Here is a 67,706-nt window from a genome sequence, read left to right as displayed (position 1 = left end):
GAACAGATGAGTGCAGACAGAGTCAACAGATACTGCTGGTGTGGAATGACGTGGCCAGTGTATAAAAAAAATATGTACACTGTGAACAGACAATGGGGGCAGGTGTGGTAGTATAGTGTAGTCTGATGCAGAAAAGTGTGGAGAAGTGTGGACAGGTGTGGGTATATGTGAACAGATGTTGAGAGGGATACACGGGAATGGACAGGTAAAGTCGATGTAAACAGTGTGGTCAGCATAAGGTGTATACAAGACGGACAGTGTGAACAGGTGTGCACAGGTGTGGAAAGACCCGGGGTTCTGAACACGCATTGACTAGTGTGAGCTGATATGTTCACGTGCAAACAGGTGGATGGGTCCAAGGTGAACTCATTTGGACTTAAGTAAATGCCCATTGTAAGACAGACATTCAATGAGTGAACGAAGTGACATGGTGACAGCTTGTGGGCTGACATGGGCACCACCAGGACCTGCCCGCAAGCTGAAGATGGCACTCGACCTGAGTTCAGCCTGGCCACCTCCCTCTGCACCCACATTTACCCAGAATCCTCCTCGGCTCTGGGAAAGGGCAGGAGACGGAACCAGCCACTGGGTGCGTTCTGCTGCAGGACCTGTGGGGGGAACTCCACCTGCAGGGGGACACGCAGACCCTCAGCTGAACCCGAACTTGCCCGGCCCAAGGCCCCACCCAGGCCGAGAAAAGCTCTGACTGCCCACCCAAGGAGGGGAGGCGTAGCCTGCCAGGGGTCACCTCCCCTCCCCTACCAAACCCCATTGACAAGAGCAGCCACCCTCCTCTCCCAGTCCCAAAGTACTAGCTCCTGCCAGGATGCTGAGGGCCTCCAGGGGACACTTCATTTACAGTTGGGGAAACTGAGGCTTGGGGCGATGGAGCAACTTGTCCAAGGTCACACAGCTGCCAGAGACCACATATCTGGACTGAGGGCATTTTCAGCTCTTTTTTTTTTTTTAAAGATTTTATTTATTTATCTGAGAGAGAGAGAATGAGAGAGAGCACATGAGAAGGGGGAGGGTCAGAGGGAGAAGCAGACCCCCCGCTGAGCAGGGAGCCCGATGCGGGACTCGATCCTGGGACTCCAGGATCATGACCTGAGCTGAAGGCAGTCGCTTAACCAACTGAGCCACCCAGGCGCCCTACATTTTCAGCTCTTTTTGAGGACACAAATCGCACCTGTCTGGAAGCTTAAAGAGAGTCCATAAGGCCCCTGAGCCCCAGCCCCTCTCTTTTAAAATAACTTTATAAAGATGTAATTTGCATCCCGTACAAGTCACGTATTTAAAGTGTGTAATTCGGGCGCCTGGGTGGCTCAGATGGTTAAGCGTCTGCCTTCGGCTCAGGTCATGATCCCAGGGTCCTGGGATCGAGTCCCGCATCGGGCTCTCTGCTCCTTGGGAGCCTGCTTCTCCCTCTGCCTCTCTCTCTCTCTCTCTCTCTCTCTGTCTCTCACGAATAAATAAATAAAATCTTTAAAAAAAAAATAAAAAATAAAGTGTGTAATTCAACGGCTTCTGGTCTACTCACAGAGTTGTGCAACCGTCACCACTAATTTCAGAGCATTTTCTATCAGCCCCCCCAAACGCCTGTGCTCATTAGCTGTCACTCCCCATCTCCCACCCCCACCCCCAGCTCCTGGCCACCACTGGTCTACTTTCTGTCTTTACACGTTCACCTACTCCAGACATCTCATATAAATGAAATCATATAATCTGTGGGGACTGGCTTCTCTCCCTTGGCATGTTTCCAACATTCATCCACGTTGTAGCAGGTGCCAGACTTCATTCTCTTTTATGGCTGAGTAATATTCCATTGTAAGGATACACCATGTTGTATTTATTCATTCAGCTGCAGAGGGACATTTGGGTTGTTTCCGCTCTTGGCTGTCACGAACAACTGCCTGCTGTGAACCTTCATGTACAAGTTTTTATGTGGATATGTGTTTTCATTTCTCTTTGGTGCGCACCCAGGAGTGGAGTTGCCAGGGCACGTGGTGATGGTCTTTAACCGTTTGAGGAAGGGCCAGACTCTTTTCCAAAGCGGCTACCCCATTTACACCCCCGCCTGCCCGCCCGGCCGGCTGTGCATAACCAAGCCTCCCTATAACTTGCTCTAATCTTGCATCCTTTTAAAAAAAACTGTCAGCCCTGACTATGCATCCATTCCCACCGAGAGGCAGGGGCAGTCACACCCATTTTACAGATGTGCAAACTGAGGTTCCAAGAGAAAGACCTTGAGCCCGGTGCTTCCAGGAATAGGGGTTAAGGGCTGAGATTCTGGAGTCAGAGAAGCCTGAGCTCAGATTCTGGCTCTGCCCTTTGTTGGTCATATGGCCTTGAGAAAGCCACTCAACTTCTCTGAATGAACCCTGGTTTCCCCAACTATAAAATGCAGACAACAATCCCAGCCTCACAGGGTGGCCATAAAGAGTGCGAAAGTGAGATTATGCTGGAGAAGCACTTAGCACACGGTCGTCCTGAGTACTCTCACCCCAGAATGAGAATCTGGGCCCAGCCTGGCACCTTGGGCAGGTTCCTGACCCTTGCAGAGCCTCTGTCTCCTTGCCTCTGCAATGTGGCAATGGGACCCCATTGCCCAGGCCTGGCCAAGGAGCCAGCTGAGACAGCTTTCACATCTATCCTTCCAGATCCCAGGATGCAAGCCCATCTCCCCTCTCCTTCCCTCTTGGAGGCAGTGGGGAGCCATGGAGGGTGTCAGGGGAGGGGGTGCTTACCATGCCCAAGAAGTCATTCTTGCCCACCATGTCCCAGTCCCAGAGCTCCACTCGCAGTGGGGCTGGGGCACCCGGCATCTCCCGCAGCTCCAGCACCTCATCCCAGTGTGGGAAGCGGGTCTTCTTGATGGTCTGGGGAGAGGGGGAGTGAGGCAGAGCTGAGGAGGCCGTGCCTCCATGCCCGCCCCTCCTCCGATCCACGCCCCCACTCACTGACGTCTCCAAACTCTGGCTGCCCCAGAACACTCGTGCGAATGGGTCAGATGTGCCGGTGATATCCCGGGGGGCCAGGTCCCTGCGGAAGATGAGGAAAGGCGTGAGGGACGCAGGACCCTTGATGACCAAGACCCAGGCTGGACCTTGGAAAAGGGGTTCAGGATAGACCGTTCAAATGCCTCTGGCCTCCACTGTAGGGACGCAGCAAGGAGCACCCCTCACCCTGCCCATCCAAGCCCAGTATCTTCCTGTTGACCAGTGCTACCCTATCAGGAGGCCCTAGTATGCCCCTATATTCCAGATAAGGAAACTGAGGCACCAGAAGGTCAAGTCCTAAATCACAAAGCCCAGGAGGTGAAGATGCAGTGGGGAGTGGGAGGGGAGCCTCAGTTTCCCTGGAGCCCCTGGGCAGGAGACCAGATGCCAGGGTTCAAAGCCTGGCTCCACCACTCATTGGCTGGGTGACACTGGGAAAAGTCCCTTCACCACCCCAAGCCTCAGTGTCCTCATCTGGAAAATAGAAATAATAACAGATCGAACCTCACAGGGCTGAGGCTTGAACGAGATGATGTGTATAACAGGCTTAGCTTAGCAGCTGGCCGGATGGGAGTGCTCGTTCATTCATTCATTCATTCATTCATTCATTCATTCAACAAATGCTCATATCTACACCCTGCCTAGGATCCAAGAAAAGGCTTGAAGCAAGGACCCCCTGTCTCTGGTTGCCACGACAACCCAAAAGTCTCACCTCAGTCAGTTTCCCCAACCCCTCCTTCCTGAGGTCCCCCAAACCCAGTGACAGCCCCCCACCAGGGGCTGCTTGCTTCCTCTTGCTTCTTCTCTCCCACCCCTGCTTGGCATCCAAAGCCTTCTTTGGTTTCCTAGGAGCCAGCCCAGTTGCTAAGCGACAGCAATCAGTCCCTCTCCTGCTTGCAAGGATCCTGCACAGCCTTGTGGCTGGGGAGGAGGCCACTGGCACAAAGCAGATGAGGAGCCTCCTGTCCCATGTGCAGTCCTTTTGCCTGTCCTCTGCAACCCTGGTACTCCATCCAGACTCCAGAGAGTCCCAGCTGGAGACAGAGATCTGAAGACCGTGGGAGAGGCACAGAGAGGGCAAGAAAAGGCTTTCAGGTCACACAGCAAACCAGAAATAGTGAACCTCCCCAACCTGAGTGAGGACTGGTCTAAAAGTGAGGGTTGGGGGAGTAAGGTGTGAAAACAAGGCAGAAAGACAAGATGGGAGATGAGAGGGGGAAAGGGATGGGAGTATTGAAGGAAGCAGAATGATGGGGGAGCTGAGGAAGAGAGGAGGGAATTACACAGCAATAAATAGGCAGGAGGGAAGATGGATATCCCACGAGCTGGTGCCCCTGGAGGGTAATCTGTGGGGTTTTGCTGATCCTGCATCCAACTTCCTTCTCCTGTTTCTTTGGGACAGGACCTGTCCCTGTCTCACACTCCCAGCTCACATAACTTAGGTAGGCTGATCCCTCTCTTCACTCCAGGAGTGGGTGTGGGACTCAGGCCTGACCCATCAGAGTCCATGTAATTGGTTCAGAGATAGGTATGTGCCCCAGATTGGGCCAATAAGAATCAGTCCTAGGACATTAGTTGGAAATGATGAAGGAAATTTCTTTTTCAATTGGACCTGCCAAGTTGGTAGGATGCCATCTTGGGACTGCTGGGGTCATCTTTGCCCACACCTGGAGAGAGACCGCCTGAGAATGAAGCTAACACAAAAGACAACCGAGAAGTCTATGTCTACAGATTCCTGATGTCACTGTTTGAGCACCTGGATCCAGCCATGCCTGAAGCTGCATGTCATTCATATAAGCCAATCTGCTTAAGCTAGTATGAATTGGGTATCTATCACTTACAATTTGATTAATACACCTCCACACTTTGGCCATTCTCAGTGTCTGACCTTTGGTTGCTGGTCACTGGGGACCCAGCAAGGATTTTGCTTGTGCTCTGACCCCAGGAACTTGCAAACATGGTGAACATGGACTGTTTGCTTACAAGGGATCCTGGCTGTGAGCCCAGAAGTGCCCCAGGAGTGACGTGGTCTCAAAAGCCAAAACAGCTGGGAGAATGCAGCAAACTCTTGCTCATTCTCAGACCAACCCCACACCATCCCCCATCATGACCATACCTGGCCTGGAGCACATGACAACGAAGACAACGGCCCCGTGCATCCTCCAGCATCTGTACATCCAAGCAGATCTCACCCTGAACCTCTGCATCTGGGTCCACACGGCTCAGGTTGATCCAGCTATCAATTCCTGGAAGGCACAGGTGCTCACATTTATTAAGTACCTACCAGACAGTGGCATTGTGTTAACTTAAAAATTCAATTAACATTAAATATGTATTAAGTCATGGACTTCTCATGTTAGCCTTCTGATGTAGGTACTGTAATTATCCACACTTCCAGATGAGGAAAATGAGGCACAGTGAAGGAAGAGCTTTGCCCATGTTCCCACAGCTAGTAAGTGGTAGAGCTGGGATTTGAATGTGAGCAGTATAGTGCAATGCCCTTCACCCTGTACTATCTCATTCTTCACTCTAATATACAAAACCCTCCATCATTTAGTCTCAACATACTCTCCCCTCACAAAAATGTTGGGCATTCCTTCCTCTGAGCCTCCCACCGGGCAGGGGGCAGTTCTCCCAGTCGGGAATCAGTCAAGTCAATTTCAACCTCCCTCCCCTACCCGCTTCATTTCTCTCAACACTTGAAAGATATCATCCACTGATTTCTAGCTTCCATTGTAGCTGTTGGGAAGTCATTGCAGCCTGATCACTGATCTTCTGTCAATGGTGTATCTTTTCTCTTTAATTTTAAGGACTATGAGTTTGATGTTCTACAATTTCACCACACAGGCAGGTAAGGATTTTTTTTTTTTTTTAATCCTGCTTACTGCAGGTTGTGCTGATTCTACTTATAGAATCATGTTCTTCCTTGAGTTCTGGAAAATTCCAGTCATCAATTTTTGTATCACTTCCTCTCCCTTATTTTTTCTTTCTTTCTTTTTTTTTTTGAAATTTGCAAATTATTTTTTATCTTGGAAAACAAATTTTTCACACAAAAATATGTCATATTACTCTGTATGGCTTTGTTATTGATAAATTAATAAACATTTTAAAATTTTGTCTTAATTTCTAATATAGTACCTACAGGTATTACCCACTTCGGGGTCCACAAAAAATTTTAAGAGTGGTAAAGGGTCCTGAGATCACCACACTTTTAACCCTGGTGGCTGCACATCTTCTTGAATGATACCAGCTCGATTTATGGCTTGCTCCTTCTGGTACTCCTCCAGCCACATTAGGGGCCGGAAGTAGATAGGATAGAAGGCGGCTCTGATTAGGGAGATGAAGCTGCCGAAGATGAGCACGGTGCGCAGGTTCCGGGACATGGCACCGGACCCGCTGAGAGCCCCGCACGTTCTCCCTTATTTTTTCTATTCTTTCCTCCTAGGACTCCAATTAAATGGATGTTAGACCTTCTCAGTAATTTTCTATGTCTCTGAACTTCTCTTTCGTATTTTCCTTCTTTTTTCTCTGGGCTAAAGTCTAAATAATTTCTTCAGATCTCTCTTCCAGCTCACTAATTCTCTCTTCAGCTCCGAATGATGTGCTGTTGAACTCAGCCACTCAGTTCTCAATTTCAGTCACTACTTTTTATCTCTAAAAGTTCGATTTGGTTCTTTTTCAAATCTATTTTTTTTTAAGATTTTATTTATTTATTTGACAGAGAGAGACACAGCGAGTGAACACAAGCAGCGGGAGTGGGAGAGGGAGAAGCAGGCTTCCTGTGGAGCAGGGAGCCCAATGCGGGGCTCAATCCCAGGACCCTGGGATCATGACCTGAGCCGAAGGCAGATGCTTAACGACTGAGCCACCCAGGCACCCTTCAAATCTATTTTTTAATGTATTGTTTTACTTTATTATGATTATCGCTGGCCCTTTCTGGTGATTACATTTCTATTTATTTAAATATTTTATTCCTTTTAAAATTCTGTATATCATAAGTAATAAATTCTAAAATCTTCATGGGTTCAAATCTGGTGGTTATTGTGTCTGCTGACTCTTGCTCATGGTGGCCCACTTCCTTGTGTGTGTGATGAAGTGTAGTCCCACCTCACCTCTCTCTGTCTTCACTGCTACCCCCAAATCCAGGATGCCATCAGCTTCCTCTCACTTGACCATGGCAACAGACTCCTAATTTATCTCCCACATGCACTCCTGTCCCGCTGTGATCCAGTAGCCAAAAAGCAGCCCAGAGATTTTCTGAAAATGTATCTAATCTCTCCTGTCACTCCATCTTCTGATAATATGGCTCCACTCTCTTCACTGTCTTGCTCAAGGACCATCAGTGGCTCCCTAGTGCCTCCAGGAGAAAGTGCAGACTCTAGCCTGGCACCTACAGCCTTCTCCAATAGAGACCCACCTAGTGCTCCATCTGCCCTGGCCTACGCCTGACACTAGAAGAGAGTCTACAGAGACACGCCTTAGTGTCTTTGCTGAGGTACCTTTAAGAACCAACTCATTCCCCTTCATCCAGGAAACCTTCCTTGACTACACTAGCCCTCACTGCCCTCTTATCCTCATCCACTGTCATGCCAGTGATATTCCACATGCCTCTACCCCCACCTTCCTGTCCTGCTTGAAAAAACATTCAGACACATGGACAGCTTCCCTTTTTTTCTTGCTCCTTGCTTGTGTGTCAACGTGTTTTGTGTTTCTATCTGGTCCATAAGCTCCTTAAAATTTGGCCTCATACTTCATTCATCTAATTCCACCCCCTTGGGTGGATGTTTGAGGCACAATGGGTACAGCTTGGTGGACAGGTTGAAAACACAGACTTTGGAAGCAGATGCAGCCTGGACCCAACTCCCAACTCTGCAACTTCTAGGAGGGGCAATTGCCTTCATCTCTCCAAACCTCATTTCCCATCAGCCATAAATTCAAGATCATTCTAGTGCACACTTCACTTGGTGTTGTGAAGACTAAATATAAAGTGCTTAGCATCATGCCTGGCACATAGTAAGCCCTCATTAAATAGGAGCAATGATTATGATGATTAGCATGTAGGTTTCCAACTAATCCCCACTGATGAAAAAATACATTATTCAGTTATTGACATTGAGACAATTAGTAGTCATCTAGACAAAAAGTAATAAAGTTCAATCCCTCTCCATACCTTGAATCTGGACAAATTCCAAGTAGAGCAAAGACTTGAATGTAAAAAAAGGAAAACAAATTGTTGCGAGAAGAAATCATGTAAAAAAATTTTATCTTAGAGTTGGGAAGGCCTTTTTAGGTATCACAGAAAAGCAAGAGCCATAAAAACAAAAAGATGAAGTTAACTAGAGAAAAAGAAATAAATTTTATACATAGAAAAAAATGATAAGCAAAAACATAAGTGACAAAGGGAGAAAAACTATTTGCAGCTGATATGACAGAGTTAAATTGACCTAATATGTAAAGAGCTCCTACAAATCAATAAGAAAAGCCAAACAACCCAGTGGGGGGCAATGCACATACAATGTAAATAAACAACAAACAAAAAAGGAAACAAAGCGACTCTTAAATATGTAAAGAGGCTTTCAATCTCGTTCATAGAGAAATACAAAATAACCTACACAAAGAGGCAATTTTTTTACCTCTCAGATACAAGATCAAAGCGTTTGGTAATTCCTGGCAAACGTACAGGGTGGGCAAATTGTTACCTCCTCCATAGAAGGTAACTTAGCAATAACTCTCTAATGTGCTAATATGGATACTCTATGACAAATCTACTTCTAGGAATTTATCAGACTGATTAATATTGCTTGCACACATGTGAAATCACATTTGTACAAGGCTATTCATGGCTGTATTGTTTGAACTCGGGAGAGATAGTAAACCACCCAAGTGTCCATCAGTAGGGAACCAGCCAAATAAATGATGATATATCCACACAATGGAGTGCCATGAAGTCAAAGATCAAAGAATGCGGAAGCTCTTGGGGCACCAGTATGGAAAGATCTCCAAGGTACGTGGTGATGTGAAAGGCAAGGTAGAGAACAATGAGTATAACAGGCTGCCATTCCTAGGAGCAGAGAACAAAACACATACAGTGCTGTGTTAAGAGCACAGACTGGATGGAGGTAGACAATCTTGGTTCAAATCCTGGCCATCCCACTTAATAACTTTGTGATTTGAGGCAAGCCATAGAACCAACCCCCTGTGCCTCAGGATGTTCACCTATGGAGCGGGCAGAATAAGAGTACCTACCTCACAGGGTTATTACAATAATTAAATGAATTGATTCATGTAAAGCACCTGGAATAAATAAACCTATTTAAAATATCTCTAGAGGGCGCCTGGGTGGCTCAGTTGGTTAAGTGACTGCCTTCGGCTCAGGTCATGATCCTGGAGTCCCGGGATTGAGTCCCACATCAGGCTCCCTGCTCAGCAGGGAGTCTGCTTCTCCCTCTGACCCTCCTCCCTCTCGTGCTCTCTGTCTCTCATTCTCTCTCTCGCAAATAAATAAAATCTTAAAAAAATTTTTTTTTAAATATCTCTAGGGGTGCCTGGGTGACTCAGTCAGTTAAGTGGCTGCCTTTGGCTCAGGTCATGATCCCAGGGTCCTGGGATCGAGCTCCATGTCGGGCTCCCTGCTCAGCAGGGAGCCTGCTTCTCCCCCTCCCTCTGCTGCTCCCCCTGCTTCTGCTCTCTCTCTCAAATAAATAAATAAAATCTTTAAAAAAATAAAATAAAATATCTCTAGAAGGACATACAAGAAACTGACAACCTTGAAAACGAAAATGGAATAGCTGGGTTAAGAGGGACAGTTTCCCCCACTAATTATACCTTTTGAATATTGAACTATGTAAAGTAATTAACTACTCAATGAATAAACTAAATTTAAAAAAATTTTTTTTAAATCAACAACTGATGGGGTGCCTGGGTGGCTCAGTCAGTTAAGCATCTGACTCTTGGTTTCAGCTCAGGTCATGATCTCCGGGTCATGAGATTGAGCCCAGTGTCAGGCTCCATGCCCAGCAAGGAGCCTGCTTAAAATTCTCTCTCTCCCTCTCCCTCTGCCCTTCCCTCACCCCACATGGGCGCATGCATTCTCTCTCACTCTCTCTCTTCCCCTCCCAAAAAAAAGAGAGAGAGAGAGAGAAATCAACAACTGAAATAATTTTCCAGTGAAGACTCTGTGCTTCCCCTGCCACTTGCTACATGCTTGCAAATGCCCAACCTGGGCATGGCCACGCCTATTCCCTCTGCCCAGCTGAAGGTCGCTGCCCCTCGCCCACCTCGGGGGTCGGCTGCAATTGCTTCCCTGCTCAGCGAGATCTTGCCGATGATGTCGTCGTGCCTGTGGAAAGGTGGGCAGGTGAGGGTCCAAGTCATTAAGTCGAGGGAGCAGGCATCAAGGGCCGGCTGGATGGATACTTTGCCTCGGGGCATCCCGCCTTCCCCCAGGTGCCCAGGCATGGGTCCCCAGTACACACACCCCACTGTATCCTCGTCCAGCACATAGAAGGCCAGATGGTGGAAATCCAGGGGCAGGTGTATGGTGTATTCCTCCCCCCCAGAAGGGGCTCAGGCTCCGCCAGATAGTTGCTGTCCTGTAAAAAGGGCACAGGGGGCTGGGGACCCTTGGGCCACACAGGTGGCAGACACACACACAGAGAGCGGCGTCTGGGTCAGTTAAGGGTCCCACTCTTGATCTCAATTCAGGTCTTGATCTCAGGGTCATGAGTTCAAGCCCCACATTAGACCCCATGCTGTGTGTGGAGCCTACTTAAAAAAAAAAACACGAAAAAACCCACAAATACACACACAGAAACCCCAACACTCACATACTCCGAGACCTACATACACACACATACACACACACACAGTCCCATAAGGAGGCACATGAAAAGAGAGACACTCACAGATACACCAAGAAAGCCAGAGACGCACTACCATATACACAGATACACATATGAAGCCTCAGAAATTTCTAGAAATGCACATCTATGTGTTTCTACATGTGGACACATACAGATACACACAGAGAAAACAGCACAGTCACATAGACACACAGACCAAAAAAAAAATTGCCCAGCACATAGAGACCCACAGGGACCCACAGACACACACTCACACACATATAGTGATAGATGGCAGATACACACACACAGAACCCCCGCACAGTAACTGAAAACATGCAAATTCCATTCATTCACTCATTCACTCCATAAACACCCTGACTGTGTGCCAAGTCTTGTGGGCTATGGATAATCAGAGGAAGAGGTGCCCAGGTCCCTGCCCCCACAGAGCCCCGTTCAGTGGGCAGGTGCTCTCTCCTGAGCTCTTATGACACATGACACAGTGAGAGAAGTGATTAGGGTGAGCTCAGTGGCACCTGGCTGGGCCTGGGGGTGTGGACAGGAGGAGTCAGAAAAGGCTTCCTGCAGGAGCTAATCAGGCAAAGGGGGACGAGAAGATGAGGACAAGATGGCTGGCACAGCATGTGCAAAGGCCCTGAGGCAGGAGTGAGCTTGTTGAGTCTGAGGAACAGGAAGGTGCTAGATGGGAAATGCGGAAGTGTGAGGGGCCAAGAGACCATGAAGTCAGCAAGAGCCAGAGCACTCAGGAAACAAGAGGGAACCACAAAAGGGTTAGGGACCAAAATAAGCCTAGAAACAGACACACACAGAGAGCATCCTCACCCCGACACCCCTGCAGATGCACTTCCCTTCACCCAGTAGGGAACGAAGAACCTACTTTGCCCAATGAAGACACACCCAAATCTATGGCTGTAGAATTGGGTCATATACCTGTCACTCCTTTCTTCCCTTTCCCCACACTCTTCCCCAACAAAGAGAGTGAACATATACACACGCAGGCACACAGAGATGCACACTCTGCCCTCTACCCCAGCCCAGGGCACCACCGTCAGATGGACCCTTCTTCCCAAACACCCTCTTCCCCCTGTCCTGGCCTTTTCCCAGCTGGAAGTCCCTCTTCAGAGCCCAGAGCTGGGCAGAGTGCAGCCTGGGATCGCACAGAAAATCTCTCTGTGGGTTTGGGGGTGGTATCATAGCATGTGGGGAGGGGGCAGCATGAGCACAGAGAACAATGGAGGGGGTCAGCTGGGGTGCTGCAGGCTGACCCTCCCCCATGGGGTTCCCCACCACCCGCTCCCAGCCCATCTGGACCGGAACCAGCACCAGAAGCATCCTGAATCCTGCTGTCTCCATAGGAACCCCGGGCCTCAGCCACCCGCCCACCTGCCCACCTACACCGCTCAGGCCTGCGGGGGCGGGGCGGGAGCCAACCATGGCCCAGCCCCACATTCCTCCACCCCCGCCCAAAACTCACTCATCAAACACCCTCACGTCCTCACTTGTCCTCACGATGGCGTCTGTGTACCCAAACAAGCAGACACTGGTGCTCACCTGTGTATGCAGGGCAGCCCACGGGTGTGCACACACCCACCCCCCCACACACACCACCGGGACACAATGTGAGCCCGTGAGCCGCACACCCCCAGAGACACGCACATGTGGTCACAGGCATTCACATCAGCCCTCCAACACCCCCCCCACACACTCACAAGCAGGCCCAGCGGGGCACGCATGGCCGCGCACACACACACGCACACACACACACACGCACGCCCCAGTGCCCGCAGCACCCAGCAGGCCCGGAACCAGCCAGCCCAGCCAAGCATGAGATGCCCGCCTCCGGGAAGGCCACTATGGGAGGCTGGCAGCCGCTGAGTCAGCCCCAGGACACCGGCAGGGACATCATCTGGTCCGGGGGAAGGTGTCGGCCAGTCGGTGGGGCAGGGTGGGGAGAGGAGCTGACAGCCCCAGCTGTCTGTCCCCAGAGGGGCCAAAGCACAAAGCAGTCACTTTCAGCCCCACACGTCCACCCTTGGCATAAGCATTACCGCCGGCTGGCTCCTCTTTTCAACGTGAAATCTTGTGTCTGGACTCGCCAGGTCTAGAAGGAGCTGCTCCTCCTCCATCCCCCGCCCTGTTCCTCTTTCCCCAGGCCCGGCCTGTCCACTCCTCACCTGGCCACCACCTCGTCATCCACCTTCACGATGCAGTAGGGGTCACTGCTCCCAGACCTGCAGGAGGAGGATGTTCAGGAGGGAGGTTGAGAGGGCAGCCATCAGTGGAGGTCCCAATCCACCCTCATTATGTACAGATAAGGGCAACTGTGGCCCAGAGAGGGGAGGGGACTGGCCCGGGGTCACACAGCAAGTCGGGCTAAGGGGCAGAACCTCGGGAGACCAGCAGGAGATGTCACGGGTGCACAGCCCACCCACTGCTTGCCCGACCCCCATGCATGGGCTCTCTGGGCTTCCACCCATAGAAACAGAACATTGAGGCATGAGGCCAGAAAGTTCCCAGTGCTGGTCCCAGGAAGCCCGGAGCCGTGGTCAACAGCATGAGCTGGAGAGGCATCCCAGTGTTACTGTGTGTTAGCTGTGGAACCCAGGAAGCCCCATCCTCTCTGTGGGTGCTGGGTTTTCCTCTCTATGATGTTTACACACATCTCTGGGGGGGTGGAGGGGCTGGAGGAACTAAAGGAGAAAATGCATGGTGGGATGCATCACCGGCCGGCCCCAGAGCTCTCCTCTGGGAGCCTTAACGCTACCCTCTGGAGAAAGCATTGCCGACCAGCTTTTCATTTCCACGGGACTTTCCCTGGCGGGGGGTGGGGGGGTGGGGGGGACTCCCGATGCTCAGCCCAGTGGGGCCGCACCTCTGCTGGCACAGACCAGGGCACCGAGATCTCAAAACAACATCCCACAGCAGCCCCTTGAGGAGGCATCAGCCATGAGCCAACCAAAGCCAGCTCCATCCCCCCTTCATAATAAGAGTTACCAGCCCCATCCCGAGCTGTCCACCAGGGTCCTCATCTTGCCTCTGTCCCATCGCACAGGCCTCCTTTGTCTTCCACCAAGCTCAGTCCAGCCTCAGGGACTTTGCACTCGCTGTTGCAACTGCCTAAGACACACTGGGAGCCTCAGTTTCCTAATCTGGCTCTATGCCCCAGGATGCCTGTGTCTGGGGAACCCCTATATCTCATTTCTCTGGCTGGGTTCTCCATCCCTGAGCCTCTTTTAGGTACGGTCCCATTCCTCGGTTTCCCCAACGGCAGACGTGGAGGAAGATTGGCTGGGATCCCACTAGCAAAGAGCTGGGAGACATGCCCCCCTCCGTCCACCAAGCCTGACCCAGGGGCCCCTCTTGGGAGCCAAGCTCGCTCGTTGGCTCCACAGCTCTGACGCACAAGGGCCTTATCAGGCTCCCATCAGGTAGGAGGCAGCAATAGCAGGAGGGGTGACCCCTCCGGACCCTCAATCTCTCCAGACCCTTGACCTCTCCCATGGGCCCTGCCCCAACTCAAGTGTGGGAAAGAAGACCCCTCAGCCACTGCCTGCCCAGTGTGGTTTATTCATGGGAGCAGTCAGGGCTCAAATCCCAGCTGTGTGACCTTGGGCAAGTGACTTTGCCTCTCTGGGCCTGTTTCCCCTATTTATAAATGGAAATGCTCATAGGACCATAGGAAGTGTTAAGGATAGGACCTGGCCCAGAGTAAGCCCTGGAACGACTTACAGCTGCTATTCATAAGAGTAATACTCAAAAATTGTCAGTGGGGGCCTCCTCCAGAGTCAGGTCAGACCCCCCCTCAAAACTGACAAAGCTTCAGGACGAGTCTGGGCCCTTTCCCTTAGGAGACCAGAGAGAGAACACGCCCCCATCTAAGAGTTTCCATGGGTGTGAAGATCTCAGCAGGCTCTGAGGACAGCCCCTCTGAAGAAAGGAGCCAACAGCTAGGGAAACTGAGGCAGGGTGGCTCAACTAGGGCTTAATGACTCCTCCCACCCTTGCTCTGGGGCTCACCTTGGCCCGAGAACTTGGGGGAGAAAGGGTGGCCAAGAGGTGTAGGAACCAGGTATGAGTTAAGTCCCTCTGCAGGAGAGGCAGAAGGAGCCCCGCGAGCTATGTCCACCCTACAAGCCATGTCCACCCCATGAGCTGTGTCCAGGGCCAAGGGCAGCACCCGCCACTCCCTCATGGCCCTCACCCAGGACCAGGAGATGGAAACCTGATTTTTGGAGGGGCTCCCCCTCAGCCCTCCGGCAGTTTCCAGGCCCCAATTCCTGGCCTCCCTGACCCGACAGTCCCAGAATGTCATTCTCAGAGGCTCTGAGAGGGTGTCCCAGAAGAGGGAAGCAGGGGCTTGTCCAGATGCTACATTCACACAGCAAGTGCTCTGCTTCTATCCCAGGTGCATGTTTATTTGGGGTAGCTGATGAGGATGAGGGGAAGCTAAAACTGCTCTCGGCAGCCCAGGGTTGGGGAGGGGCGAGGTTCATGAAATCAAAGGCAGGAGACTCCTCACTGGGGACCCACAGCTGGGGGAGTCAGGGCATATCTAAGCCCTCATCTCAACTTGGGTAAAGGCTCAGAATCCAGATTTCTGCTCACCCTGGCCATGGGGTAAATCCTAACAGGTTCTCCACCCCCCACAGCTGCTCTGGGCTGGGTGGATCCTGTCCAGAGCTCCCATTGTCCAGGTGGGAAATCGAGATCCAAGAGGACCATGTTCAAGGTCACACAGCTGATGTCCTGCCAAGGATCCCACACCTGTCCCAGGTGCTGACACCTCACAGCCCCTTCTGGGCTCCAGGCCAAGCAGGAGGGGGACCCCTCCTGCCATTCTGCTGATTCAGCAACTGCTGACTCAGCCCTGGAGGAAGCAGAGCCAAGGACTGGTACCAACAGGAGCCCAAGGGTCCTCCGGCCCCACCACATCTGGCTGGAGAGGGTGCTACGGTGTGTGTGGGGGGGTGGCTCTTCAAGGCACTCAGCATCCAGGGAAGGCCACACAGGGAGCTCCTCGCTGGGGAGCTCAGGGCTCTGGGTCCAGAGGACCCCAGTCTCCCCCAGGTCTGGCTGGTGGGCCACCTGATGACTGTCTTTGAATCTAAACACCAGACGGACACAGAGGAATGCTGAGGCCAACCGGCGCTCTGGGCCTTCTTCCCAGGGTTCTTTTGATAGGCACCCACCCTGCCTGAACTAAGGAAGAGGACCCCCCCCCCCCATGCCCTCCCCAGCTCCAACAAAATCCGACCCTCCAATCCCCTTTAGTACATCCTGGAAACAAAGACACCCCCCTTCCGGGGAGCAGAGTGGCGTATCTGCTAAGTCTGGGCGCCCCTTTCCACTAGGACAGCCATGGGCATGGGGTTTTAGCCCCGTGAAGGCGGATCTGCATCAATACTGTGTCTTAGACAAGAACCCCCTGCCCACCTCACCCACCCTCCCCGGCACGCGGAACGGGCGACCCCGGCCCCATCCCATGTCCGGTGCGCCCCTCACCCGCGACTCGCCCCGGGGTACTCACACGTCCTTGGCGGGCAGCGCCCGGCCCTCCACCACGCGGACATTCAGGGAGCTGCTCTTGGCCATGGCGCCCAGCCCCAAACTTTACGGGCAGAAGGGTGCCCAGGTGCCGAGGCTGGACCGTGGAGGGCGCGTCTACATGTCACCAGCTGCGAGCCTGGCGCCCCGTCCCGGGGTCCCAGCGCCGCCTATGCGAGACGCGGGTAGCTAGGCGGGAGGTTTCCGGAGGAGAAAGAATAGGTGTCCGGCGAGGGGGAGCCCCTCGGGCTCTACAGGTAGAAGCGTGCGCGGAGGAGGCAGAGCGCGCAGGGGGCACCCGCCGCTCGTGCCTCCTAGTCTGGAGCTCCGGGTGGGCGGGCAGGGGGCGGGAGGGGCAGCCCAGGGCCCTCCCCCCAATCCCGCCTCCCGCGTGGCCCCCGCCCGTCCCCGGGCCCCCTCGCGCGCCCTCTGCCGGCACCCCAGCCAAGCGCGCCCGAGCGCCCGGGCCGCGGAGACCTGGGCGCGCTGACTGCCAGGTGGGGAGCGGCCCACGGCCGTGGCGGGCGCGGCCGCTGGCTCGTGGTGAGCTGACCTGGGGCTCAGAAGACCCAGCATGTCCCCTGCCTGCCCTCCCTCCAGCACAGTCGCACCTCCCCGGCCCTCCCCTGCCTCCCATCCCGGCGCCGCCTCCCCGGTCCCAGCTCCGTGCCCTGTGCGGGAGCAGTACCCGCGGTCGGCGGGAGGCGTCGCTAAAGAGGGAGTCGCACATTCCGGGGCGGGGGGGGGGGTAGGGGGGTCGGTTCAGAGTCAAGGGAGGGGCCCCGAACACCCCCTTCCTCCTCGTTTAGTTTCCAATTAAACCCAGACTGTGCGAGCCGCAGCTCCCACGTCACGGGCTGGCACTGCGGGGGAGGCGGCCGCGGCCGGAGGGGGAGGGGAGGCCTGAAGATAACCACGACGGCGGTGACAGAAGTCATCTACAACTGTTTGAACACTTACTGTGTGCCAGGCACTGCTCTAAGCGGTTTCCGGGGATTGTATCCTCTTTGTCCTCACCATAATTCTACGCACTAAGTACTCTTGCACTATCGCCCCCATTATATGGATAAAGAAACGGGTTCAGAGGGATTAGATAGCTCAGAGAAGACCTCAGGCAGTGACTGGCTTGCCTTCCTGGATTTGAATCCTGACTCTACCTCTTGCTAGCTGTGTGGTCTTGAGCAAGTCACTTAACCTCTCTGTGCCTTGGCTTGCTTTCCTCATCTGTTCAATAGGAATAACATAGTATTTTGCTCACAGGCTTTTGAGAGAATTCGATGACATAAAGCAGATATGAAAGAAGCAGATACAGGTCCCAAAACAGTCACAGGCACATAAGAAGCTTATAGAAAGCGTTTGATATTATTATTATTGTTATTGTTATTATTATTATTGTCCTTCGAGGCATAACTCAAACATCATCTCTCCTAGGAAGGCTTCGAAGATGCCCTTCCACCCCGGACAGAGGTTTTCTTCTCTTTTTCTCGGTTCCTCAGCTCCAGGGTTGTACATTTTTCAAGTGTCAAAACTTGGAGTTTGACAAACACATTTGAAACAATGCTACAGGAAGAGCCTGTCCCAGGGCAGATCCTTACACTATTTCTCCCCGTGAGTTTGTTGTTTACCCTCCTAAGAGTTCTTGGAAGAACTGGCACCAAGCCTGACTCACTTTGGTCAGCCCAGGGCTGGGCACCAATGGGAAGGCCCCAGCCGAATGATGACCGCAGCCGACGCCCAGACCGGCAGGACCAGGAGGGCCCAGAACAGCCACAGGAGTAGCCAGTGATCTGTCTCCCAAGCTCCCTCCTTGACTTCCCAGCCGGCACTCCAGCCAAGCTGGTAAGGGATTCTGATCCCTGGAGTTTTCTCCCCAGCTGTCCGCTACCTGCGGAGTCCTCCAACTTCCAAAGACTGGGCCTCAGTTACCCCATCTGGGCTATGGGTCTAGCAGGGCTGGCCCCAAGGCTTAGAAGTATTGCAGCATCCTTCAGCAGGGTACGAGAGGTGATCCAGGGTCAAATCCAGAACCGCGGTAGCCCCAAGGGAGTGTTAAAACACCAACACCCTCCAGGTGCCTTACTAAGCAGCCCCCGATTCCTTACCAGGGGAAAACAATACTTGCTAAGTGCATGCTACTTCAAGATAGGCGCCCTGTCCCTTTCCCACCCCCACCTAGGTGAGAGCTTTTGGCTAACCCTTTTTCTTCTGAGATCCTGCAGAGATCTCAGATAGGCTCTCCGGCCCCCAGAGACCCCTGATGGAACCTGAGGGGCTAGGTCCTGGGGCCACCTGGGATGCCAGCCAAACCGCCACCAGCCAACTCGGCCAGTCTTCCGGAGCTGAGCAGGAAGTCTCATTCCCGAATGCCCCTCCCCAGGCCCCCAGGAAGGTTATGAAAGCTATGGAATGTGCCAGCCAGGCCTCCAGGGAGCTAGCTCTGGCACTTGTCCAATAACCGGATTTGGACCCTGAAATGCGTCTGGGGCTGTGGCCACAGTCCTCAAACTTTCCGAATGGCTTGGCCACTTCCTGTTGTTCTGAGTTTTGACTTGAAACTGGCAGAGGGTTTGAGGTCTCCCAGGGCATCTCCCGTCAGGGCACCAAAGGGTGAAGGAGGCGGAGAGAAAGAGTGTGACCTGCTGGGGGCTACCCAGCTCGGGGAGGGGAAGGTGGGCTCATGAGCACCCAAGCCTGGGCTGTCATGTGGGAAGGGTCTCACCTTTCTCAAGGGTTGTTGTGAGAGTTGATCCAGAGGCCGTGTAAGGCACCTGGCATCATTCCTGGCACATAGTAGGTGCTCAAGAAATGGTTAGCCTCCTCTCTTTCCCCTTCCTCGAAGCCCTTAAAGACAAACCCATGATCATCTTCTTGCCAGCTCTCTACCTAGCCTAGCACCGCTGGGATGCTCACAAGAGCTGCAGAACACCTTCAGTAGCAGGAGACGCTGAGCTCAGGGGTTAAGAGCAGAGGTTCTGGCATCCAGCCAAGCCAACCTGGGACTGGATCGTGGCACCTACACTTAGGAGCTGGCTGTTCTCGGGCACCCTCTGGGTGCCTCGGTTTCCTTGTCTGTAAATTGGGGATTAATAACAGCACCCACCTCATCTCCTGGGTGTGAGGATGGGATGAGGAAAAAGTCAGATGTTCAACACACCCTGGCATACAGCAAGGGCTCAGTAAGAGTCGCGGCCATAGCAGGACATCCTGAACCCACGGCCGTACCTGACGCCGAGCTCCCCGAAGTGGAACACCAGACCCCACCCCGAATTCCAGGGACGGATGGCGCAACCGCACCTCAGTAGCCGCCACGGCTCCAGGCTGCTGCGCAGGAAGAATCTGGGGCTTTGCATCTCAGCTGAGAAATCTGATCGAGAGATCCCAAGGTCAAGGATGGCTGTGGCCATGGCTTTCTACCTCGGTGTTCAGCAACGCCACAGTGGGAACGTGACACCGTCCATGGCAGGAGAATTTACCCCCATGGAAACCGGCAACTGCTACAAGGCGGGGGGGGGGGGGGGGGGGGGGGGGGGGGGGGGAGGGTCAGTTTGACAACACAACACCGGGCACCAGATTCCCCAGCCACATAGCCTTCTAGACGCCACTTAACACTCTTAAGATTTTGCTCATATCCCCTCACGCCACACCCACAGTGCCCTCGCCCTGTCCTGCCTTCCATCAGGAAAGCCCTCCCCCTCCTTTTCCTGTTTCCTTGTTGATCTTCCACCCATACAATTGGATAAAGATGAGGAGGGGTAGAGCGAACAAAGTACAGACGATGTCGTGTCAATGTCACGGGTCTACGACATAGCTGTTAGAAAGGATATGCTCAAAAACTGGGAATGACGGGAAAAAACGCTGAAAAAAAGAAAACCTAAGTGATGGGGCAAACACGACCATCTCCACAGCAGCATCCTGATGCCAAAAAATGTCATATGTATATGCTTCGTATGAATATTCCTTTTATTCGGCAGATCTGTGTCGAGTGCCCACTGTGTGCCAAGCAGTGGGGATGCAGCGGGGTACAAGACCGCCCAGCCCTGCTCTCCTGGGGCTCTCAGGCGCGTGGGGAACTGACAAAAGTCGCTTGCCGCTGAAGAATACACTCTCAGTAGGAAGTAGGAAGTGATACGCAGATGACAGAGCAGACATCAGAGTCCCCAGCAGCAGAGAGCTTTCCTAGACATAATTGTGCTGCTTTTTATCCTCAGAAAATACTCCGTGCCCCCTCCCGTTTCTGAAGGCACCACTGCCCCGGCTTTGTTGATGGCCCACAGCCTCCGGGAAGGCAGCGACGACCACTCCCCACCCCCACCCCCCCACCCCTGCCTGTTGGCACCATTCTGTGACCCTGGTCTCCTGTTCTCTTGTTTTGTGGTATTTTACACGCTCGTCTTATCTCTTAAATGTCAGGGACAATGTCTGATTCATGCCGCGCCTCCCACACGGCTCGGCACATAAGAAAGACTCAGAACGCACTCGCTGGGTTAAACAGAATTCTGTTCCCCTCCAGGGCTGGAATCTGGCCTCTCTCGTGGTGATAACAGTTGTATTATTTCTTACTTCCTCCCCCCAAATCAGTGCCTAGGATGGCAGCTTCGTCACTGCCAACTTACCGCCTCTCTGCTCCACCTCTACCCCCAAACCAGGGGCAGACCCCTCTTCTGGCTCCACAGACCTGTCTCTAGACCTCAGTTTCCCCTCCTGGGAAGTGGCACCATCCCTTCCGAGGCCAAGGTTGGGGCAAGGCAGACAAGCCCTGGCCCAGGTTGGGGGTGAGGAGTGTGTTCTTTGTCTCGGGAACACAAAGCCCCATTTGTGATCGCTGGGCACGCTTCTGGGCCCGGAGCCACGTAGGACACGAGGCTGAGGTGGGAGGAGTGGGCAGGATTTCCACAAACCCCTCCCGTGGGCTGGCTGCCGAGGAAGCAGTAAGTCCCCTCCTCCCACAGCCTGAAACAAGGTAGCCTGTCGGTCTGAGCTGCTGCTTCCTCCTTCCTCAGGCCTACTCCCCAAGATGCACCCCCCCACCCCCGCCTTGGAATGGAGAAGTAGGAAGGGGGAAACCACCCGAGCATGAGACTTGGGGGTGGGGAGAGTGGATATTTCCAGAGCTGTGGCCAAGGGCAAGGCCGGCTGAGAAGTTGTGTCCCACGGTCACTCAGCAGCCCCACTCACCCTATCTCCCAGGATATGGGGACAGACCCAGGTGGGGGTTTGGGACCTCTGCCTCAGCAGCATGACAGGGGAGCCCCAAGAGGACCTGAAAGCAATGCCCCATTTAAAACAGAAATGCTGAGGACTGGGGTGTGGACCCAATAGCTTCAGCCTTCTGAAGACAGGTTGTTTGCGTAGGGACCTTCTCCTCTCCTCGAAGCCATGAGCAGTTCCAAGGCAGGGACAGGTTATCTCTAAAAACAAAACCAAGGCCCATCCATCACTTCTCAGCCTCACGTCCTCGGAGGGTCACTTAACTCCCCTGGGCCTCAGTTCCCTCATCTGTTACTGGTCACAGGTCTCGCCCCTCCTTGGCCCTTTCCAGTCAGGACCTATCCCATCATCCTTGAATTCTGCACAGCAACCTACAGACCTTTGTTCTCTTTGTGAGGAGGGGGCCCCATCCTCCTGCCTCAGGGCCTTTGCACATGCTGTTCCCTCTACTTGGAATACTTTTCCTTTCTTCTTCTCATCCCTCCTCATCCTTCAGGTCGGGGTTCACATGTTACTGCCTCAAAGAGACTTCCCTCCCTGCAACTTGCACCCTAGACTTTTCCCCCTGGCTTCACCATCAGCCTGTACGCCCCACGAGGGCAGGTTCTGCCTTATCCACTGCTGTATCCTCACACACTGCCTGGTACAGAGTAGGTACTCAGTAAACATTTGCCCCCCAAAAAACGCCTCTAACAAAATAGAAATTCAAAAGGGAAGGATGCATACTAGCTTCAAGATGATGACATCCTCTGAGGAGGGAAGGAAGGGAATGAGCCTGAGGAGGGAAAGATCCAAGAAGGGCTCAACTGTATCTGGAGTATTGTGGTTAAGAGGGTGGACTCCACACCCAGGTGGCCCAAGTTCAAATCCCACCTTAGACTTGACACTATGCGTGAAGGAAAAAGTGGCAAACGGATCATCAAGATTGAAAACCTTGTTTTGCAAAAGACCATGTGATGAGAATGAAAAGATCAGCTACAGCCTGGGAAAAAATATCCAACAGAGGATTGTCTGGAACATCAAGACCCGTATCTAGAATATGTAAAGAAGTTCTCAAAACTCAACAGCTAAGAGCAATTCGCTAGAACATAGGCAACAGATATGAACAGATATTTTGCTGAAGAGGATATACAGATGGCAAAGAAGCACACGAAAAGATGTTCATCATCATCACAGCCAGTAGAGAAATGCCAAGTAAACCCACAATGAGACATCACCGCACACCTATCAGAATGGCTAAATCAAAAATGGTGATGACCGGGGCACCTGGGTGGCTCAGTCGGTTAAGCGTCTGCCTTCGGCTCAGGTCATGATCCCAGGGTCCTGGGATCGAGTGCCGCATAGGGCTCCTTGTTCCGCGGGGAGCCTGCTTCTCCCTCTGCCTCTGCCTCTCTCTCTCTACCTCTCAAGAATAAATAAATAAAATCTTAAAAAAAAAAAAAAAAAACACAATTGTACTCATGGGCATCTATCCTGGAGGGATGAAAACTTACGCTCACACAAAAACCAGGACACAAATCTTCACAGTAGTTATTCATGAGAGCCCCAAACTGCAAATAACCCAAATGTCCTTCTACCTGAATGCTTCACTGACCGCGGCACATCCATCTCATGGCATGCTACTCGGCGATCAAAAAGAATAAACACTGATGCATGTAGCCAGCAGGATGGATCTCAAGAGAATTAAGCTGAGTGAAAAAGCCAGTCTCAAAGGTTACATACTGTGCAATTCCACTTATATAACATCCTTGAGGAAACAAAACTGTACAGATGGAGAACAGATACATAATTGACAGGGGTTAGGGAGGCAGGAGGGAGGGAGATGGTCCTAGCAAAGGATAGCATGAAGGATCCCTGTGAGAAACGTTCTGTATGTAGCTTGATTGTAGCTGTCACAGGAGTCCACGTGTGATAACTTTGCATAGAACTAAATACACATACATACACACACACACACAGGAGCGCATGTAAAACCGTGAGATCTGAATTAGGCTGGTGGATTGTATCGAAGCCAGTTTCTTGGTGGTGATATTGTACTGTAGTGTGCAAGATGGAACCACCGGGGGAAACGGGGTGGAGGGAATTGGGATCTCTCTGTGTTATTTCTTCAACAGCATGAGAATCTACAATGGTCTCTAAAAAGAAAGAATCTTCCAGGAGCTACACATCTATTAGAATGACTTTTTATTTTTTTTTATTTTTATTTTTTTAAGATTTTATTTATTTGAGAGAGAGAGCATGCGCACATGAGAGAGGGGAGGGCCAGAGGGAGAAGCAGACTCTCTGCTCAGCAGGGAGCCCGATGCGGGACTCGATCCTGGGACTCCAGGATCATGACCTGAGCCGAAGGCAGTCGCTTAACCAACTGAGCCACTCAGGCATCCCTAGTAGAATGACTTTTTAAAAACCTACCAATACCAACTGCTGGCAAGGATATGGAGTAATGGGGCGCCCAGGTGGCTCAGTCGTTAAGCATCTGCCTTCTGCTCAGGTCATGATCCCAGGGTCCTGGGATGGAGCCCCGCATTGGGCTCCCTGCTCGGCGGGAAGCCTGCTTCTCCCGCTCCCACTCCCCCTGCTTGTGTTCCCTCTCTCGCTGTGTCTCTCTCTGTCAAATAAACAAAATAAAATAAAAATCTTAAAAAAAAAAAAAGGATACGGAGTAATGAGACCGCTCATGCATCGCTGGTGTGAATATAAAAATGATACAGCCACTTGGAAAAAGTCAGCAGTTTTTTTATACAGTTAGACATAGACTTACCATTTAACTCAGCAATCCTGCTCCTCCGTATTTATACAGAGCAGAATGAAAGCTTATGCTCACACAAAAAACTGTACGTGAACACAGGCTATATTTGTAATTGCCCAGAACTAGAGATGACCCAGCTGGAGGCTGAATCAACAAACCATGATATATAATCAAATACTACTCAGCAATGAAAAAGAATGAAATATGGCTACACGTGTCGACATGAATGAATCTCTGATGAACATTTCTGGGTTACAGAAGCCAGACTCAAGCGGCCACTAAGTATAGAATTCCATTTCCAGTATTCTGGAAAAGGCACACCTATTGGGACAGAGAACAGGTCAGTGGTTGCCAGGGGCTGGGGTGGGGACAGGGTTGATTATGAAGGAGCATGGGGACTTCTGGGGGTGATGGAAACATTCTGTATCTTGGCTGTGGTGGTGGTTACAGGACTTTACACATTTACCAAAACCCACAGAACCGTATGTGAGAAAAAAAATGAAGTTTACATTATGTGAATTATACCTCAATATTTTTAAAAGGCAAAAGATTTATACGATCTGAAGAGAAACCAGAGTATATACCTCAATATTTTTAAATCAAGAAAAAATTAGGCCGTGTATCTTATAACTCTTCACATCAATTTATGTAGAAGGATATATGCAATTCAATGTAACATGCTCAAAGAGAAAATATATATTATTTTAGCTCCTTTCTAAAAATACGCTCAAACAAAATGCTTAGGAGTTGTTTTTAGCAATGTACGCATTATAAGTATAGTTTTTTTTTCTAATAGTGTTATTCTACAATAAGAAAATGCCTTTCTTTACACGAAAAAATTATTTAAAACAGAAAACTAAAACGATAGAAAGCAAAGATGATGAGATGTTAGCATGTGTTATTTCTGGGTGGAGGACCCAGGGGTATTACTCTGGGCACTTTTCCCTAATACCGTCCCCTGGAGTGCTGTTTTAAGAATTAAATTGATATTATATAGAGAGCGCTTAGCTCTCTGTGTCTGAGTAACAGTAATTGCCCAAAGTATGTCAGCTCCCCCGCTCCCCTATCCTCCAAATCTAGATCATGGGACCCTTCCAAGCTGTTCTCCACTCGGTGGTGCTGATCGCCCTAACCAGGCTGGGGGGGTTCCATGAGACTTGGCCAGGGTAGCAAAAGGATTGACCCTCAAAGAGCTGCAACATAGTGGGCCCTCAGCACCTTGCCAGGGAGTGAATGACCCTGCAAACAGTGGGTGCCCAATAATTATTCTTTAGAACGGACAACTGAGTATACAGCCACAAGAGAGGCGTCTCATCCCACCCAGCCAGGAAGAGGCTTGACCAGACACAGGGCACCAAAAGGGTAAATTTTTGGCTGAGGGACCCACCTCCTCCTCGTTGCACCCCAGTTTAGATTGGGAATAAAAGCCGTCTCTGGAACCGGCAAAGCCTGCTCCCCTCCCAGCTACCCCCTTCTTCTCCCTCCCAGGATGGATACCCCGGGCCTTAGGCAGGCAACGGAATGTTGTGTGGTTGGTTGCCCGGGCAACCAAGGCCTGCTAGGTGGCTGGCTGCCTTCTTCCAGTACAGAGCATGCTGCTATGCTGCCCTCCACCCGAAACCCCCAGGGCCTCCTGAGCTAGCGCAAGACTCCGACACTGTGGAAAGAGAGCCCCGGGGCAACTGCAGGGAGAATGGCCGTGCCCTGGGAGGAATATTTCCGACTGGCCTTGCAAGAGAAAATGCCCGAGTGAGTGCTTCAGAATGGCGAGGAGGGGAGAGAGGGGGGCAGAAGCGGGTGGGACGACCCATACCTTCCCCTTGCCTGTGGCGCCTGGCTTCCTTGGGCAGTTCCTGGCGGCGTATTGCTGTCCCCACTTCACAAAGGAGGAAACTGAGGCTCAGAGGAAAATGGTCTCTGGGCTAGTTAGGGCAGAGCCAGTTAAGGCAGAGCTGGGTTAACAGCCCAGGCCTCTCATCTGTTCCTGATCCCCACTCCTGGCTGATGTCCAGCTGAGATTTAATCGTTTGGACTGAGGGGAGAAGGAATTCTGTGAACTCTTGCTCCCCTCTCCCTGCGAACGCTGCATTTTCAAGGAGGAGTGGAGGAAGCTTGTCGGGTGCCTACTTTGTGTTCCGCAGTGACTGAGAGTCCCAAGCTCAGTGTCAGAGTCTGGACGAGTGCTGGGAATGCCCTGCTGAACAGAATGTTCAAGCAACCCTTCTGCTCTCTACACAGCCACCGTGTAGGGCTGTGTGCAATCCACCCCCCCTCAACACACACACCCCAGCAAGACTCCAGATCCCAGCCTCCTCCTGGAGCCCTCGCAGGGAGGTCTAGGGGAGGTCTAACAGCCTTCCGGCCACCGCTCGGCCACAGCAAGGAGCTGCTCTCCTCTGCTCCCCATTCAGCCTTCCACCAGCACCCTCCTTCCAGTTCACCTGGAGTTCACCTTTCTCTCCTTTCTCACCACCCCCACCCCCCGTCACTGCATCAACTCTGCTCTTAAACTGCAGCGTGACCGCCCTCCTCACCTCTACCCTACAACCACCTGACCAGACCCACATTGTCTCTGTGTTATCCCAGAACCCGGTTCTTCACCATCTCCTGCAGCTGCCCTGCCTTTCCTATGGTCCTCGCCCGCCCCCCACGCCCCCCCCAGGAGCCTCAAGAGCCTTCTACAATCCAAGGTTCTTCTCTTGGGGCCTTGGCATTCGCTGTTCCCTGCAGGTATCCACACGCTCACTCCCTCTTGCCCTTCTTGCCCTTCAGGTCTCTGCCTAGATGACCCCAGGGTCTCCTCGGAGAGACTTTTTCACCTCCCCATTGAAAGATTTCCTTTTGCCTGCTTCATTTTTCATCTGAGCACCTACCATGTCCTAGTATTATTTATTATTTGTTAGCTTTATTTTCTGTGTCCCCCACCCCCAGCAGAACGCCGGCTTCTGGAAGGTGGGGATTTTTGTCTGCCGTGCTCACACCTGCACCCCCCCCCCCCCAGTGCCTAGAAAGGTGCCTGGCACAGGGTAGTTGCTCAGTACAATTTGTTGAATGAATGAACAATTCAACAGCTAGTCTATGGCTAATGGGGGCATTTCAAGCAATGGTGGGGAGTTTGGGGGCCCTGACTCTTGCCTCCTTCATCCCCACCTCCCCCTTGGAGCCCCCAGGAAGATCCCAGAGCAAAACGAGGACACCCTCCCGCTGGTGCTGCGTCTCCTGGAGAAGAGGCAGGAGCTGGTGGATGCGGACCGGCGCCTGCAGGCCCAGAGGGAGGTGAGCTTACACTGTAGTCCCTGAGACTTTTGGGGATCCCGGGCAAAAAAAAAAAAAAAGACGGTGAGCAGGGGTTGGGAAGTAATGAAGCTGACCTATTAGCTACAGGGTCTGAGACGGGTCATTTCACCACTCTGAGCTTTGGTTTCCTCATCAATGATCAAATGAGATCAGTTGGTGCAAATAAATGCGCACTGAGCACCTACTATGTGCACGACACTGCACTGGGATCTAGACATCTCACCATAGTCCCCCTCCATGGGGCTCACAGTCTAAAGAAGGAGATAGACAAGTGTCCAGGTGGAGACTGCTATCAGGTGGGGAAGCACTGAGAAGGCTGCGGGAACCCCGAGGAAGCCCCTATCTCCACAAAGAGGTGGTCAAGGAGGGCTTCCTGAAGGAAGTCATGTCTGGGGATGGGGGAAGGGCAAGTCAGCTTATCCAGCAAAGGGGGTGGGGTGGGGTGAGGAGGGAGAAGAGGGCAGAGGGAACGGCGCATACAAAGATTGGAAGGCAAGGACAAAACACAGGAGGACCAGTGTCTGGAAGACAGTGTTAAAAGAAGGCGGTGAGATGAGACCAGAAGGAAGGACAGGGACAGCGGCATGCAGGGGCTACAAGAGGGCACTGAGGCTTCATCACACATGGGAAGAGCCATGGGGGGATCTGAGCAGGGGTGCAGCGACAAGATCAGGGACAACTGATGACCAAAGTATGATCCCGAAGGTGCTGGATAACTTGAACCCCTAAACACACACAGACACCCACTCCTCACCTCTCCGCAGGCGTGCCAGACCATGATGGCAGCCCGGAAACAGCGCTGGGAACAGTTGGAACAGAAGGAGCGGGAGCTAAAGGGGTCTTTTGTGCGCTTTGACAAGTTCTTGCAGGTAGGTGCAGACGGCTGGGGGAGGGGAGGCAGGTCATTGGGTCACAAGGCCAGACTTGCATGTGAATTTTCAAGTGGGCTTTACTAATACAAGAGGGAGTAGTAGGAAATACGCACGCACTGCCTGATGCATTTGAGTTTTTAAAAAAGCATGGGGGAGAAGTGAGGGACCAAAATCAGACACTGGCTGAATCTGCCCACGGGCCACCTGTTTGCTACGTACCGCGCGGCGTGCCAGTGTTGGGGCGGATGGAAGCGGGGAGCGCCGGCGGCTCCCAGGTCGTGAGGGCAGTCGCCTCCCTTCGTCCGCCTCCCCAGGACAGCGAGGCCCGGCGCGGCCGCGCGCTGCGGAGGGCGGCCGAAGAGCGGCTGCAGGCGAGCCGCCGGGAGGCCGAGGCGCTCCGGCTTCGGGCCCAGCGGGACGAGCTGCGGCGGGAGCGCGCGCGGCTGCAGCGCCGGCTGGAGCGCCTGGAGCCCTGCGCGCGCCTGCTGGGCCAAGTGCTGGAGCAGCTGCCCGAGGTGAGCGCCCTGCAGGAGGCTTGGGGGCTCAGGCGCCACCGTGCAGCCTTGGGTAGCCTCTGGGACGGCTTCGGGTGTGCACTACTGGAGCGCTGACTGTATGCCAGCAATCACCACTTACTGAGCGCTGACTGTATGCCAGGGACAAGCTTTGTTCTTGAATTCTCCCCAACGCCCGGTGACGGGAGTCCTGCTCTTGCCTACCCCATTTTATAAATGGGGAAACCGAGGCTCACAATGGTAACTTCCTCACAATGGTAACTTTCGGACTTCTGACTTCCTGGACCTCTCCGCCATGCTGGGGGTGTATGCAGGCACTCAATAAATACCAGCTGAACGGAACCATCACAGGGAGTGAGGCTGGGCTAGGCTTTCTGCCGGAGTGGGGAGGGGAGGGGGTAGCCCTCCGAGGAGGCGCCCGAGGGCCAGGTGGCGAGAGGACCCCATCTTGACCCCACCCCAGTTCCAGGAGGTCCCCGAGCTGGTGGCGCGCTTCGACGGCCTGGCCGATATGAAGGCGGCGCTGCGGCTCGCGGAGCGCGGGCGGCGGGCGGAGCTGGAGGAGGCGCGCGCGCGGCTGCAGCGGCTGCGGGACGCCGGGCAGGACGAGCTGCTGGGGCAGGGCCAGCGGCGAGCGCAGCTGCTGGAGCGCCTGGAGGCTGCGAGGGAGCGCACGCTGCGCTGGGTACGGCCCGCCGGGCGGAGCTGGGCGCCCGGGCCCCCAGCCTCCCGTCGCCCTAAGAACAGAAGGGGCGATGCTTAGCCCAGAGAGGCAGCGGCGCTAACGGGCAGGGGAAGCGCTTCAGGGCACCGGGGGCCAGTCCTAGCAGAACCTGACCCCCGGTTCCTCTCCCGGAGGCGCCCGTGCGCCCCTGACCGGAGGGAAGTGGGCGGGCCCCAGCCCTCCTCAGCAGGCTCCAAGCGTGATCTGGAAGGGGGCGGGGTGTTCTTCAGGAATCCAAGTGGATTCAGATCCAGAACACCGCGGCTGAGAAGACCCTTCTCCTGGGCCGCACCAGAATGGCAGCGCTCAACCTGTTCCAGCTAGTGCGCCAGCACAAGAGGCAGGCCCCTGCCCTGGCCGTCGAGGACACCGAAGGGCAGCTGCAGCAGGTGCGCTCCCTCGCCGTGTCCCCTCCAACCCCCAGAGCTTCAGGAAACCTCACCTACTCTGGGTTAAGCGTGACCCTCCGGGAGCCGAGCGCATGAAGCCAGCACCCCAGATCTGGGCTCGATGGCCATCTGGGAACCCTGCCTGGGAGGCCTGGGCATCTGCTCCGTGGCCACAAGGAAGCCGTGCTCTCCTCTCTGGGTCTCCGCGCCCTCACCTGTGCGCAGGGCCCGGGGTGTGTACAGGGGACACCGCACGTTCACGACAAGAGTCTGTCCTTTGTCCCAGGGTCAAGCACAAACTGACAACATCAACAAGAAACCAGGTGGAGACCCACCTTTAATTAATCCCCGACCCTCTTGCTCCCTGCAGGGACAGGCCTCAGCTTCCCTAGGGAGGGAGAGGGTGGGGCTGGGTCCTTGTCTTTCTTCCTGCACAAGCACATCACAAATGTCACTGTGGACCAAGTCATTCAGGTTTGCAAGGTTGAGGAAGGGGTGACATGGTTTACAACGGAGGGAGGGGGTTTCTGACTTCGAACACCTCTGTTGCTTCTAATGGGGACCCAAAGCACGGTCCCCTTTAGTGGAAGAAACACAAAAAAAGGCACACTTGCCCCTGGCACTCCTGTCCTGCGCCCAACACCCTGGATCCCAACCAAACACTAAGAACTCGGACTCCGGGAGCCTACCTTTGTGCCACATGCTGAGTAGGACGGATTTGTGGACACCACTGTTCTCCCAAGTGTGGCCCAGCACCTTGAACTACACAAGACAACTCCAGGAGGGACAGAGGCTCAGTATGATGGAGCGGGCAAAAGCCTGTCCCTTTTCTTTTTTTTTTTTAAGATTTTATTTATTTGACAGAGAGAGACACAGCGAGAGAGGGAACACAAGCAGGGGGAGTGGGAGAGGGAGAAGCAGGCTTCCCACGGAGCAGGGAGCCTGATGCGGAGCTCGATCCCAGGACCCTGGGATCATGACCTGAGCAGAAGGCAGATGCTTAACGGCTGAGCCACCCAGGTGCCCCAAGCCTGTCCCTTTTCAACCGACCCTGATCCTACCAAGGAGAAAGACTCAGTGTGGGGCGAGTGGGCCTTTAACCCCTGCAGTGCTCCCTGGGCCTGGGCCTCACACCCCCTGTAGGCAACAGCAGTGGGCCAGAACGCAAGAGTGCAACTGGGTTTCATGTTTGTTGTAGGATTTTTCCACTGCCCCTCCACTTATGACAAGGGATAACTTAATTCTATTTTTGTTAGAAATATAGTTTCCCTCTCAAACGTTTATTTCATGACAAATGTGAAGGGAGAGCCCAAGGGTGAGTTGGCCTCAAGTTCTGGCTCTTGGCAGTGGACCTGTGGGCATTCAGTTCATATCAATAAATAAGTTAATTAAAAGGAAATATGGGAGTGTTAACCCATGGAGATGAGAGCAGGTCAAACACCAATGAATACAGTTGATCCAATTTAAAAAGGGGGGGAAATGAATTAATGCAAGTGAAAATACTCATTTAATTATAATGCAGGTGATACCAGCTAGGAAACTGAGGGTGTCTGCTCACAGACCATTCGGGGGGCTTGGACTGAGGCCTGAAGGACCCAGAACAGTCTAGGGCAGGTTGGCTGGCCCCTGGGAACCACCATCATTGCTTTTAATAGGGGTGTTCACCCCCAACCCCTGCTCTGCAGCATCCTGGGTTGTGGGGACGGCGGAACTGGACACTCAGGGGCTGGGACGTGACTGGCTGTGCTGGGACGTGACTGGCTGTGCTGGGACCCACAGGTGAAGCTGTTCATCCTGGACCTCTCCACCATGCTGGCCAATCTTCGTCAGGCCGAGCCCACACCTGCCTCCCAGCCCTGACCCAGGTGAGCAGGGGGGCAGGGGGCCCCCCCCCGGAAAGGAGGTGCATATGTCCTGCGGGGTGTGTGCTGAGTGGTCCTCACCTGAGAGATGGGAGGGCTGTGCCTGCTCAGACTGCTGTGGGGAGTACAGGAGGGGCATACAGCAAGTACTAAATAAATGTGGGCCACGTGGAGGGGGGCACCAATCCCTCATCCACCACATGGCCTGGGACCAGGTCCTCCCTCTCAGGGCACTCATGGCATTAAACAAGCCGATGTGTGTCAGGGGTTTGGAATGAAGCCTGATGCAAATTCTGGCAAATTTGGTAAGTAAAGTAAAATAGGACCAACAAGAGGGCCACACAGCAAGCACCCACACGTGGGGCGCCTGCTCACAAGGCCTCCTCCACTGTGGAGCAGCACAGGTGATCCGTGGCCTGAGAATCCAACTGCTGGAGGCTGCCCTTGACCTTCCCAGGACCCCAAACTGGGGCTGGGGAGGACACGGCTTGCAGGGCAGAGGCCAGGACCAGGTTCTCACCTCTGCGGGTGTGGTGGGGATGTGGTGGGGCCGCGTGAACCCCTTCACTGCCAGAGGAGGAGCCGTTGAGCCCTCTGCCCCACACCCCACTTCCCACCTCCCTCCCCAGCCCCCACTCTCTGGACTCAGTGGGCACACCAGCTGGGGCTTTAATACCTGGGTCCGCCCCTCCCGGCTCCTTGGGTAGACGGCACTCCCCGTCCACTCGAAGTGCTCAATAAAGGTTTATTACATTAAAAATACATCACTGGGCCTTAGGCACTGAGGGCTCGGCCCCGAGTGGCCACCAGCTCTGAGCTCAGGAACCGCCCAGAACACATGGAAGCAGCAGCAGCTGAGTGGCCACCCCGGGTTTTGGCCGTCCCGACCTTGCCGGCAACCCCCCCCGCGCGCCCCTGAAGACCCTGTGTGAAAGGCTCCACCTTGGGCAGAGGCGGCCGCTGCCCTGTGTGGCCAGGCAGCACCCCTCTTCTGCAGAGAGCTCCGCCAGCGGCCGGCACAGGGCCAGGCACGCAGTGGCACTCGGGGACATCTGCTGACGCCCACCCCTGCACCGCGTGAGGAGCCAGGGGGCTGGGTCACGTGCCTTACATCCTCTTCCTCATCTTGCCCTTCTTGGCGTGGGCGCCCCGGCCGAAGGCGCCCCGCTGCAGCTCCTGGGCTCGGCGCCGGTTGCGGGCGGAGAGCTGCTTCAGGCCCCCTCGCTGCAGGAAGCGCAACTTCTGCGCTCGGCGCCGTTGCTTCAGAATCTGCTGCTTGGTCTTGAGCTCTGAGCGCACGCGGCCTGCAGGGGCGCCTGGGGTGCGGGGCTGGGACGCACCTGCCAGGACAGGGATTCAGGGAGTTCAGCCTTCCAGTCCACTCCTAGGGCCTCCTCTTCCCAGAAGCCTCCAGGCCGCCCCCACCCACCACCACCCCGCTCCCGTTCTGGGTTCACTGCTGTGGCCCCAGGGTCTGGCTCATCGTAGGTACTCAATAAAGCTTCTGTAGTCTGCTGTCGTGGTCAACAGCACGGACCCTCAAGCCCACACTGCCGGGGTTCAAATCCCAGCCATGACCTCTCGGACTTTGAGCAAGTCACTTAACGTCTCTGCGCCTCCGTTCCCCACTCTGAATCAGAGATAACAGCACCTACCTCACGGGTCCCAATGAGGAGGAGGTGAGGAGGTGTGTACCGTGCTCAGAACAAGAGCCAGCCCAGAGTAAGGGCCTCCTAAGGGCACTATCACGGTTACAGGCCATCTGATGGAGATTTATTGAGCATGTGCTCTACGCCGGGCACTGGGGACCCAGCCCTGACTGAGGAAGACTCCAATCCCTGTCTCCACGGACTGCACACCCTAGGCTGTTAGCTTAACTTCCTTGGGCAGGAGAGAGGTCAGAGAAGGCCAGAGAGGGGAAGGGATGTGCCCAAGGTCACACAGCAAAGCGGCGGCAACAGACGTCAGTGGCCCCAGCCCAGCCTGCTCTCCCAGATCTCTGGGAGGGCACTTACCCCTACCTCCCCGGCTCCCCACTAAGTCCTGGGTCCCCCCTCCTCTACCACGTTCCCTCTCCCTGCCTGGCTCCTCCCCTCCCGCAAGAGTGACCTTTTCAGAGCTCCCATACAGATGATCATTAAGGCAGCCCCAGTTGTCTCCACGGGGGCCAGGGCGCCTGACAGGGACCCATCACCTCCAAGGAGGACAAAGCACAGAGGGAGAACGGCTGCTCCTTCCTGGAACCCACAGGCCATCCTCACCCCCTGGGGAGCTGAGTCGTGAGGGGTGCGAGGCCCAGGGGAGGCAGGGGCACGTCCACAGAGGCACAGAGAGATGGAGACAGAGACAGAGACACCAAGAGGGAAAAGAGAGACACAGAGAGACTGGGGAGGAGAGAACAAAGACTGGGAGATGCATGTGTAGAGAGGAGAAGAGAAATGATGAGGGAGACAGATGAAGACAGAAAGGAGACAGAAAGGCCAAGACACGGGAAGAAAGGAGACAAAGAATGAAATGACGAGGGGGACAGATGGAAACAGAAAGTCTGAGAGATGGGAAGAAAAGGAGACAGAGACAGAATGAGGAGAAAGGCAGAGAGAGGAGCAGGGACAGGGATGCAGAGTCAGAGAGGGAAAGAGAGGAATGGGGACCCAGAGAGAGAGAGAGAGCCTAGGGAGTGACAGAGAGGATGCTTCCAAGAAAACCAGAGACAGAGACAGACAGAGAGGGAGAAACGGAAGCCAGAGAGGAGAGACGCTGAGGGGAGCGGACAGAGCCCGTTCAAATCCCACGGCAGCCTGGCACCGCTGAAGGGCTCAGCCCGACCAAAGAGAACCAAGTCCCTGGATGATCAAATGGACCACTTGCCGAACTGCTTTGAGGACCATTACCTTGGCCTCTGCCCCACTTCCCACCTCTTCGCTCTGGGCCTCGCTGGTGGGATGTTCCTTCGTCTTCTGAGTCACGATCATCGATTTTCTGTTTCTGTTTCCACTTCTGGTAGCTGGGAAGCTGCGTTAAGGAGCGGATACAGGTACCACCTCTAGGGGGTGAGGCATCAGAAGGTGCTCGGCCGTGCCCTCACATCCAGAGTATGCAGGGACAGAGGCTGCTGGGCCCCTCCAGACCCCACGCCCGCCTCTAGGGGATACTTGGCCCCGCCCCTGGCCCCGCCCCTCTGGATACAGGTCCCGTTTGTAGGAGCTGCTGATGTAGCGGCCACTCTCGGTCTTGATCTTTTTCTTGTCCTCCTGTCCCGACTGTCCCACAAACCGCTTCTTCTTCCGGTCCCTGCGGGAGACGGAGTTGGGAGAGCTGATGTGGAAGGAGGTGGCCTGGGGCGCCTGTTTCCTCCCCACCACAAGGGATGCAGCCAGCCCATGTCTGGCATACAGCAAGTGCTCAATAAAGGCCCGTTCCCTGCCCGCCTCACCTCTTCCTGGCAGCCCAGGTCTCAAAAGGTGGTGTGGGGGTCATTGGGAATTGGGGGGCCTGGATCAGGGTTAGGGGCCCAACGGGGGTTCCCAAACCTACTCTGCCACCTCCTGGCTCTGTGACCCTGGGTTGAGTCACACCATTTCTCTGGAACCAGAGTCCAGATGGGAGAGATGGGTCATGAGCTCTGTCGAGAAAGACGAGCTAGCAGGAAGGACAGATGGATCAAGGTCCCTATTGTGTACGATCAAATCAAGGGGACAGGATGTGGTGGTGGGGTCACTGTCCTTGCTGTGTGTGATCGTGTGGGACAACACAGGAGGGCTCACAATCCATGCTGCACACAGTCAAATGGGGGTACTGATATTTCCTGCTCTAGGGGAACAAACGGGAGTCAGGACAGACAGCGCCACCTGTCTGCTGTGTGGGACCACAGGGCAGGCAGGGGTGCATGGGGGTGCAGGGGGGTGCATGCTCACTCGCTCGCTCACTCACCACTTGAGCTGCTGCCGGCCCCTGGTCAGGTTCTGGGCTTCATCCCCCATCAGGTCCAGGACAGCGCCAGCCACCTGCTGCTCGAATGCCCCCCCGTCCCCACCGACGCTCAGGCTGCAGACGAAGGGCCGGGACATGCCACAGGGTCAGTGGGGGGCCCATCAGGCCCCACCTGCCCCACCCCAGGACCAGCCGGCCACTCACCCCCTCTCACTGTCGAAGTCCTTGGGCCGGTAGGGGACGTAGAATTCCTGGTCCCGATGCCGGGCCTCCTCCCTCCGCCTCTTGGCTCCCCGGTCAGGTCCCGGCTGCGGCCGCTTCCGGCCCATGACCTCCGTGAAGACATCCTGGCAGACAGAGGCCCGGCGTCACACCCCCCAGGGAAGCCACTGGCTTCCTCTCCACTTGCCAGTCCAGCTAGAGTTAAGGGCCAGCAGCTTCCGGGACTTTAGAAGTCTGGTGCTTCCACCCGCACCCTCTGTTTCCTCATCTGCACTGCAGGACTACCTCGGCCCCAGCAGAGCAGGCCGGGTGCAGGAGGAGGGGGCTGGGGGCCACCCGCGGCGAGACCCACTTGCCAGCCCCAGGCTGGTGCCTCAGGCTGTGTGACCAAGGCAAGGCCCTGCCCCTCTCTGGGCCTGGCCTTGCTCTATACAATATGGACTAGTCCAGGAGTTTCTACCTGTACTTTTGGCTACTGAGCCCTCGGTGCAAATGAAATACGAGAGGAATATCCTGGTAGATGCGTGGGCTCAGGGCCCTGCCCGCCAGGCGAACAGGGTGCCCGTGTCCCCCAGCCTACCTTCCGGCACGAAGGCCCCGTGTCTGAGGCCCACATGCCTGTGTCATGCCCTCGCTGCTGGCAAGAGTCCCTGCTCGGCCCCTGTCCACCTGCCCCGGGCCTCAGGCTGAGACTGTCATGGTGAGGAGGACAACGACTCAGCCGCCACCAGGGACCCTCCAGCGCCGCCCCAAATCTGCCCCGTGGGCCACAGGGCCGTAGTCGCTTGGCCGCAGCGACCTAGCCCACAAGGTTCTGGAAATGAGCTTCCCTCAAATTCGCTTGGCGGCAGAAGCCGAGCTGAGCTGACATGAGGCTGCCTAGGTTGGGCCTGTCCCCTCGGTGTGGGGACCGGCATGGCATACCTTGTGGGGGGACCCCCTGACGCATCTGAGGGCGGTGACACCCCGCACTCAATGGGGTGTCATATCATGCACAGTGTGCCCACCCTAAAGATTCTGGAGCCTGAAACACATCTGGCACCGGGCTTCTGGGCGAGGGACAGCGGAGCCGTACCATGAGCCCGACGGGAGATGGACAGAGTCCCGGCATCCCCCCAGTGACCACTCAAAGCCCTGAGGGTAGCCCCCCCCCGCCCGGCTCTACCCCCAGGCCCAGCCTCTAGGGTGGCCAGAGCAGGGCCCGTACCTCCACACTCTCTCCCGCTGCCTCCTCCTCCTCGGGCTTCTCTTCCTGGGGTGCCGGGCAGCCTGGGGCGGGGCCAGCTGTGTCCTCCTGCCGCCCCTGCCGCCCCTGCTGGAAGCTGGCGATGGCCTTGCGGTCCTTTTGCCGCTTGGCACGCATCACCTGGCTGCTCAGGTCCCGGCTGGAGGCGTTGATCTCAAAGATGGTCTGTGGAGGGAACACACGAGTCCTTCACCCACTGGCCTCCTCCTTCCCAGCGCTGCCCTCACTAGCCTGGTGGGCTCCCTATGGCATTCCTCCCCAAGTCCTTTCACCTCTATGAGGTGGGTACTCTGGTTACCTGCATTTCACCATTGGAAAGGAGGCCCAGAGAGGGCAAGCAGCCAACCTGAGGTCACACAGCTGAGACAACTGAGAGTGGCATTTTGATCCTGGTTTACCTGGCTCTGAAACCAGTGTTCTCTACCATGACCGTCCCCAGCTCCTCTTCCCTGATACTGGCTGCCTGGCAGGCTCGCCCACTCCCGGGGAGGTCTTTTGGTGCTTCTGTGCATGCCTAGCACAGGCCCCAGATGGGGTGCCTAGTGGGAGTCAAGAGGGGATGAAAGGTGACAGAAAGCCAGCTCCAGGCCGCTGACAGGCCTGGCACACGTCACTCCCTCTGTGAGCCTCAGTCTACCCCTCTGGGAGCGGCAGGAAATGGCTACCACATGGGGTATCTGCTGCAGGCCAGCAGGGACGGTTCCAGAACAAGGGGCATCACTCGAGATGCTGATGAGGCAGGGCTGCAAGCTCAGAAGAAAAGCCCCGCTGGGGTCCTGCTTGGGGTCAGGAGCTCAGCCAGAGTCCCGGCTCCACGGCAGCCACCGTGACCCCTGGGCACCTGTGGGCTCTCCCACCCCCTTACTCACCGCCCGTGAGCGGTAGTTCTTGATGCTGTCTACCAGCTTCAGCCGCTGCAGCTCCTTCTCCTCGAAGCGCGAGCCTGGTGGGGGTGGGGAGGAGGCTTGAGGCCGGGGAGGCTCCGCGGGGGCCCACTGTCCCAACCCCCGCCCCCCGCAGGGACTCACTGAAGAGGGGGTGCAGGCCCAGCCCTGCGAGGTCCAGCTCCTTGGCCCTCTTGATGGACTCGGGCGAGGGCGCAGGCCGGGAGCGCACGTACTGCCGCTGAGCGTTGTCAGCCACCCGGCCCAGGCCCCGTAGCTCCAGTGACGCCACCAGGGTGCTCTGCAGGCCACCCTCCTCGTCGTCCACCACGCTCTGCGGCACCCGGCCCAGCACGCCGTCCACGCTGACCGTGCCTGCCAACACACACGGAGCCCGTCGGAGGCCCGCAGCCGGCCCTCGCCTCCCAGGCCCCCGAATCACGAAATAACCCCGTTATGGAGCAGCTGCTCCGGCCAGCCACTTGCCCGAGCTCGACTGGGCGCCCGCAATTACAACCCTCTACCATGACCGTCCCCAGCTCGTCTTCCCTGATACTGGCTGCCCGTTTTCCTGAAGATCGTCTTCTATCCACGTTCCTACCGTCTTTAGCTAACTTTGCACCCGAAGGGCGGGGTTGAGGAGCTGCCGTGGGGCCTATGACCTGCGGAACCTAAGCCACTCGCTCGCTCGTGCTTTCTGCCGACTCTCCCACGAGACCACCGGGTGCCCACAACAACCGCACGTTACAGAAGAGGAGACTGAGGCGCAGCAGAGGCCCAGTCTTGCCCAGCAGTGCGCTTGCAGGGCAGTGTCAGGATGCAGCCCCCGCACGGGGTCAAGAGCCCACCTCCTCTGCAGCAAGCCGGTCCCGGGCCATGCTGCCCACCTGGCCAGCGCTGGGACAAATGCAGGATGGCCTCCCCCTAACAGGTAACTACTCCGTGGCTGGCTTCTGCTGGGACATGGCTGTGGGGGCTCCTTCCCTCTCGCTGCCCCTCCCCCCCCCACTGCTTGGCCTCAACCCGGGAGGTCTGCCGAGGGCTCCAGAATCTGCATTTGGACAATGGGCCCGGCGGCTGAGCTGCAGGTGCTCCCGATGCTCTGAAGCACGGATGCAGCACACGGTGGGGTGCGCAGTGAACGCGTGCAGGCTTGCCCCGAGTGCGGGCTCCGTTTACACCTGGCCTGCTGAATCTGCGCTCCCACCTCCCTGCTGAGTAATAAGCAACATGGGATGAGTGGCTTGGCCTCACCTGTGAAGCAACCCTCCCTATGTTCTCAGATGGACACGGGAGGCAATGTGCACTAAGGGCTCGACACACAGAAGGACCACAGGAGAAGGCGACCATGATCGCCGCTGCCCACCCCATGCAATCCCACCCCACAGAGAATAAGGGAAAGTTCTGGGAGCTCAGCCTGAATGAACCTCAGTCTCTCTCTGCTTGCCTCGGCTGCCCTGGAAACTTAGTCAAGGGCAGGGTCTCAAACAGATGCCCGCAGGGGCCAGACGAGAGGAGCAGGGGAGGCAGGGGCTGCCGTGAACCTGGGGGCCCATCTATCCCGGGCACATGGCCCACACTGCCTGTACAGCAACCTCAGGAAAACGTAGACTAGGCAGTCAGAGCCAGCCGTTTTCCAACAGACATGAGGAATCTGGATTTGTATGTGAAACTCTGAGTTTAAAATATAGGGCTCTTACCCTGGGGTCAAATCCAGCCCCGCCTCCTCCCAAAGCCAGGACAGCTTCTCCCCCACCTGCACCATGAGCTCCGCAGCGGACCCACAGGGACTCCTGCTCCAGTGCCCCGGCCTCCACTCACCTGAGGACCCCTCACGGGGGCGGGCAGGAGTGAGGGCGCGGCCGAGAAACAGGTGCAGGTCCAGCAGATAGGGGACCTCGTCTGGGGCCACCAAGGAGTAGGCTGTGCCGCTTCGGCCAGCCCGGGCCACGCGGCCTGTGGGGAAAAAAGGTCAAGCTGTAGAAAAGACAAAGGACCCTACAGCCAGCATGAGTCCCGCTGGCCCGACTCTAAGGGTGTGGGCCAGGCCAAGGCCACACTCGCTGAGCTGCTGTCCCTGACTATGAGAAGAGAAGGGGCACCAACGGTCACCAGGGTTCCCTGCACAAGCGTGTGAGCCCACACAGTGCTCTGGGAAGTTAGCAGAAATAAAGATAAGGTTACCTGCGCTCATTATCAACATCCAAAGTCTTCAGCATCCCCATTTTGGGAGATTTTCCCCAAGGAAATAACCAAGGATCCAAAGATTCACATTCAAGGGTGCCTATGGCAGCTGTGCCCGGAACAAGCCCAAGTTGGAAACCATTTCAAGACTTGACAGAGGCCTGGCTAAATGACTTAGCTGATGACCACATGGTGGGAATTACACAGGTATGGAAAGGGGCCAGCAAACTGTGGCCAGTGACCAAAGCTGGCCCCCTACCTGTTCGTGTCAATAAAGTTTTATAGGTACACAGCCATGCTCCTTCATTTACATATTTTCTAAGGCTGCTTTTGAGCTATGATGGCAGAGACCAGGGAGATTATATGCCCTCAAAGCCTAAAGCATTTACTATCTGGCCCTTTACAAACAGATTTGCCAACCCCTGTCACAGAGTGATGTTTAATGGTGAACGTAAAACACGACATAGGCTGACGCAAGAAAAAGGTGACAAGAAAGAATGTCCAGTGTGATTCTAATTCTGTGTTAAGGGAATCCAAGTGTAACGTTATCTTTGGCTTATTTCTGCATTTGCAACAACAAAGTGTCACCACATTTGCAAGATTCGTTTGGGGTGGTCTGACTCACACTGTGGGTCACAGAGCACATGAGAAACTCCTTTTGGGGGGGGGGGGTTCTGTGGACCCCTTGAGGAACCCGCAAGCCAGCTCTTCCCAGAGCCATATGGACATGGCAACTGGCAAACAACAGGGAGCCAAGGCCCCCAGACCCGCAGCCCGGGACCCGGATGGAGGCCTCCCACACGCACTGACTGAAGGTGGAAGCAATTCTCCCGGGGCCCAGCATGGGTGGCCAGAATTTACTTATTCAACAATGTTCAATCATATGGAACCTGCCCGCCAGATTTTTCTCTCACGGACACGCATTGAGCTTATTTGTATTTACAAATGAAGCACGTAGTCAGGAGCTAAAAAAAAAAGCAAAGAGAATAGAATGGTGGTTGCCTGGGGCTGGGGGAGGGAGGCCAGGGAATTAGGGTTAACGAGGACAGAGTTTCAGTTTGGAAAGATGAGAAGGTTCTGGAGGTGGACAGTGGTAATGGCTGCACAGCCATATGAATGTACTTACTGTCTCTGAACTTATACCTAAAAACGATTAAAATGGAAATTGTGTGTTATGTATACTTTTTACCACGATTTTTAAAAAGACAGCAGTGACAAGAGCCACACTAAAATGACAGCTGTGCCACCAGGGAGGCAAGGAGGGATAGTGGTGAAGAGGGGGTTCCAACCCCAGCTGTCCCACTTTGCTACCTGTATGACCCCTGGCCAGTTATGAACCTCCCTGGCCTCAGTTTCTTCATCTATAAAATGGGGCTGATGATGCTGGCACCAACTACATAGAATGGTTGTGAAGACGGAAAGAGCCAGTAAAATGCTCGCACCCAGGCCGGACAGGAGTGTTGGGTGGGGGGACACACCAGTTGCTGTCATTTCACCAATGACAGGCGCGTGGCTTACTGCCTTCTATGTGCTTTGCTTCATTTTCCAGTTTCCCTACTATGTGGGTGCCTTACTTTTATCCCTGAAAAATGACAGCGTCCTTGGCCTGGGACGGCAGAGAGGAAGGTGGGCCCCACATGCTGACTCGACAAAGTCAGGCGCGCTCCTTCCTGTCTGCCCTGGATGAACAGGAGGCAGAGGGGTCCGTGTGTTAGTTCAATCTTGCAAAGGTTTAAAGGAGAGGAACTAAAAAGACAGAGTTTCAGGGAGAGGACCGTGAGGAGGAGGGGGGTCAGGGGACATGTCTTCGGGCCCCAGGACAGGAAAGGCAGAGAGAACCCAGAAGAGCTCCAATGCTGCTCAGAGCTGTGCGAGTCATGCCTGGGCCACATCCCCCAGAGACGCGACCTTATGGGGCCCTTCCCCAGGCCTCGATGTCTCCGCCTGGAGCACCGGACCCTGCACCCTCAGCTCCCACCCTGGGCCAGCTCCAGCCCCGGGCTCCTCACCCACGCGGTGCAGGAAGAGCTTGCCCTTGGCAGGGAAGCTGTAGTTGATGACGTTGTCAAGGAGCGGGATGTCCAGGCCGCGGGCTGCCAGGTCAGTCACGATGAGGGCGGAGCACTTGCCGTGGGTGAACTTGGCGAGGTTGATCTTGCGGGCCGTCTGGTCCAGGGCGCTATAGATGTGGGCGCAGCTCACCCCCTGCGTCGTCAGCAGCTGCTCAGAGTGAAGACAAGAGGGAGGGAAAGGGGTAAGAGGGCTTGCAGGGGACGGGTAAGGAAGCCAGGACACGGACGGCGGGGGTGCCACGATGTGGTGGGAAGACCGAGGGTTCTGGAGTGGGGGGCACTTCTGGTCTGAATCCTAGCTCTGAGGGGTAGCTGTGGTGTGGTACTTCGTCAGTACGTGAGGTCTCTATCACCTCCCACCTCTCCACGGGGCCGGAGGAGTATCAATGCAGAGGTCTCCCGCAGGGACCGACCTCATCCCGCCTCTGCTACTAACAAGCCGTGTGACCTTGAGCAAGTTATCTAACCTCTCGGTGCCTTCGCTTTCCTCGTCTGCAGAACGAGGGAGACTGAGAATTTCTTCTTTGTGGCTTTGTGACGAGGATTGAATGAGTTAATATGTATACAGGGCTGAGCACAGGGCCTAGGACATTAGAAGTACCGTGACAGTATTAACTGCTATTTTGGGCGCCTGGGTGGCTCAGATGGTTAAGCGTCTGCCTTGGGCTCAGGTCATGATCCCAGGGGCCTGGGATCGAGTTCCACTTCGGGCTCCCTGCTCAGCGGGGAGCCCGCTTCTCCCTCTGCTTCTCTCTGTCTCTCTGTCTTTCATGAATAAATAAATAAAATCTTAAAAAAAAAAATTTCTATTTTGGTTTTATTCATCAGTGATCCCAGCAGCTGCACAAGGAAGCACCGTTAAATGCACAACAACCACGTGAAACCCAGTGAACTGCGTCCTCAGATAACAAACCCCAGGTGTGGCCACCCTGGGGTAGGTGGCAACAACTGGCAAAGGGTCCTGGCAGCCTCTGGGACACCCGGACTGCCCCATGCCGAGGGTCCCAGGCATATGCGTATGGAAAAACTCCACCACACTGCTCCCGGAAGCTTAGGACACTCTACCCAGCTTCCAGCTTGCAGGGCACGCCTCCATTTTAAAACGTGAGATACACGGGACACTGAAAATCTACAGAAAATGGCAGGATTGGGGGCGGGGGAGGTACTTCTAAATAACCTGGATGTAGGGGAATATCAGAGGAATCAGGACTAGGCGTGAGTTGATAATTGAGTACTTGGGAGTTCGTGATGCTATCTGCTGACGTTAGTGTGTATTTGGAATTCTTTTTTTTTTTTTAAGGATTTTACTCACTATTTGAGAGAGAGCGCATGCACTCGAGAGAGAGAGCCAGAGAGAGAACATGAGCAGGGGGAGGGGCAGAGGGAGAGGGAGAAGCACGCTGAGCAGGGAGCGCGCCTCGGGGCTCGATCCCAGGACCCTGGGATCAGGACCTGAGCCGAAGGCAGACGCTTAGCTGACTGAGCCACCCAGGCGTCCCTGGAATTCTTTATGATAAAAAGTTAAAGAATAAAAGAGGACCAGCCCTGGCCAGGCCTGTGTCCAGCCCTGGTGCTGCCCTCTGGTGGCCGCACCCGGAGCCGCAGCTCCAAGCCTGCCGCAGAGGAGGTGGTGGTGCCCAGGAGGATGGTCCAGCGGCGGCTTCCCCAAGCTGGCTCCCTCAGGGCGCCCCCTACCTCGCTGATGTACTCGGCGTGGTGCTTCGTGGCCACAAACACCACCGTCTGGTCCTGGGGCCGCACCACGGTGCGCAGCAGGTGAAGCAGCACGGCAGCCTTGGTGTCCTCGCGCACAAGGAAGAAGGAGGTCTGTGGGGAGAGGGGCCACGGTGGGCTCACAGGGCCGTGGCTGCAGGCTCGGGAAGGGGCAAGGGTGGAGCCTCACCTTGAGCTGCTCGTTGAGCTTGGCGTCTACATCGAGCCGGATGAGCACGGGCTCCGTGAGGCCTGCGGTTGGCACAGGGAAGGTGTTGGGGGTGGCGGAGGTGGGTAGCCACAGAAGGACAAGCCCCCCAGGCCCCTAGCTGCACCCCGGCTCACTCACCCGCGCGGGCGAACTCCACCAGCAGTTTGGGCAGTGTGGCAGAGAACAGGACGGTCTGGTGGCCCCCGGGGAGGCGGCCGATGATTTCCTGCAGCTGCTCGGCAAAGCCCATCTCAAAGAGCCTAGGGGACAGAGGGCGGGGGTCGGGAGAGGGGCTTCCACTCCAGCGAGTTCCAAACCTGTGGCCCTCGCCCCCTGCACACTCTCTGCCACGTGGACTGGTGTGTGTCCCACGTGATTCTTTAACCTCACTCTTTAGCTCACTTTTTCTCTGCGTGACCACCACATGCCCAGGAGTGATGACCTAAAAACCTTGAGTCTGTTCTCAGTTACGCGGCTCCGTGTCATGCTGAGGCCAATGCCAGGGGCCCTCCCGCTGCGCCAGGCACGGTGTGAGGGCTTTCTAAGCACTGACTCTCCCAGCACCTGCCAGCACGGGCTAGTGGGTGCCCTGTCCGTGGATGCGCCCACCAAGGGCCACGGACCCTCAGATGTGCCCAAGGTCACAGAGCTGCGTTGTGATCCCACCCCTGTCTGGCTCCAGTCTGGTGCTCCCAGCTTTGTGCTACTTTGTATTTCTTTGAAATCATGTGTTTGTTGTTTTACTGTTTCCTCCTATAGCCCTAAAAAGAAATACAATATACAAACACCAAATAAAAACTTGGTGCAGGCAGCTATGAGCCCCGGTGCTGCCTCAGGTCTGTGGCCCACGCTGGGGGAAACAGTGCTTTGAGCTCGGCCATGCAGGTCTCTCCTGGCCAAGTCCTTCCTCCGGGTCTCGGGGCCAACCCTGGTGCAGGTGCAGAGGGGAGTGCGTGTGGTCTTACCTGTCTGCCTCATCGAACACCACGTACTCCACACTCTGCAACTTCAGGTTCATCTCCACAGCCACGTGCACCAAGCGCCCGGGGGTAGCAATGATTCTGTAAGGGGTGTGCAGCCCAGGTCACCGGGGCCCCCGGCAGAGCCCTCCTCACACTCCCCAGGAGCCAGCCGTCAGGGAGGAGACCCCAGACCGCCGTCCTCAGCCCAAACTCACATGTCGGGATTTTCATGCAGGGCAGCAAACTGATCTTCCATCCTAGGGGGAAGAGGAGGTGTCAGCTTGACACACAGGCCACTTTAGTCCCTCTCCCTCTCCAGAACCAGGTGGTCAGGTGAGGCCCACACCCCGCCCCCAGGCTCCGAAGTAGGGAAAGGCGATCGCCGAGGCTCTGGGCAAAGGCGCTGCCCTGACCAGACACGAGTTCAAACACACAGAAGGACTGATACCACGAAGACTTCCCCAAAGAGATGGGCTCAGCCCCGGAACTGCCCCCCACTCCCTCTCTGGACTGCCACAACCCTGCCTCGGCTTCTAGCGCCACCTACCAACTAATCCCGGGACCGCCAGCTCCCCAAGATTCCAGGCGGCCTGGATCTCTCTGTCCTTGTTCTTAAACCCCCGGGCACATGGCCCTAACTCCGGTCCTCCTCTGAAACCCCCTTGGGATGCCCGCGGGAGCCAGGATTTTGAGTCTGGCCTAGCCCAGGGAGGCATTTCGGACAGGCATGGGCTCCAGAGACAACAAATTACAGTGCAGGCAAAGGAACACTTAAAAGCCAAACATTATTCTCAGAATCCAAAGTGACCGGTCACAGCAACATTCCGGGAGAACAAGAAGGAACGGGCTGCCCTGGGAGGGAGAAGCCTGCGGGACGGCACAGGAGACTGGGTTCAAATCTTAGCTCGACCACCAACTCGCCGCGCGGCTCTGGGCCCATCACGTGCTCCGTCTGCTCATCTGGGGAACAGGTATGGTGCCTGCCACCCCAAAAGACGGGACCAGCGCAGCAGGAAATCCTACATTTTTCACATCTGAGCTATCACAAACTTTACTCCTTGATTTCCGTGCGACAGCCCACTGTTAGGGGTACGTGTTGAAACAGGTACAACCGCGCTGCCTGAGCGCTGACCTGTGCACCACCAGCTCCCCAGGAGCACCCGAACCCCTGTCGGCAGTCGTGTGGGAAAGTCCTGTGGCATTTTACTGCATGTTTCCCTTTCTCTTTGGGGTGCGCAGAGCAGCGCCGCTGTACCCTAAGCCGCCCAGGCTCAGTCGATCCCCCGTGGCACGGGGCAAGGGGGCTCTTACTTGTCCCCACCCAGGATCAGGGCGGTCCTGAGGCCTGTGAACTTGCCGAGCTGTGCGGGGGGAGAGACAGAGAGAGAGAGATGACTCAGCCCGTGCAGGCCTCCCTGACCAGCCCCAGCTCAGCCCAGCAGCCGCGGCCCCAGCACACCTCCTTGGTGAACTTCATGGTCTGCAGGGCCAGCTCACGGGTGGGCGAGAGGACGAGGGCGCGGGCCCCAGTCTGGGCGCTACGGGTCTTGAGCCGCTCGAACATGGGGATGAGGAAGCAGGCCGTCTTGCCGCTGCCGGTCCGGGCCATGGCCACCACGTCCTTGCCATCCAGGATCACCGGGATGGTCTGGAGGGAAGCGGGTGGGGGAGGGGCAGGGTCAGCTCCGGCCCCCTGCACCACACGATCCAGAGCACTGAGCCCCCAGGGAGTGGGCAAACTCAGGGTCTCGGTAAGTGGTTAGGGGTCTGTTGCCCAGTCCTGCGCCCTTTCCTGCCAAGCCTTATTTGTACCCTTCCAGGAACTAGCAGCTCACTACTCCCAACTCTTTCTACAGCTGGAACACACCCTTCTTTAGGTCAAGCCAGACTCTACCTCCCTGTCTTCTCCTCCTCCTCCTCCCCAGAGGATCATTGTCCACCTCTTGGCTGTCTGAGGACAACACTCATGACCCAGGGGTGATAATGGGGTACCTGTGAGCTGCCTGGGCAGGGGCTCAGCAGTGGGCAGCCTTGGGGAGGCTCAAATGGCAAAGAGGCCAACTTTCTCCACCTGGGAAATGGACCGGCTGTGTGGGGCTTCAGCCAGAGTCAGAGGGGAGATAGATGTGACAGCCCAGACAGGGGGCGGGGATCGCGAGGCTGGACAGGAGGGCCAAGCCGGTCATCCCCTCCTCCCAAACCCCATTAACCTTCCCCCGTCTCATACCTTCCTCTGGATGGGTGTTGGCACCTTGTAGCCCTTCTTCATGATGCCCTTGAACACTGGGTAGCTCAAGCCTGGGAGAGACATAGGGATGGTCAGGGGGAGGGCAGCCCCCGCGGCCCACCACGGAAAGCCAACCAGGACGGATGACCGTGTCATCAATGTCAATAGCAAGAAGAAAAGAAAGGCGACAGAACAAAACTTAGGAGACAAACCTACCCCCTGGGGGGGATACACCTCATGTGGATTCTGACTTGAACGCACTCGTGAGACAACTTGGGGTCTCAAAGTGGCGGGGTCTCAGCTCTGCTGAGGATCTGTGCCTGCTGTTGCAGGCGTGGTAAGATCATGTGGGAAGTATTTAGGGATACAGAGAGGGGATGTCTGTGATTTGCATCAGAATCCTCCGGGATGCTGGGGACAAGCGGGGCGGGGGGGGGGGGGTTGTGGAGGAAACGGGACGGTTGACAACGGCAATGGGTACAGGGAGACTTACTGTTTTCTATTTTTTTTAGATGTTTGAAATTTTTTATAGCTAAAAGAAAAGGGTGGGAAGTGGCCAGGGCCTGAGATGGGCATGAGTATGGGTGCTGACCAGCTGAGGCATGTGGCCCTGTGTGGGGAAGGAGGTGGCCTTTGGAGACTGAACGTGACTTGGCGTTATGGAAATGGGAGGACAACGGGAGGCCTGGGGACAGTATGCACCGTGATTGTAGCTGCTTTTTGGTCAACTCTTCATCGTTATGATCCGGAAAGGTGAAAAGTAGCCACGTGTAGATGTTTTTATTTGCTTTTTCTCTAATTATTGATAAAAGTTTAGCAGTTTTAATATATTAATTCGCCATCCAAATTCCTTTTGTGAGCCGACTTCTCATTTTCTTCACCCAGTTTTCTATCAGGGTATCTTTTTCTCACTGATTTGTAAAAGCTCTTTGTATACTACAGATGTTCACCCTATGCTGGTCCCCAAAGTTGCAAGTACGTCCCTGATACAGCATTTACTTTAACTTAGTTTACAGTGTTTTTCTGTAAACATACATTTAACCGAAAAGAAGTTAAATTAGACAATGTTCAGATCATACTTAGAAAGGGCTTCTTTTTAAAATTATAAAAATACTCACCTTGATATTTAAATCTTTGCGCCAGATGCTACTGATTTGTAAAGAGCAAGAAAGAGAGTTCATTCAGCGTTCTTTCCCGCTAGCCAGGTGTCCTGATACCACCCACTACTTCACCTTTCCTCCCTCTCCTCTGAAATGCGTTTTGTCCTGCAGTAAATCCCCGAGCATCCTCTGTTCTGTCATCAGCGCTGCCCTGAGTCTGCTTTATCTGCTCTCTCACTGGGTCAGTCCTCAGTCTACCTGATGCCTACCACAGAGCTGGGCCTCAAGCAGACATCAGTACCAGAGCACAGAGGGCATGATGAGCCCCTGCTGCGACTCCCCCAAAGTTCCCAGATGCCTGGCGCACCCACCCATGGACTGGAAGCCTCCGGACTTCTTCTTCTTCTTGTTCTGGGCGCGTACCATCTCCCGCGTGTCCGGCTCCACGTCTGAGGTGCACTCCGAGGTGGGGAACGTGGGCAGGGGTCTGCCAGGTCCCAGCTGGGAGGGAGGAACAGAGAGGCAGCGTCACGCCAGGCACAATCAGACCACTGGGGGAAGGGAGAGGGACTATCTTGTCGTGGGCACCCCTCCATTCAAGCCGACGATGCCCCCACCAGATCACGTGACTTCTCTGCTAAAGGGCTCCCCATGACTGGGCCCGGGCAGGGCAGAGGCTCAGAGAGTGGGCCGTGCAGATAGACTGCCTACGTTTCAATCCCTTGCCAGTTGTGAGACCTCAGGCGAGAGACTTAATCTTCCCGAGTCTGTTTCCACATCTGGGAAACAGGGATGACAGACAAGAGCATGTGTCTCACAGTGCGTGTGAAGACTAAATGGATAAGTGTAAAGCCTAGATCAGCATCCAGCACATAAATGGTGGTATTATCATCACTGTCATCCTGGTCTATCATCCAATACCCTCAAAATTAAAAACTCTAGAGGGCCAATCAAAGCATGTACTGTGTGTGTGGTACTAGACTTCTCCAAGCTGCCCTGTCCCCCTCTCCCGAGCCCCCTTCTGATCCATCACCCCTCCCAGCTCTGCTCTCTCTTGTGCAGCCTCCTTCCTGCCTAGCCAGGACCCACTTGTCCTAGCACAGCTATATCCAACCCAGATACCTCCTCTGGGGAGCCTTCTCAGACCACAGAGCTGTCCCCCTTCCTCTCAGAAATAACATTTATGGAGCACTAGTTCATCATTATGGTTAAAACTTCTGTGGCCCTCGCTCTAAGCCAGGTGATGCTCTGAGCATTCATATAAAATTACCCCGCTTTTAATCCTCATGGCTACTCTGTGAAGTAGGGACTATTAGTTTGTCCATTTTACAGAGAAGGAAACTGAGGCACAGAGTGATGAAGTAACCTGTCCACGCTCACACAGCCAGGAGGGATTTGAACCCTGGCTTCAGAATCTATGTTCTTTCATCTGTGACCCTCTGTGGCCCCCTACAACTGTCTGGCTCAGAGACGCAGTGTGTCTAGTGCGGTCTGTGAGCTAAGAGCGGATTTTATACATTTAAAAGACTGTAAAAACATCAAAGAAGACAATGACATTATACGGCCCCACAAAGCCTAAAATATTTACCACCTGTCCTTAACAGGAAAAGTTTGCCAACCTCTCTTCTAAGACACGTGAAAACCAAGTGCCTGGAATCCACTGGTGCCCCAGCAATATTTACTGAATGAGTAGAATGCGTGAACACTGTAATTTAATCCTTTCATGAGTCTCTGAGGCACATATAATCCTCTGTCTTGTACGCATGTGTAAACTTCTGCCTTCTACAGATGTGGCACAGAGAGGTTAAACAACTTCTCCAAAGTCCCACAGCCAGTACAGGGTTGGGCCACATTTGAACACAGGACTGCACCAGGGCAAAGCTCTTCGTCTGAACCATATCTGCGGGCTCTTCTTTGGCACCTACTACCTTGCCCTCCTGTGCTTTAGCAATTTCTCCACGTTTATAGAGCACCTACTGTATGCCAAGCACTGGCTCCCTTGGGGTGGGGAAACATAATCAGATCCAGTCTGGTCCCTGACCTGGAGGAACCTAGATCCCTCTCTTCATCTAAACACTCACTCTTTCATCTACCTACCCAAACCCCACTCTGTGCCAGGCACCATCTGGGCACAGGGCTGTGGGAAATAATGGGCTTTTAGCTCTTTTGCCCCCTTGGTGCTCACACCCGACCCTCCACCTTCTATATATAGTTGGCACTCAGTAGTGGAAACAGCACGGGCCCTGGAACCAGAGATTTGAATCCTGGCTCTTCCGCTCACAAGCTGTGAAGTCTTGGTCAAGTTCCTTAACCTCTCTAGGCCTCGGGGTCCTCCTCTGGAAAATGGAGATGGCAGCACTTAGCTCACAGAGCTGGTATGAGGATTATATGATAAGGTTTGTAAAGTTTTTAGCGTGGAGCCTGGCACATACTAAGCGGTCAGCAAACGCGAGTTTAACTTACTATTAGCTAACCAGGGTCTTGGGGGCGTCACTGTCTCAAGCCAGGGGGCCGGCCTCCGCTTAATTCAACCCGGCAAGAATCCCCCAAACTCTTGGAAGTCAGGGCTTCGGCTCCCGCACTTTTCATTGGACCAAAGGGAGCTAGGACCCGCCCCCTGGGCAGGAGGTAGCCAATGAGGGGCGACGACCAAAAGCCGGCCAGGAAGACCCGAAGGCCCCGGCCCCTGAACGCAGAGGCTCTAGCGTCGGCAGCCGGGGCGTGACGGGCACGGAGACACGTGCTCAGGCTGGCGGTCCTGTCTCCGACCCCTGGCCAGCCGATCCCCACCCTCAGCCGTGCCCACTCCCCAGCTGGGGAAACCGAGGCTGCGGGGCGATGCGCGGAGCCGGGGCCCGGACTCCAAAGTGTGCCTCGGCCCCGCGCTCCTACCTTCTGGGCCCGGGCGTCATCTTCCGCCTGGATCTCAAACTCGCCGTCCTCCGAGTCGCTGCTGCGGGCCTGGGAGGCCGCGCCTCGGCGCTTCCGCAGCCCCTTCTTTTTCCTCCACTGGGCCATGGCAGCGCGGGACCGAGGTCCGGCCGCTGGGCGCGTGCCGGCCGCCATGCGGGCCCCGGTGCAGGGAACCGGGGAGGGGGCGGGGCCTGCGGGTACGTACCAACGGCGCGGCTGGACGGGGGGGAGCACTGCGTCTATGGGGCCCCGCCTGCGCTGCCTCCCCTTCTGTAGCCCCAGGAGGATTGGCGCGCACGCGCGGGCACACCGCTGACTGGCGTGAGAGGGTCATCTGCGAGGCTTCGGGGAAACTCCGGGGGCGTCCGGAACGGGGTGTCCTCCCCCGTGCCAATGGTTCCGGCCGCGCCGCCCCGCCCCTCGCTGGTTGCCGTGGGCTGCGCGCGCCGAGCACACGTCTCTAGGGCCTGGCTGCCGCGTGATTCTGTACGCTCGGTTCCCGGGGCTGCGGCTGGGGCGGGGGGCGGCCCGAGGTGCCTGGGCTCCCGGGCTTCCTGGGGTCCGGGCTGCAGATAAGCTGGGAACTCGGTGGCATCTTCAGAGGAGTCCAGACCTGGTGAGGAGGGGGCGCTGAGGTTGCAGCCGACATGCTGGAGCTGAAATGCTCAGGTAGGAAAATAACTCAAGATTGCAGGGACCGCGGACATCAACCGGGGTATTGACTTGGGGAACGGGAAATATGGGGCAGTTGAAGGGATGGGTGTGACCCGCCAGTAGTAGAATGGTTAAGTGCATAAGCTCTGCACTCCTCTGTCAGGTTGAGATTTCTATTCCACTGTTTCAACTTTATTAGGTGCGACTTACAGGTGTGACTTCGGCTTCTGAAGCCTCAGTTTTGTCATCTGTGGGATGGACATAACCGAAGCTACTTCGAAGGACTGTTAAGAGGATTACACGAAACAATGCTTGTGAAGCTTTTTGCACAAGGTAGGTATGTGATAATGCTGGTTATTCACCCCATAAACATACACAGGTTATAAGGACCTGCCCTGTCTCCCGCATCCCACTATGCTAAGTTTTCTCGTTGGTGCCAAAATAGGCACAGGCCCCATCTCTTTTTCATCCCCCGTTCAATATTGAGCACTGTATGCTAGGAGTGCACATTTATTCATTAAATATTTGCCAGTAGCGCCCCTCTCCCTATTGTTGTGACAGCCAAAAGACAGACAAACAAATTTCTGAAGTGTCCCCTGGGTTTGGCAGCTCCCCTTTTGTCCTTGGGTTGGGAACTTAAGAGACAGCCCATCTTCCTGTGCTGGCACCAACAATGACAGGGGTGCCACCCTGACCCCCTGTTACAGGGAGCCCTGGAGACAGGACCTGGCAGGCAAAGCATGCCTGCTATCACACGGAACCATGGGCAGCGTGAAGACCCCCGTGGAGCTGGCCATCAGTGGGATGCAGACCCTCCATCTTCAGCACCGTTGCCGGGGCGGCCACCGGGTCAAGGCCAGGGCATCCTACGTGGATGAGTCTTTGTTTGGCAGCCCTGCGGCTACCCGGCCCGCACCACCAGACTTTGACCCACCCTGGGTGGAGAAGGCCAACAGAACCAGTGGAGTGGGCACAGGGACATCACGGGCCTCGGGGGCCAACGGGAGCTGCGAGGCCACCTCCTCCAGGGGCAGCACCCCAACCCTCACACCAAGGAAGAAGAACAAATACAGGTAACAGGATGGGGAGATACACTCCTGTACTCATAAAGCCACCTGGATTCCAATTAGAACCCTGCTGTTGACATGCTGTGTGACTTTGGGCAAGTACCTTGACCTCTCTGAGCTACAGTTTCCTGTTGTGGAAAATGGGACCTAGTGGGACTCTTGAGAGGAAATGAAATGGGGTGTGTACAGGGCTTGGCATAATACCCTGACAGGAAGCTCTCAGTAAGTGAAAGTGACAGTGGTTGAACACCCATTTCCAAACGCCACAGACCAAGCAAGTGAGGCCCAGGGGGGTCAGGTGATTTACCCAAGATCACAGAGCAGTTTGCATAAGAATATTAATGTGGTTGATCCATGAAATGACATAGATGTGGTGGGTCCCAGTTTTAGCAAGTCGTTTCAGAAGTGGTTTTTGCTGCCTTTTCACGAACAAGCTAGAAAAACAGGAGTTGATGCTAATAGTTATTATCGTAAATTAATAAATGAGATTATTTGGATTATTTCAGGTTGATACCAGCATAGAGGGAGGTATCTAGTGGTGGGCCACAGGGCTCGATCTTGTTTATTGTTATCGGTGGTTTGGACAAAAACACAGAAGACTGGAATATTAGTCATTTACAGCTGTCATAATAAAATACCATAGACTGGGGAGCTTAAACAACAGAAATTAGTTTTCTCACAGTTCTGGAGGCTGAAAGTCCAAGTTCTGGGAGCTAGCAAGCTGAAGCCTCTCCTTGGCTTACAGACAGCCACCTCCTCGCCCTGTTCTCGCATGGCCTTTTCTCTGTGAGCATGTGCATTCCTGGTGTCTCCCCCCTTCTTATAAGGACACCAGTCCTGTTGCTTTAGAACCCACCTTTATGACCTCATTTAAGCCTAGTTATCTCTTTAAAATTCAGTGTGAATTTTGGGAGGACGTAGTTCAATCCGTAACAATTAGCCAATCGTATTTAGGGTCCATTCTGAGCCAGGAGGGGCATAGGTTGGTAGAGAGAAGTGAAAATGGGAATGGTGCCTATTTAAGAAAATAAAATTCAGTGAGAGAAAAGCAAGGCTCCGTTGTTATTAGGCCAGCTTGAGCGCTGTGCATCTGATGTAGGGGCTGTAAGGTAGGGTCAGGTTGAAGTTAGCAGCACTGACACCTGCAACGTAGCTGAAAACGCTAATGTTAAGTAAGTGTGGGCTGCATTAACAGAGGTATGGTGTCCATGACGAGGGAGGTCAACTCCATGCTCTCCTGGAGGACAGAATTTTGTGCAGGATGCTGACAAGCAGAAGTTGTCAAGTGAGAATGTACATAAGAGAGAGACGCTGTTGAGTGAAACCCTTGGTGCCGGACGGCCATAGGCAGCAAGCAAATGTGGTTTGAAGCAGCAAAAAGTTGACATTTCAAAGACTTGCAGTTTGAACACAGAAGCACTTTCAGTCCTGGCCAAAAGCCATGGAGCTGACACCTCATAGGTGTGCCATGAATATTTGTGAGATGAATAGAAAAAAATAATTGCTGAGTGAATCTAATTAAAGGTGAGAAGCCTAGAAGTCACTTATATCTGAAATGCTGATCCCGGAGCTTGGGCCCTTGGATTTGAATCTTGTCTCTATACCCTCCTCGTTACGGGGGGCCTTCCCCTCCCCATGCCTCCTTGTCTTGTTTGTAAAATGGGATTATCATATCTCCCTCCTGTGGATGTTTGTGAGAGATAATGAGATGATGCACATGACGTGCTGAGTTCTGGGCCTGCACATGAAGAGCCCTCAGTAAATATTCAAAATTTAAAAAGCTTCTCTGGTGATGAGGCCAGGTCAGCGTTATAACACAAGTTCAAACTGAGCGCCCTCTCGAGGCCAGGCACTGCGCTGTGTCATTTCAAATACAGTGGGATGGGCCACAGGATTGCAGAGGGTTCGTCTGACAAGGCCACTAGGGAGAAGGAGAATTGGGGGTTAAAAAAAAAAAAAAAGGTAAAGACCTGTAAAGATTAAGGTTATACTTATTGGGACTCCTACATGCAAGTGACGTGGAAGACTTACCCAAAGTGGCTTTAGCGGAAAAAGGATGTTTAGGGCTTGTTTATCAGGGGCTCAAACTGTTGTTGGATCCTGTCTCCCTCTTAGCACAGCTTGCCCCGCCACGTCGCATCCGAGCCAGCCACCAGCTGCTTTGCCCTTCTATCCTGCTGGCTTCTCAAGGCCAGTTGGCAGACAACATGTTTCCTGGTAGTTTCTTTCTTTTTTTTTTTTTTTTTTAAAGATTTTATTTATTTATTTGACAGAGAGAGACACAGTGATAGAGGGAACACAAGCAGGGGGAATGGGAGCGGGAGAAGCAGGCTTCCCGCAGAGCAGGGAGCCCGATGCAGGGCTCGATCCCAGGACCCTGGGATCATGACCTGACCCGAAGGCAGATGCTTAACGACCGAGCCACCCAGGCGCCCTTTCGTGGTAGTTTCAACAAGAGTCCTAAGGCAGGCGCTCATTGGACAGGATGGGTCATACGGCCTTTCCCAAGCCAATCAGTGTGGCCAGGAAGATGGAATATGCAAATTGGCCAGGCCTGGGAAAGGGGGAGGTCAAGATGCAGGGGACTGGCTGCTTGGCAGGGGAAAAACAACAGAGATGGGGATGGTGGGACACCAGAGGGCTGTGGCCTTGCTCTGGGTGCCAGGCTGGGAGGCAGGGACTTTGGGATCTACAGGCAACCCTCTCTGCTACTGGAGGTGTCTGGCAGGGGGTGGGGGCTTAAGGTTTTTAGGGTTTGTTCATTCCCCCAGCTCACTGCATTTCTCTTCCCTTTTCTAGACTGATCAGCCACACTCCTTCTTACTGTGATGAGTCGCTATTTGGCTCCCGACCTGAGGGCACCAGCTGGGAGGGCCCGTGGATGGCAAAGGGGGATGCTGCCAAACTCCATGCCCTCTTCTGGACACCCCCAGCCACCCCTAGGGGCAGCCACTCGCCCCGCCCCAGGGAGACCCCGCTGCGAGCCATTCACCCAGCTGGTCCCTCGAAGACAGAGCCCGAGGTGGTGGCAGACTCCCGGAAGCTGTCCACAGATGGGTTAGACTCTCCACACCCTCGGAGGCGGGAACGTTCCCATTCCCTTACACGCCTGAATGTCCCCAGCACTGGTCGCCCACCTGCCAGTGCCCCCCACACCAATGGGCCTCGGGATCCCAGGCCTTCCCTGTCAGGGGTGACCTTCCAGAGCCCCCTAGTGACGCCCAGGGCTCGCTCGGTTCGTATTTCACTGCCAGCCACCCCCCAACAAGGTGGGGCCACCCAGAAACCAAAGCCCCCTTGGAAATGAGTTTCTTGGTCTTCTCATCAGGTTTGCCCATGGGGTCACGGTGAGGGGCCCAGTTTCAGAGTCTCCCAGGTAACCATGAGGCATTGGAGAAGCGCTCAGGGGGGCAGACATAGCAAGAGTGGGCGGTGCCCCCCTTTATGCTGACATCCACCAGTTTCTTCCTACCTTTTACTCCATGATGGGGATTTGATGGCTCTCCCTTGAGATGCCTGTTCCCAGTCTTGCTATAGCCACAGGCCGAGTGAGTGCCAACCCAGGGGGTGCCCCTGGGAGGGGCCCACCACTCCCCCATCACTCCCACAGCATCGTCTTGTTGCCAAGTGTGAATAAATGGCACGATCGCCAACCTGGAGGGTCCCTTCTTCCTTCAAGCCAGGCTTCCTGCTCAGGATGAGTTTCCAGCTGAGTCTGGAGTTTTCCCAGGCACAGTGAACGGACCATGGGGAACAGAGGATCTGGGTGACGCGTGGGTGGACATGTTTTTATTTTAATAATCATGTATTTATTTTCACATATTAAAAATATATCAGTAGCTCATCAAAGCCATGACTGACTAATTTTATTTTCCTCAGGGCAAGGGCCAATATAGGCCTGAGTTGAATTAAATAACAAAGATAAATACAATGAGGAAGTGGCAGAAATCATAACTGTGGTGAGTTGACAACTGAAGTTTGAGAACATGGGCCTCCAACATTTTCCCAAAAAACAGAGTGACGAGGAGGACTCTGCCAAGTGGAGAAGTCCAAGAAGGCCAGAAAGTTACACATGGCATCTGGAGAGCACTCCGGACAGAGAGGCGTAAGCGGTCCGGGAGCGCCCTGCTTTCTCGCGCTCTGCACCACCCTGGGTCAGGTCACTTATTCTGCTCGGATGGAGTTATACCCAGAATCCCAGGATCCTGCTGGATTTGGGTGGGGGGTAGGCTTTGGCCTCTTTGTGTCCCCACTTCCCTCCAGTGCGCCTCCAGGAAGCACTGGGATTCTAGAGAGCCCAGTTGGAAGCCACATCATTGGTTCTGTACCTCCACCTCCAGGAGGGGGAGAGCGGACGTGTTGGGGGAGCAGTCTGGGAGGGACCAGCGGTGGCCAGGACCAGGGGCACCCATGCAGATGCTTACTGGGGTCAGGTGGGCCGTGAGCAAAGCAAGCCAGCCGCACTCTTGGCACAAACACTTTGTACATATGTAGGGTGTTTAAACTAGAATTTCACAAAGAATTAGTTTCCTCCTTGGTTTCACCGGAGACACCCAGCACTCCTCTGCCTTTATCTCCTCGCCCTGTTATAATAGACGAACCAGAAATGCCTCTCCTCCTGAGTACACTAAAGAGGGCGACAGCCCAAGTGTGATGGTACTGGGGCAATTGGCACAGGCCGTGTGTTTGGAAGGCAGCTGGGAGTGGTGGGGACTGGGGCAAGCTGCGGTGTCTGCCATCTAAAAGTGTCTGCCGCTCGGCTCTCGAAGACGGGCAGACCCCGGGGTATCTGGATGAGATGTTTCCAAAAAAAGCAGAAGGCTGGGTTTCTCTAGGACAGCCCCTGACCTGAAAACCTGATCCTCCTGGAGTTCTCTGCCTGCCCGCCCTGCGCTGCCCCTCCACCCACCCCCCAACCTCCTGCAGGCAGCTGTGAGCACAGCCCGCTGCCCTGGTGGCTGGTATGTCCACTGCAGCCACGGCCCGGAGTCTGGGGCCAAGAAGGCTGCAGCCCGCGGTCTGGCTTCCCGCTGAGGCTAAAGGAAGGAATAGCTCTGTGCTGACACCCTGGCCTGCGTGCTCTCCCCACGGGAAAGGCATTGGCATGTATGGTGACACAGTCAACTGCGCTGGCAAAGTGACGTTTATTTATAGGATGTGGTTTAAAATGGCTTTTAACTTTGAAAAACCGTTCAAGCCAGGAATGGCAAGGCTCCCCCTCCTCGTGGCCTCCTGGCCTGCTCTCTGGGAAGTGAGCGATGCGGTAGCACAGGCCAGGAGCAGATCCCCCAGGGGGGGGGACTCATTTCTTGGCCTTGGCCTTGGCCTTGCCCTTGCCCTTCCCCTTGCCCTTCTCCTTGACCCTCCCTTTGCTCTTGCTCCGCTTCTTCTTCCTGGACCTGAGCATGGAGCGGACCAGGTAGCCCTTCCACAAAGCCTGGATGAGCGTGGCAGCCCGCACCATGCGCAGCATCTCCTGCTCGGCCTCTGTTCTCTTCTTGGCATTGACCTCCCGCTCGGCCTGGATCTGAGAGAACTCCTCCACTAGTACGTTGTGCTTCTGCTTCAGCTCCTCCAGCTGGACCTTCTCCTCCTTATGGATGATGTCAAGCTCCTCGTACTCTTCCTGGGATGAGGGTCAGGGGGTGGGGATCACCAAGCATAGGGCGCCACCTGCCACCCTCCCCCGCATGCGCCCTCACCCCATCCCAAAGGGTCTTCCGCCCCAACAGCGCCATCTGCACTAAGCCTTTCTGCATCCGAGGCCCGGATGAGAACAGGAGAGGTGATGTGGTCCATCCGCACTTGAGGTGGGGCCTGACTAAAATCATCTCAGGAAGAAGGAAAAAACCCAGGCCGGTGGGTTGGGCAGACTGGGTTTCGCATCCCAGCTTGGCTGTGCACTGAGGGGGCTTCATTTGTCCTCTGAGACATGGGGACAATTCCAAACCCAGGAAGTGGGTGGGAGCTTTCTACAGGATTAAATGGTGGGGTGGACACACTGTGCTGGATGTGGTGCCAGGCATATAGTGGGGACATAAACATGCAAGCTCTGGGGCGCCTGGGTGGCTCAGTTGGTTGAGCGTCCGACTCTTGATTTCAGCTCAGGTCATGATCTCAGGGTCGTGAGATCAAGCCCCGCGTCAGGCTCTGCGCTCAGCGGAGAGTCTGCTTGGGATTCTCTCTCTCCCTCTCCCTCTGCCCCTCCCCTCACGCTCTCTCTCTTTCTCAAATAAATAAATAAATCTTTTAAAAAAAAATGCAGCTCCTGTCACTAAAGCTATGTGTCTCACAAAGATACACAGAGTGGAACTTCCTCAGGTGACTGAGTCCCACAGTTCTTCCTTATGTCCAACCACTGCCCCCTGCTGCAATTTACACCTATCCCCCTCTCTCCCTTGCACTCACTTACCAAGCATCTGCCAGAAGCAAACAGCTGAGTAGACTCGGTCTCTGCTGACGAGGAACCCACCACCCTCATTGGGTCCAGAGAAACAAGAGCACGGCCTCTGAAGTCCCTCCTCCCTGGAGCACTCATGATCAGAGAGAGCAAGACCCCGACTTGCCCTTCCCCTGACTTGGGACCACTCAGAGGCTGATGTCATCCCCAGTGCTTGCCAAACCTTCCCGGCCCTGAAGCCGGGACCATGGGCCCCAGTGTTATCACAAAGCTGTGGGGCGGGGGGGGGGGTGGGCTTGAAGGCGCCCCGTTTTCCAGGCCACCATTCCCTCAGCACTTCCTCCAGGCCAGATCCCGTGCTGGGTGCAAGCATTTGTGACAATGCTGCCTCACCGCATCCCCATCATGGTCCCAGCACACTCCTTACTGCCTCTGGTGATCACAGGCAGAAGCAGGCTCGGAAAGGTCAAGCCCCTTGCTTCAGGTCACCCAGCTGACAGGTGACACTAGAGCCTCCAGGTGATAATGGGGACCATCTTCACTGCGCTGTCCCAGCACGTGGCACATCTCAGGCCCACAGTGGAAACTTTCTGGGTGACTGAGTGAAGTAGGGGAGGCAAGTTCATCCTGAGTCTGCGGGGAGGGAGCCCCAGCTGTGCGGCTGGCAGGAGCTGAGCGCGGAAGGGACCGACAGTATGGGATGTGGACACTAGATGGAGCCAAGATCGTTGGGCCTAGCGACAAGCTTCGGGCTCCTTCCTTTTCCATCTCTCCTTTCGCTGCCCCAGGCCAGACAAACCTGGGGCCTAAGGAAGGGGGCAGGGAAGCCTGTCTGGGGAGGCCCAGAGCTTGGCACAGACTATGGACCATTCCTAGAGGATCATGGGCAATGCACCCGAGAAACTGATTGCAGCACAAATACCTGCTTCTCACCCATCTCCATGTCATACTTCTGGATCCAGTTCTCGATTTCCGTCTCCACTTTATATTTCTTCTAAAAAAATTCAATGAGTCCGTGTTTGATGGATTAATATGAATAGTAAACTGCACCAAGCTTGCTCTACATCAGGGTTAATGCCTTGCCCACTGAATCTACACAAGGTAGGTTCTCCTCCATTTCACAGATGAGGAAACTGGAGGATCAAATGTGCTAACTCATTTGCCCAAGATCACAGAGCTAACAAGTGGTAGAGCCTGGAATTGGAAGCCAGAGGTCTGACTCCAGAACATTCTAGGCAAGGGAGTAGCAAGTGCAAAGGCCCTGAGGTAGGAACAGGCTTATGGTGTTTAAGAATAGACATTGAGCCAGTGTGCCCGGAATGCAGTGGCTGAGGAGGAGCGGGATCCCATGGAGGTCAGAGTGAGAAGCTGTGTCACGGAAGGAAGTGTCAGCAGGGGAAGGAGTTTAGATCCTAGTGTAATGGAGAGGGGAAGCCATTGGATGGATTGAGATGTAGGAAAGGGACATAATCTAATTTGTTTGTAAAAGATCAGCTCCCATACATACCATGGAATGTTACTCAGCCATAGAAAGGAATGAAGAATTGATAAATGCTCATGTGGATGAACCCTGAAAACATGATGCTAAGTGAAAGAAACCAGACACAAAAGACCACATATTGTGTGATTCCATTTACATGAAGAGTCCAGAACAGGCAAATCCATAGAGACAGAAAGCAGATTGGCGGTTGCCAGGGGCAGGGGAAGGGGGAATGGGGAGTGGCTGCTAATGGGTCCAGGGTTTTATCTGGGGGGATGGAAATGTTCTGCAACTATCCAGAGGTGGGGGTTGTACAACACCGTGAATGTACCAAATGCCACCAAATTGTTCTCTTTACAATGATTAATTTTATATTACATGAATTTCACCTCAATGAAAAAGAAAGAAAGAAACCAGTTCCCTAATCCTACAGAGCAAGAGCTCTTCCCTTGGACACCATGGACAGGCTGGCTTCAGGGGGCCTGTGTCCCGAAGAATCATCCACCAGTTGTGTGGATGATTGCATCTGTGCCTTCTTAAGGAGGAGAGGCCCATGGCTTCCCCCAGGTGCTCAAGAGCCGTGACACTAAATGAGAACTGGGAACAAGAATTAGAGAAGGTGCCCTTTGCGAGGAAAGAGATCTGGAAGCAAGCTGGGTGTGTGCGCGCGGGGGCTCGGTGGAGATGGTGGAGAGACAAAAGAAGATAAGAAAAAAAAAGAAGAAGAAGATAGCAGGAGGGGAAGAATGAAGGAGGAGAAATCGGAGGGGGAGACGAACCATGACAGATGATGGACTGAAAAACAAACTGAGGGTTCTAGAGGGGAGGGGGGTGGGAGGATGGGTTAGCCTGGTGATGGGTATTAAAGAGGGCACGTTCTGCGTGGAGCACTGAGTGTTATGCACAAACAATGAATCATGGAACACTACATCAAAAACTAATGATGTAATGTGTGGTGATTAACATAACAATAAAAAAGAAGAGATGACATTTACTGAACACTTCCTATTGAGTCTCATTAATTGTCCTAACAACCCGTTAGCCCAATCTGATCACTTTCGTCTTAAAGATGGCAAAACTGCGGCTGGAGGGCATTATGAAATTCGCCAGAGGTGTATGAGCACCTGCACGTCCTTTGCACGACAAGGTGGGTATTATCACCCCTGGTGGGCGGGGGGGAGGGGGGGGGGCGCTGCGAGAGGTGGTTGGCTCAGAGTAGTTAAGGAACTTGCCCAAGATCACACAGCCAGTATGCTGCAGGATGGGCCAGTCTCTCTGCCTCTCCCCTGCCCCGGGGCCTCCCTTGTCCTCCCCCTGCCCCCCTGCTCCCTGCCATCCTGGGCACCTTCCTCAGCGCCTGCTCTGCCTCCCGGTTTTCCACAACCAGGTTGTGGTATTGGGACCTCAGCATCAGTAACTCCTGCTGGATCTTGGCCACCCTGGCCTGTGAGGCCCGGAAGTCGGCCTTCTGCTGCTTCTCGGCCTCCTGCTTGGTGCGAAGAAGGCTGTTCTCCGAGAGCTTGAGCACCTGGTGCAGGTGGTTTTTCAGTTCTTGGATCACAAAGTTCTCTTTCTCCACCTGGGCCGGGAAGACGAGAGGCTCCGTTACTCCCTCCTGGATGCCCGATAATCCCAGGAGAACCGGCATTCCTGCCCACTCCCGTAGGGCCGAGCAGGCGACCTGCCTTATTACCTCGCAGATTCCTACCCGTCACACCCCGGGGGGACAGAGACGGCCTGCTTACAGACAAGGAAACTGAGGCTCAAGGGGGCTGAGTCATCCGTCTGGGGCTGTACAGCTGAGCAGGGACTCGAGGCCACGTCTGTCTGATTCAGAGCCCATGTTCTTGGCCGCCCCCCTCTACTTCCTGGCTGGAGTGATGGGCACAGGCGAGAGCCTGCTAGGCAGGTCTGGGTCAGTGGCGGCGCTCCTGCCCGGGGCACAGAATGGAAGTGCTCAGCAGGCAGAGGCGTCATTCGTGAAAGTAGGAGATACGCAAACTGTGGGGACTGCCACCCACTGACGCTCGAGGGCCTGACTTGTCCCCTGCCCTCGGTTGGTTCTAAAACAGGAACGGGGGTGGAGGATGGGGCCGTTTTGTAAATAAGCTCCAAAGGCTGCTCCGAAGCCCTAGAGTCTCCCTCTGAGCACATCAGTGCTGAGGCTGGCTCATGCCAGCCGCCTTGGGCTGGGCCGTGGGGGTCTGAGCTCGCTTCCTGCATGCAGGCTGCGCGGGGCAGGAGGTGCCTCTGGGACAAGCCTATCCTGTGGGCAAGGCTTCAGGCTCTAGGTGTTGGGTTCTAGAGCAGGCCGTACTTTCAGCAGTCAGGGCTTTTCTTGACCCCACAGCAGCCTAATTGGTGTCACCCCCTCATTTTACACTGAGATCCAAGGCACATGATAAAATCTGCCCAACTGGAAAAATGGAATTTGACCCCAGGTCTGTCCAACTTGAATGCCAGAGCTGTTTCCATCACCCGAATGGGACCAACAAAGCCATTCGGGGCCCCTCTCCCGGTCCCTCACTGGCACCCTTCTAACCTGCGAGTGGTCTCCCCTGACTGAGCACCCAAGAGCCTGTCACCTCTCCACTCAGAAAATAGTTTTCAGGGGCGCCTGGGCGGGCTCAGTCGGTTAAGCATCTGCCTTCGGCTCAGGTCATGATCCCGGAGTCCTGGGATCGAGTCCCACATCGGGCTCCCTGCTCAGCAAGGAATCTGCTCTACTCTCAATCTTTCTCTCTCTCTTCTTTCAAATAAATAAAGTCTTAAAAAAAAAGAAAAGAAAAAGAAAATCGTTTCTATGCCCCTGTTTTGTGCCAGGCTCACTGGGGACATGACAGGGGGCCAAAAGAGACAAGGTCATTGTCCTCTTATGAGGATACCAGACCCACATCAAATCATCAAATAATTACATAAACATTTATCAGCAAACTCTGATGAATGTCTGAAAGGACAAAGTCAGTGAGAACATAAGGAGGGGGGGGTGGCCTGAGCCAGCACGTGGGGGAGGGAGGGCGGCATGTAGCTTCGGAGGACCTCGAGCTCTGTGCATCATGAGGGGCATGAAGGTGGAAGTGTCCGAGGCAGCTCTGGCTGGCTGCCCCTCAGGATCCATCCCCCCCGGAAAGGCTGGGGAGCATAATGCTTCCCTGGGAATGTGGCCCCAGGGACAGACCACCTTTCCCAGAATCCCTAGCCACTGGGTATGGCTAAGAACTGTGCAGTGGGCTACTTCCACCGGCAAGGATCAGGGCCCTCCTCCTCTTTCTTCCACCTGCTGGCTGGACCAGTGGTGACATGATGGGGGGCTTCTGGGTCCACAGTTAGAAGTCCTGTGGGGGACACAGCAGAAAGGTCAGACAGAAGGAGCCTGGACCCCCAACAATTTCACGAGGCAGGGTTTCCATGCCTGCTCCAGCTTTTCTACTAGAGAGAAATACATTTCCATCTTGACTAAGCCACTATTATTTTGGGTCTCTTTCTCGGCAGCCAGACCTAGACTTAGACACCACCTCACAGGGACTTTGTAAGGCCTTAGGGAGAAAATGTACATAAAGCATAATACATAGTCTTGTGGCCCAACCGGTTATTAGGTTGGGATCATGTTATCATTTCCCTTCTTAAAAATTCTTTTAGAGCTTCCACCTGTCCCATCTGCCCCTCGTCCTCAAGACAGAGATGACATTCTTTGATCAGGCCTAAAAGGCATGACGTGATCTGCTGGCAAGGCCTATAAGTATTTACTATCCAGCCCTCTGTAGAAAAAGTTTGCCTGCTGCTGGCCTGGCAGGTTCCTGCCGACCTCTCTTGCCTTCCTCACTCCCTTTCTTTCTTCATGTGTTGGCTTTGACGTCTCTGACCCTTTGGGTCTAAGCTCGGTTCTCTTGCGACACTGTCTTCTAGCACTCTATGCTCACCCTTCGTTGTACTTCTCAGAACTGTAATTAAATCAGCTCTTTAAGACCTACCTCGCATGAGGCGGGGGCCATGGGGACTCAGGCATAAGACCTGGTACCTGGCAAGTGCTCACAACAATATTTGTTGAGTGAATGAATGACAGCAGGCATTTCAATCACTGAGGAAAAAAACCCAACTGGCAAAAGGTCTGGCTCCTCCGTGCGGCTCCTTCCATAACCTAACCATTGCCATAAAGTCATACATACCTCTGTGTCCCTGCTCTTCATGCTCGCCGCCAATTCATTTTCAAGAGTCTCAATGATTTCTTGGTTCCTCCTGTTCCGTCTATTGATATCCTGTATGAACTGAGTCTTGTCTCTAGCTTCCACGGGACTTGTGAGTAGCCTCTCAAACAGGAAACCCCGCAGTTCTATCAGGCAGTCAATGAAATTCTGGGCTTCAGCGCTTCTGCTCAGGGTGTGCATCTGCAAGAGCCTCACCACCTGTGGGTTATTGAGCAAGAGTCTCAGGATGTCCTTGGTGGATTCTTTGATCTGTTGCATAAGGGGCAGGAGGTGGGATTTCTGCAGTTCCATGGAGAGGAAGCGGTCTCTGAACCACCCTTCCTCCTCGAACTCTTCTTCCTCCTGCAGTCGCCTTTCTTTATCCTGCAGGTAAATGACACTGTCCAGGAGGCTGTGGCAGACCTTCTCGTGCTCTCTCACAGCCTTCATGATGTCCTCCCCCAGCATCCCCTCCAGAGTCTCATAATTGGCACTCACATAGGACAGCAGGGTCACCAACTCCACCTTGTGGATGGTCTCGTCCAGTACGGACACGACCCTCTTGGTCTCAATGGTGGTGAGTTTGGACTTAGAGGGGACCAAGGGTTTTAGCAGGGAGGCTGGCTTCCTGGATGGCTCTGCTGTCAGCCTCATTCTGTTGATGTCGGGGCCCTGGTAGAGAGGGGCCACACCGAGGACATCTAGAGCCATTTTCTGAGCCGTCTCCTTGCCTCCGTACACCCTAGGCTGCACCGGGCTCCGGCTGTTATTGTCTCTGGCGACCCTGCGAAGGAAGGAGTGAGTGGTTAGTCGAGCCGTGCTGCGAGGATGTGGCTGGTGTGGCCACGGCAGCCACAAACGGTCGACGCTGAGAGTTCATCCCACGTGCCCTGCAGCGAGTACACAGAACCTCTCACCGAAAGCAGTTTCTAGCTTTGTGACAGCATGGGGCCACAAGGGTGGGAGGCCCAAGTGGAGAGGGGTCAGGCAGGGAACACCATTCTGTTGAAGTGACTTAACTATGGACGATATTAAGTACCGACTGAAATGGATTTGTTCAGCCCTTTACAGTAATGAGCATTTAAATGCAACAGATATCATTTCAGGTGACGTCATAGGAATGAATAAAAGTCAATGCTAGTGGACTTTTTTTTTTTTAAAGCATCTAGATACAGAAACCGAGTTACATGGGTGATGGAAAGAGTTGAGAGGCTAACCAGGGAAGGGGAAAAGCCACCCAGCCAATGTCAGTGGCAGGAGGCCACCACAGAAGGAGGTGGTGGGGAGCTTGGGGACAAGGGTCACCCTGGGGGAAGCTGGAACCACAGCTATTTCCTGTCCAGGAGGAGCTACAGCTCCCAAGGAGGAGGGGCCACTGCAGCCTGAGGGTGTCAGCAGCCTGAGGCAGAGCAAACGATGCCGCTGGGAGCAAATGGGACAAGGACCAGCACAGCACCTCCACACTGGTTTTTAAGTGTGGATGGCAAACATCAGGGTGGGGATGAACAAGGACTTGGAAACATAATTTTTAAAACCTGTTTCACTAAACGCGATGTCGTATCCTGGACTGGATCCTGGAACGGAAGATGAACACTAGTAGGACAACGTAAAATCCAAACCAAGCTGATAGCGTAGTTTGCAGCATTGTCCCAATGCTAATTTCTTGCTTGTGACGGACACGTCATGGCTATTTAAGATGTTAACATTGTGGGAGCTGAATGAAGGGCATTTGGGAATCCTGAACTATCTTTGCAACTTTTCTGTAAATCTACAATTATTACAAAATAAAAGGCTTATTTAAAATTAAAAACGCTCAGAAAAATGTATGGCAGCAAATCAGAGATGATTCTATGACGTTGTCCGCATGGCACGACAGCTGAGTACTAGGTTTGCAGTAGCCCCGCCTGGGTTCAGACCCTTGCTGGGGGACCTGGGGCTGGCTGTCTAATCCCCCTAAGCCTGGGCTTCCTCGGCCATAAAACCGGGATCCTACGACTCAATGGGAAGTTTCTGGCACAGGGCCTGGACATTGTGAGTACTCAATAAATAATAATTAGCATGATTAGCCCAGGGAAACTGAGATCCCAAGTCCAGGACTCGGTGATTTCGTCGTCTGAGCGTCTGGGCTTCGCTGGAGATCCGGGTGTACCTGCCCAGGACTGGCTGGGCCTCCCAATGTACCATGTTTAAGAGGGACCCCACCATGTCCCCATCCCTCACCCTGCTCCCTCTTTAT

General features: G+C 54.5%; 5 protein-coding genes across 9 annotated transcripts in view; 2 read left to right on the top strand and 3 right to left on the bottom strand.

Moving 5' to 3' along the window:
• The window catches only part of RASAL1 (RAS protein activator like 1), a 28,613-nt gene extending 12,130 nt beyond the window's left edge, over positions 1 to 16,483 (bottom strand). Inside the window, 9 exon segments of the mRNA XM_021698559.1 lie at positions 538 to 626; positions 2,748 to 2,879; positions 2,961 to 3,042; positions 5,116 to 5,245; positions 10,277 to 10,338; positions 10,477 to 10,553; positions 10,555 to 10,591; positions 13,036 to 13,092; positions 16,389 to 16,483. Coding sequence (XP_021554234.1) covers positions 538 to 626; positions 2,748 to 2,879; positions 2,961 to 3,042; positions 5,116 to 5,245; positions 10,277 to 10,338; positions 10,477 to 10,553; positions 10,555 to 10,591; positions 13,036 to 13,092; positions 16,389 to 16,453 — 731 coding nt within the window. The 5' untranslated portion in view covers positions 16,454 to 16,483.
• A 9,572-nt stretch (positions 16,484 to 26,055) lies between these two features.
• CFAP73 (cilia and flagella associated protein 73) lies at positions 26,056 to 32,019 on the top strand. Its single transcript, XM_021698558.1, has 7 exons — positions 26,056 to 26,111; positions 27,533 to 27,638; positions 28,424 to 28,528; positions 28,846 to 29,046; positions 29,510 to 29,731; positions 30,001 to 30,159; positions 31,939 to 32,019. The coding sequence occupies exons 1-7, from the start codon at positions 26,056 to 26,058 to the stop codon at positions 32,017 to 32,019; spliced, it is 930 nt and encodes a 309-aa protein (XP_021554233.1).
• A 730-nt stretch (positions 32,020 to 32,749) lies between these two features.
• On the bottom strand, positions 32,750 to 51,869 carry DDX54 (DEAD-box helicase 54). 3 transcript variants are annotated; one of them, XM_044920924.1, is made up of 20 exons: positions 51,665 to 51,869; positions 49,144 to 49,273; positions 47,673 to 47,743; positions 46,905 to 47,093; positions 46,757 to 46,806; positions 45,661 to 45,702; positions 45,449 to 45,544; positions 44,622 to 44,743; positions 44,463 to 44,524; positions 44,255 to 44,386; positions 42,497 to 42,707; positions 40,125 to 40,259; positions 38,448 to 38,678; positions 38,289 to 38,362; positions 37,381 to 37,584; positions 36,156 to 36,298; positions 35,952 to 36,065; positions 35,208 to 35,312; positions 34,907 to 35,025; positions 32,750 to 33,361 (listed from the first exon to the last, which is right to left on the bottom strand). In XM_044920924.1, exons 1-20 carry the CDS (start codon positions 51,836 to 51,838, stop codon positions 33,129 to 33,131), a joined length of 2,637 nt encoding a protein of 878 aa, XP_044776859.1. In that variant the 5' UTR covers positions 51,839 to 51,869; the 3' UTR covers positions 32,750 to 33,128. The 3 variants fall into 3 exon arrangements, with proteins under 3 accessions (XP_044776859.1, XP_021554200.1, XP_021554201.1); XM_021698525.2 differs by having other exon boundaries at positions 34,913 to 35,025; XM_021698526.2 differs by having other exon boundaries at positions 34,937 to 35,025.
• A 291-nt stretch (positions 51,870 to 52,160) lies between these two features.
• RITA1 (RBPJ interacting and tubulin associated 1) lies at positions 52,161 to 57,275 on the top strand. 2 transcript variants are annotated; one of them, XM_021698649.1, is made up of 4 exons: positions 52,161 to 52,354; positions 52,539 to 52,672; positions 53,047 to 53,412; positions 56,206 to 57,275. In XM_021698649.1, exons 3-4 carry the CDS (start codon positions 53,102 to 53,104, stop codon positions 56,711 to 56,713), a joined length of 819 nt encoding a protein of 272 aa, XP_021554324.1. In that variant the 5' UTR covers positions 52,161 to 52,354; positions 52,539 to 52,672; positions 53,047 to 53,101; the 3' UTR covers positions 56,714 to 57,275. The 2 variants fall into 2 exon arrangements, with proteins under 2 accessions (XP_021554324.1, XP_044777102.1); XM_044921167.1 differs by lacking the exon at positions 52,161 to 52,354 and having other exon boundaries at positions 52,526 to 52,672.
• Positions 57,276 to 58,708: 1,433 nt separating this feature from the next.
• On the bottom strand, positions 58,709 to 66,181 carry IQCD (IQ motif containing D). Of its 2 annotated transcripts, XM_021698667.1 has the most exons (4): positions 65,453 to 66,181; positions 62,632 to 62,865; positions 60,729 to 60,800; positions 58,709 to 59,032 (listed from the first exon to the last, which is right to left on the bottom strand). In XM_021698667.1, exons 1-4 carry the CDS (start codon positions 66,179 to 66,181, stop codon positions 58,709 to 58,711), a joined length of 1,359 nt encoding a protein of 452 aa, XP_021554342.1. The 2 variants fall into 2 exon arrangements, with proteins under 2 accessions (XP_021554342.1, XP_021554343.1); XM_021698668.1 differs by lacking the exons at positions 60,729 to 60,800; positions 62,632 to 62,865.
• Positions 66,182 to 67,706: the final 1,525 nt, after the last annotated feature.

The sequence above is a fragment of the Neomonachus schauinslandi genome, chromosome 14 (genome assembly GCF_002201575.2).
Source record: "Neomonachus schauinslandi chromosome 14, ASM220157v2, whole genome shotgun sequence".
Classification (NCBI taxonomy): domain Eukaryota; kingdom Metazoa; phylum Chordata; class Mammalia; order Carnivora; family Phocidae; genus Neomonachus; species Neomonachus schauinslandi.
This window is presented reverse-complemented; position numbering and strand designations above follow the sequence as displayed.

What these genes read in the sequence shown, in the direction of transcription:
- RITA1 (XM_021698649.1), top strand. Translation starts at nt 53,102, where the DNA reads ATGGGCAGCGTGAAGACCCCCGTGGAGCTGGCCATCAGTGGGATGCAG. An exon ending in AGGAAGAAGAACAAATACAG is followed by an intron (nt 53,413 to 56,205) that starts GTAACAGGATGG and finishes TCCCTTTTCTAG; the next exon opens with ACTGATCAGCCACACTCCTT.
- DDX54 (XM_044920924.1), bottom strand. Translation starts at nt 51,838, where the DNA reads ATGGCGGCCGGCACGCGCCCAGCGGCCGGACCTCGGTCCCGCGCTGCC. An exon ending in CCCCCGTGAGGGGTCCTCAG is followed by an intron (nt 38,679 to 40,124) that starts GTGAGTGGAGGC and finishes GTGTGTTGGCAG; the next exon opens with GCACGGTCAGCGTGGACGGC. An exon ending in GGCCGGCAGCAGCTCAAGTG is followed by an intron (nt 35,313 to 35,951) that starts GTGAGTGAGCGA and finishes CGTCTCCCGCAG; the next exon opens with GGACCGGAAGAAGAAGCGGT.
- CFAP73 (XM_021698558.1), top strand. Translation starts at nt 26,056, where the DNA reads ATGGCCGTGCCCTGGGAGGAATATTTCCGACTGGCCTTGCAAGAGAAA. An exon ending in GCCTGCAGGCCCAGAGGGAG is followed by an intron (nt 27,639 to 28,423) that starts GTGAGCTTACAC and finishes ACCTCTCCGCAG; the next exon opens with GCGTGCCAGACCATGATGGC. An exon ending in TGCTGGAGCAGCTGCCCGAG is followed by an intron (nt 29,047 to 29,509) that starts GTGAGCGCCCTG and finishes ACCCCACCCCAG; the next exon opens with TTCCAGGAGGTCCCCGAGCT.
- IQCD (XM_021698667.1), bottom strand. Translation starts at nt 66,181, where the DNA reads ATGGCTCTAGATGTCCTCGGTGTGGCCCCTCTCTACCAGGGCCCCGAC. An exon ending in TGAAGAGCAGGGACACAGAG is followed by an intron (nt 62,866 to 65,452) that starts GTATGTATGACT and finishes TTCCCGGCCCAG; the next exon opens with GTGGAGAAAGAGAACTTTGT. An exon ending in TGGAGATGGGTGAGAAGCAG is followed by an intron (nt 59,033 to 60,728) that starts GTATTTGTGCTG and finishes CCCTCATCCCAG; the next exon opens with GAAGAGTACGAGGAGCTTGA.